The sequence below is a fragment of the Saccopteryx leptura genome, chromosome 4 (genome assembly GCF_036850995.1).
Source record: "Saccopteryx leptura isolate mSacLep1 chromosome 4, mSacLep1_pri_phased_curated, whole genome shotgun sequence".
Classification (NCBI taxonomy): domain Eukaryota; kingdom Metazoa; phylum Chordata; class Mammalia; order Chiroptera; family Emballonuridae; genus Saccopteryx; species Saccopteryx leptura.
The window spans coordinates 152485288-152557376 of NC_089506.1; the positions used below are offsets into that span (position 1 = coordinate 152485288).

General features: G+C 39.7%; 2 protein-coding genes and 1 long non-coding RNA gene across 5 annotated transcripts; 1 reads left to right on the forward strand and 2 right to left on the reverse strand.

Annotated features, from left to right (window-relative positions):
- Positions 1–12264: 12264 nt before the first annotated feature.
- On the forward strand, positions 12265–24145 carry RFESD (Rieske Fe-S domain containing). Of its 3 annotated transcripts, none has more exons than XM_066381850.1 (4): positions 12265–12378; positions 19680–19865; positions 19962–19996; positions 23475–24145. In XM_066381850.1, exons 2-4 carry the CDS (start codon positions 19691–19693, stop codon positions 23736–23738), a joined length of 474 nt encoding a protein of 157 aa, XP_066237947.1. In that variant the 5' UTR covers positions 12265–12378; positions 19680–19690; the 3' UTR covers positions 23739–24145. The 3 variants fall into 3 exon arrangements, with proteins under 3 accessions (XP_066237947.1, XP_066237946.1, XP_066237948.1); XM_066381849.1 differs by lacking the exon at positions 12265–12378 and adding an exon at positions 12463–13079; XM_066381851.1 differs by lacking the exon at positions 12265–12378 and adding an exon at positions 15249–15336.
- A 1653-nt stretch (positions 24146–25798) lies between these two features.
- On the reverse strand, positions 25799–59082 carry LOC136403254 (spermatogenesis-associated protein 9). Its single transcript, XM_066381847.1, has 5 exons — positions 59022–59082; positions 58758–58846; positions 48606–48833; positions 36389–36484; positions 25799–26259 (listed from the first exon to the last, which is right to left on the reverse strand). Exons 1-5 carry the CDS (start codon positions 59080–59082, stop codon positions 25981–25983), a joined length of 753 nt encoding a protein of 250 aa, XP_066237944.1. The 3' UTR covers positions 25799–25980.
- Positions 59083–63131: 4049 nt separating this feature from the next.
- Positions 63132–70207, reverse strand: LOC136403256 (uncharacterized). The gene is made up of 3 exons (XR_010751133.1): positions 69990–70207; positions 68679–68759; positions 63132–63610 (listed from the first exon to the last, which is right to left on the reverse strand). It is a non-coding gene; the product is annotated as an uncharacterized lncRNA (long non-coding RNA).
- Positions 70208–72089: the final 1882 nt, after the last annotated feature.

A 72089-nucleotide genomic window follows, 5' to 3' on the forward strand; every position in this document is an offset into this window, starting at 1 on the left:
GGGGAGTGAGATCAGTTGATAAGGGGAAAGAATGACTAATGGACTTTTTGCTGACAAGGAGAAAGGGCTTACAAGGACAACTGGGTCATCTAGTCACAGTTTAACTATAGTTCTCTGAAAGAATAAAGGTTATCTGAAGAACTTCCTTTCCCTTTCAATAAGAGACAATATTTACATGTCCTACACTGATTTTAAGTCTTCCTCCCCTCCTGGGGTCCTGAGAGTAACATATACCTCTACACAAAGGGATGGGGCTTGACGCTAAAAGATTTATGAATGTCTTTGATATGTAAAATGACATCACTATTGTGTTACCTTGTAAATTTTAATATGTAGGTATGTTTTTTATAAATCCTATAGACGAATGTTGTAAGCTTGTTAATAATTATTATGTCATGCTCTCCCTCCTTTTCCCCCAACCTATATGTGATCAAGTCTATATAACTAGCTTCAGGGCTATTTTGGACACACACAATTTGGGTTAGCTATACCCTGTGTAAGACATATGTAGCTGGCTTATTAATAAATCTCCTAAAACTTCTTCTGTATCCTGCCTTGGTGTCTCTACGTAACCTGCGGAATTAAGGTACGCTTCTTTATAACAATCCAAACCCCTCAGCAAGCTCACAGGGCCTGGTAAGATTAAACACATTCAAGGCCTGTGCCACCTTGACAGCTCTCTTTGCTGCTGTGTAAAAGTACCTATCATCTTCTAATGCCAACACCAGCTGCACATTAGAAGGTGATCAATGGATTGCCAGTTTCACGCGGGGTCTCAGGCCTTCCTCCTCATCCCTGTTGTCATGGCAGTTCTGAAGACAGTGCCTTAAGGAGCAGTGTGTTGTATTGGCGGCCAATTTCTCTCTCTGTTCTGAAGAGCATGAAGCCCTCCACTCCTATGTCCCACATCCACAGCAACCCTACCAGGGGCTCAGTGGGTTTCTGTCTGAATTGGGCCCCCAACTTCATCAGCTCTGCCTGGGTTTTTACCTCCCGGGTGACCACCAGCCGGGTTCTGAGTCTGTGGATAGCAGCTTCAGCCCAAGCCTCCTCATCCTCAGAAGAGGTGTTAGAAACACCTGCTCCCACCAACTCAAAGCCATTCCATCGGCACGGATGCTGCTATTCCTTCAGCGACCTTTTCAGCTCCTGCAGCTGCCAGCTCTGAGCACTGAATGTGACTGGGTTTTGGAGCCCAGACTTGAACTTATGAGCCCACAATTGTTTTTCCACCAACTGTGGGTGTCAGTGTTCCACTTCCAGGGCAAACTGGAGTTCACAAACCTGTAACTCCTTGTCCAGAGATTGCTCCAGTTCCAGGTGCCATTGGTGCTCAGCCTGCATCTCACACTGTAGCTCTCAAACTAGTTGGCCTCCTGTTGGGCAGATAAAATGTATTATGCTCACTTTGTTAAAGATAACACGAGGAGGCCATCGCCCAGGTGATATTAATGTGTGTTGGGGTGGGCTAAAGGCAGGCAGAATCCTTGTAGCCTGGGGCTTGGTTTTGGGATTAAGCCTTTCCTACCCTTTTTGATGTGGGGTGGTACGATCCAATCATGCCTCGGAGAAGTGACTTTGTATTAGAGACTTCCCTATTTTGTATATTGGATTAAGGGTTTGGATTTCTACACTATAAAATGGGGACGGAGCGGGAGTTTGCGCTCTTGGTTCCTGAGATTATCAGCAGAGGAGAGAGCAGAGAGGCGAGCAGAAAAAGGCCATGTGGAGGAGGCCAGGGAAAGCAGCCAAGATGGTGGAGTGCTGAATGAAAGGCCAGTTTGTGTAGAGTTTGTATCTGGGATAAGGAAGGAGATGGGGAACTGAGGAGAATAAGGCTGGTGAGCTAGAAACCTTTGATTCTAGGAAACTCGGATAAATCAGTGGCTTTGTGAGCACTGAATGTGACTGGGTTTTGGAGCCCAGTGTGTATTTTTAACTTGCCCGCCGGGTGCAAGCTAGAATTAAAGATGACAGCCCATCAGTTTTTGGCTCTGTTGTTTCTTTACCGACTGTCCGAATCCAATGCGAACCTGCATGGGCCGGGCGGCTGCTCTGATGCTGGCCCTGGCCGTGGCTTCTGTCTTTACACCTCCTTTTCCAGCACTTGTCCCAGTCCACACCATTGCTGGTTCTCAGCCTGCAGCCTGACTTGCAGTTCTCAGACCTGCAGCTCTTTCTCCTGTGATGTTCCAGCTTATGCTGTTGTTGCTGCTCGGTCTGCAGCTCACCCTGGAGCTTTCGACCTCAGGCAGTCTCTCACACAGAGCTCTCAGTTTCCTGTCGCAGGGCTGTAACAGCCAGCTGACAGTTCCCAAAAGGAGAGCCATGGGGAACCATACTCTGGAGAGCAACGACCACTCCTCTACCCTAGACTTCAAGGGTGGTGATGGCTTCATACCAATCCGATTTGAATCCTGTCAACTATGCCAGTTGTAAGGCGGGTGGCCATGGCCATGCAGGTTCACACTGAATTCAGGCAGATGATAAAGGAGTTGTGGAGCCAGAAAATGGTGGGCCATTCCATTTATTAGAGCAGGGGTCAGGAACCTATGGTTCATGAGCCAGATGTGGCTCTTCTGATGGCTGCATGGGGCTCACAAACAAATCTTTAATAATAATTAAAAAAAATGTTAAAAATATAAAACAGCCTGACCAGGCGGTGGCGCAGTGGATAGAACATCGGACTGGGATGTAGAGGACCCAGGTTCGAGACCCTGAGGTCGCCAGCTTGAGTGCGGGCTCATCTGGTTTGAGCAAAGCTCACCAGCTTGGACCCAAGGTTGCTGGCTTGAGCAAGGGGTTATATGAAGTCTGCTGAAGGCCCATGGTCAAGGCACATATGAGAAAGCAATCAATGAACAACTAAGGTGTCACAACGAAAAACTGATGATTGATACTTCTCATCTCTCTTCGTTCCTGTCTGTGTGACCCTATCTATCCCTCTCTCTGACTCTCTGTCTCTATAAAAAAAAATTAAAATAAAAATATAAAACATTCTCATGTATTACAATCCATTCATTTCCTACTGCTCATGTTCATGGTTGTAGTGGCTGGAGCTAATCACAGCAGTCCTCTGGGACAACACCAAATTTTTATTGGATAATATGTAACGTACACGGGTTGTATGGCTCTCATGGAATTACATTTTAAAATATGTGGCGTTCATGGCTCTCTCAGCCAAAAAGATTCCCGACCCCTGTATTAGAGTCTCACAATGGCAGATGAGCAAGCAGGCAGGGAGAGTCCCTCTCTCTCTGAATTCACCAGCAAAACAGGTTAGGAGAAAAAACCCTTCTCCAGCAAACAATATCAAACAATGACCCCTCCCAAGCAGGCAGGTGTGATAAGGTGCCAAGGAACTGTAAAACTCTTAACATTAGCATTTTAAAAGGAAGAATCAGGCTCCTACCCCCTTTCTGAGGAAGAAAAAAGCAAGAAGAGCTTGCAAGGACAACTGGGTCATCTAGTCATAGTTTAGCTAATTCCTGTAATTCTCTGAAAGGGTGCCTGGGGCCACTTGCCACACAGAGCAAAGACAGAACTTACCTGAAAACCTCTGCCTCTTCTCTTTTCTGTTATATAGCCTGACCAGGCGGTGGTGCAGTGGATAGAGCGTCGGACTGGGATGCAGAGGACCTGGGTTCAAAAATCCGAGCTTGCCAGCTTAAGTGCGGGCTCATCTGGTTTGAGGAAAAGCTCACCAGCTTGAACTCAAGGTTGCTGGCTCCAGCAAGGGGTTACTCGGTCTGCTGAAGGCCTGCGGTCAAGGCACATATGAGAAAGCAATCAATGAACAACTAAGGTGTTGCAATGCGCAATGAAAAACTAATGATTGATGCTTCTCATCTCTCTCCGTTCCTGTCTGTCTGTCCCTGTCTATCCCTCTCTTTGACTCACTATCTGTCTCTGTAAAAAAAAAAAAAAAAAAAAAGCTGTTATAAAACAATGTTTATGTACCTTAATCAAGAATTCCTATACTCAGATTCACCCTGAAGTCATGAGAGTGATGTATACCTCTAAACCAGGGGTCCCCAAACTACAGCCCACGGGCCGCATGCGGCCCACCGAGGCCATTTATTGGGCCCCCGCCACACTTCTGGAAGGGGCATCTCTTTCATTGGTGGTCAGTGAGAGGTGGTCTGCATCCTGTGCTCCTGGAGTACTGTATGTGGTGGCGCCACAAAGCGTGGCGTCGCTCACGTACAGTACTACTTCCGGTGTCACGGCTCCGGAAGCACGTCATATCACTTGTTATGGCTAGCAGTGACAAATATGGAACTGGAAATTGACCATCTCATTAGCCAAAAGCAGGTCCATAGTTCCCATTGAAATACTAGTCAGTTTGTTGATTTAAATTTACTTGTTCTTTATTTTAAATATTGTATTTGTTAGCCTGACCTGTGGTGGTGCAGTGGATAAAGCGTCGACCTGGAAATGCTGAGGTCACTGGTTCAAAACCCTGGGCTTGCCTGGTCAAGGCACATACGGGAGTTGATGCTTCCAGCTCCTCCCCACCTTCTCTCTCTCTGTCTCTCCTCTCTCTTTCTCTCTCTCTCTCTCTCCCTCTCCTCTCTAAAAAAAAATAAAATAAAAATAAAAATAAATAAAAAAATAAAATCTTAAAAAAAAATATTGTATTTGTTCCCATTTTGTTTTTTTACTTTAAAATAAGATATGTGCAGTGTGCATAGGGATTTGTTCATAGTTTTTTTAATAGTCCGGCCCTCCAACAGTCTGAGGGACAGTGAACTGGCCCCCTGTGTAAAAAGTTTGGGGACCCCTGCTCTAGACAAAGGGATCACAAGCCCCTCCTTACCCACCCAACTGGTATGTGATTTTGTCTTTAAAAGCAGGTCTCAGAACTGAATAGGGGGCTGCAAGATTTGCGTTTGTCCTAGCCCCCTGTAGTCGCTGGCCAATGAACTCCTTAAAAATTCATCTGGACTTGTGTCTTTGTGGAACTTGCTGGTCACTTTACAACCAGGCAATCCACAATTTGCAATCTGCTGCCCTGAAGGCAAGCACTGCACCCTTACAAAGACTATACACATATGGTGCTGCCCCGTGCTCATGCACCAACCAGGCAAAAGGCAAGCCAGCAAACTTAACACAGTTGTAACACACTTGTTTGCCCAATACAGGGGGAGCCTCCTTTCAAGAAATAATGTAAAATAATAAATAAAAAATTAGGTATAAAAGTAAATGTTTATTTAGAGTAGGCAAATAATGATAAAAATATAAATATTAAAAACTGACATGCCTGACCAGGCGGTGGGATGCTGAGGACCCAGGTTCGAGACCCCGAGGTCGCCAGCTTGAGTGCAGGCTCATCTGGTTTGAGCAAAAGCTCAGCAGCTTGGACCCGAGGTCACTGGCTCAAGCAAGGGGTTACTCGGTCTGAAGGCCGAGGTCAAGGCACATATGAGAGGGCAATCAATGAACAACTAAGGTGTCGCAATGTGCAACGAAAAACTAATGATTGATGCTTCTCATCTCTCCATTCCTGTCTACCTGTTCCTGTCTATCCCTCACTCTGACTCTGTAAAAAAAAATAAAATAAATAAAATAAAAAGAAAATAAACTCCCTTCTTAAAAAAAAAACAAAACTGACATAACAAATATTCATTAATTGCCAAACACACACCTATAATATTTTTTACCTACTGTTGGGCAAATAAAATGTATTATGCTCACTTTGTAAAAGATAACGTTGCCCACGTGGAGGCCGTTGCCCAGGTGATATTAATGTGTGTTGGGGGCAGGCAGGATCGTTGTAGCCTGGGGCTCGGTTTTGGGATTAAGCCTTTCCCACCCTTTTTGATGTAGGGCGGTACGATCCTATCATGCCTCAGAGAAGTGACTTTGTATTAGAGACTTCCCTATTTTGTATATTGGATTAGAGGTTGTGAAGCTACAATATAAAATGGGGGCAGAACAGAGTTTGCCCTCTTGGTTCCTGACATTAGAGGAGAGAGCAGAAGGAGGCCACGTGGAGTAGGCCAGCAGAAGCAGCCAAGATGGCGGAGTGCTGAGTGAGATGCCAGTTTATACAGAGTTTGTATCTGGGATAAGGAAGGAGATGGGGAACTGAGGAGAATAAGGCTGGTGAGCTAGAAACCTTTGATTCTAGGAAACTTGGATAAGTCAGTGGCTTTGTGAGCACCGAATGTGATTGGGTTTTGGAGCCCAGTGTATGTTTTTACTTGCCCGCCGGGTGCAAGCTAGGATTAAAGACTATGGCCCACCAGTTTTTGGCTCCATTGTTTCTTTACCGACTGTCCGAATCCAATGCGAACCTGCATGGGCCAGAAGGCTGCTGTGATAGTGGCCCTGGCTTCTGGCTTTACACCTACAGTTTTCATCTACCTGCTCTTTAGTCATCCCTTCATGTGCTAACAATTTTATAATTATATATTATTTAAAGAAAATAGAAATATAAGTCAATCTTTCTTATAGCATAATTAATCATTTTTAATTGACAAGAAGCATAAAAATAACTGTTGCCCTAGTATAGAAGATAAATTTTCTTTCATATGAGTCCTATCAAGAAAGAGTGGATTTATAGTTTACAAGCTTTAATACTGAGCATATCTCATGTGTACTAATTTCTGGCTCTATCCATTTAAATCTGGTTTCTTTTTTGCCTGACCAATGGTGATACAGTGGATAGAGCATCAGCCTGGGAAGCTGAGGTCCCAGGTTCGAAACCCCAAGATCACCAGCTTGAGTGCAGGCTTGTCAGCTGGGCGCAGGGTTGCCAGCTTGAGTGTGGGATCATCAACATGATTCCAAGGTCACTAGCTTGAGCCCAAAGGTCACTGGCTTTAAGCCTAAGGTCACTGGCTTGAGCAAAGGGTCAATGGCTCGGCTGGAGTCCATCCTCCTCCAATCGAAGCACATATGAGAAAGCAATCAATGAAGAACTAAAGTGATGCAAATATGAGTTGATGCTTCTCATCTCTCTCCCTTCCTGTCTGCTGTGTGTCTGTCTCTTTGGCTAAGAAAAAAAAAATCTTTCTCCCAGGATTTCCATACTTCCTGTGCCAGATACCACAGTACATGCTTATGCTTTTTATTTTTAAATTTTTATTTATTTATTCATTTTAGAGAGGAGAGGGAGAGAGAGAGAGAGAGAGAGAGAGAGAGAGAGAGAGAGAAGGGGGGAGGAGCTGGAAGCATCAACTCCCATATGTGCCTTGACCAGACAAGCCCAGGGTTTCGAACCGGCGACCTCAGCATTTCCAGGTTGACGTTTTATTGACTGTGCCACCACAGGTCAGGCCCATGCTTATGTTTTGATAGGACCCTGCCCTCACCTGCATGTTAGCATGGAGGAGGTCATCACAGTGGATACTGGGGGTATTCTGGGAAGCCATTTCTACACTGGGACAGCCAGGAACTACCTAACCATACATGGAATTGGCAGCAAACCATATAAATATATCCCACTAAACCTAAACTAACTGTATTTCCAACTCATTTGCCCTTAGCCAAGTCCCCACAATGCCTGTGTGATGGAAGAGACAATGGCTTTAATCCATTGAAGTTACACCATTTTACTTTTGCACATTTTACAAAAACATATGACCATCATGCCTCTCCGTCTTCTCTTTCCTTCCTAAACAATTCCATCCTAAAGCCAGTAGGTAGGACAAAGCAGGGTCTTAGATACCCATGCTGGCTGGGAGAGGGGGAGGGAAAGGGCATGCACGATGGCTAAGAGCATGGCGACAGGACCCAATCTCTGTGACTTTCCTGTGAAAGATGTATAACCTGAAAGTAATCATGAGGAAATGTCAGACAAACCCCAACAAAATACATGGTCTATAACTTTTAAAAAACATCAATGTCATGAATGTGAAGGAAAGACTAAGGAACTATCCCCGATAAGGAAACTAAAGAGACATGAAACCTAATTACAACTTGATCCTGAAGTGGATTTGAGGATTAGATGGTAGAAATGTGTCAGTGTTAACTTCCTAATTTTGGTGGTTGTATAGCGGTCATGTAGAAGAATGTACTTGTTTGCAGGAAATACAAACTAAAGTATTAAAGACTGACGGGACAACAAACTCTCAAATGATTGTTGGGAAATAGTCTCCTGTACGACTCTCCTGTAATTTTCTGTGTTTTCAAATTATATTAAGGGGATATAAAATATAACCATGTGAACCCATTACTGGGGTCCTTCAGGACCTTGGAAAGGGCCCAAGTATGTGAGAGGACATGAAACTTAAGATTATTTAACTTCACAACCTGTAGTTTCAGCAAATATTGCTCTATATAGTACTGTCTAAAAGGCCAATGTACCAAAAACCATTTTCTTCTAATTTAGTCCTTGCTTTAGATATGCCTGCTTTCCAAGTTCTTTGTGGCCTTCTTACCTCTGCCAAGACCCAATGTGGTAGAATGAATATGTTCTGAACATTGGCCAAGGGAGTCCCCTCTAGGGGGAGGGAGGTCACACAGGGTTCACGCTTCCTCCAATGGAAATTCAGAAACGTTTGCAATGTTTCCACCTAAGGAAGCCCGTTAGAGACACAGCACCCAAGATTTTTATTGAGGGCTGGTCACACAGGCACCTCCGTCCAACATGAACCAAAGTTTTCCTCTCAGAAGGAAAGCAAGATGTGGTCAGTATAAAACCATACTGTTTGTACAAACAGTTTAGTCGACCTTCTTATTTAGGGAGAGTCTTATATCGGTGTAGGGAACTGTTTACCAGCCAAGTTCCCCGATGCCAGCCAATGGTGGTCAACCTTGCAAGCAGAGCTTTGTAAGGATAACAGTCTCAGGTCAGCTATGTCAACTCTTTCCTGCACAAGAGAAATGAAAAGAAAAAATAAGATGTGAGTGTGCCATCCAGGTTTCTACCTTAAGCATGCAGATAGCCAGTGTTATCATTTCTGGGGATGGCAGGGACAAAGAAAGTATAGGTTTGTGGGAGAAAATTACTTCAAGTCCGTACACATAAAATTGGAGATAACCATGTATGAGATACGAGGGTAAATATGCTACACTGCAATCATAAACAATCTTAAAATTTCAGTGGCTTAACACGTGAAAGTTTATTTTTCACTTAACTTACATGTCTTTCATAGCTTGCTGGAAGTTGGTGAGTTGGGGCGGGGAGTGGGTGGTCTCTGTTCCACACAGTCACTCAGAGACCCAGGCTGACGGAGGCTCTACCATCTAGAATGTCAATTGTTACGACAAAAAAAAAAAAAAAAAAGAAAAAGAGATAACTGGAAAGGTCTCATATCTACTGTGCTATGCTACAGTCTAGGAGTGGCAGGTTGAGTTTTCACTCACAATCTGTTAGCCAAAACTAGTCACCAGGCCTCAACTGACTGTAAGCGGGCCTGAAAATGTGGCGTGGTAGATGGCATGCTTGCTGAGCACCACTGTTTCTGACACAATATCCAGGTGGGAATACCAGGCAGATATGACTATTGTGGAGACTTCCATTTAGGACTCATAAGCAGCCAGCTGATATTTAAAGCCACCCTCACTTTCTCATGAGCTGAATCCCAATGGCCTAATAAGGGCAATGTTATCACCCTTTTCTGGTTTGAAGGAATAGAAAATGCAAATTAGTAGATACTCTTCTAACCTCCCTGTAGTGAAACTAGCAACACTCATATGATTTCCCTAGCTCACATGACAGATTTTGGCTTAGGATTGAATGCTGTTTTTGAAACTCTCTGAGAGGAAGGACTTGGTCTTGAAATAGCCTGCCTAGAGGTAAAGAGCAGAGGAGCGGGGTTCACAAAGATGAGAAGATACATATGAAACTATAGACAAAGATATTGAGGGGCAAGGTCACAAAAGAAAAACCGGACTTTTCAGCGGAAGTAACAAAACCGACACTGAGGTCTACCACTAGGTGCCACTAGTACGAAAGGAAAAGAGGAAAGGAGGAAGACACTGCCTCCAACTTGCTGCAGGTACAATTCTGTGGGAGCTGTGCCTACACTGCCTGGAACTGTTCTATTGAAGAAAAAGGAGGGTGAGGTGGGAGAGTAAAATCACAGTAGGAAAGTAGGAATCATGAATTTTATTCTGAACTGTAATGACTTTCAAATGGACAATGGGTTCCTGCTTTTAACTCACTGTATGCCTATACTGCTGGATACGTGGGTGTATTTGTATACCTGCCTCTCAGAAGTGATGAAATGGAGATTATTCAGTCTCTCACTACAGCTTTCCAAGCATTTTATACTATTACATGACTAGCCACATTAATACTGTAGGTGGATTTAAGTAAAAAAAGTTTCCATTTCTTCTCATTCTTTGTATGTATATACCAGGGGTCACCAAACTTTTTACACAGGGGGCCAGTTCACTGTCCCTCAGATTGTTCGAGGGCCGGACTATAAAAAAAAATTATGAACAAATCCCTATGCACACTGCACATATCTTATTTTAAAGTAAAAAAACAAAACAGGAACAAATACAATATTTAAAATAAAGAATAAGTAAATTTAAATCAACAAACTGACCAGTATTTCAATGGGAACTATGGGCCTGCTTTGGCTAATGAGATGGTCAATGTGCTCCTCTCACTGACCACCAATGAAAGAGGTGCCCCTTCCGGAAGTGTGGCAGGGGCCAGTTAAATGGAATCAGGGGGCTGCATGCGGCCTGTAGTTTGGGGACCCCTGGTATATATTGTATGCATGCACATCTACTGAAGTCTTCAGTTTATTCAAAATCACATTTAAGGTCAGTGGAACTAAGATGTATCTTATTTTAATGCCCAGTTTATGCCAAAGCAAAAAAAGAACAACTTTTCATTAGAAATAGCAAACCTTATTTACTCATCCAACAACACCAACTGAGTACTGCTAACATACTTCATGTGCCAATAAAATAATTTGGGATTACTAACAGATCATGTAAACTATAATAAATCTAAATATACTTTATCACTTTGGTAAAGCAGTTCTTTAAAACTATAAGGTTAATTTGAGTTTAGATCAGTGAAATAAATGGTCAAAGGAAAATTATCCCATAAAAAATGACTATCACCCTAACCTATACTAAGCAGAACAGAAATGAGAAGAAAATGGCATTGCAGGCAAATCCATTATTCTTGGCTTCTCAATCTTTTACATGTTTTGGCTCACAGAAAAAAATATCATTTACATAAGGCATACTGGGATAAATGGACAAGGCTCCTAGGTTTCAGCAGTTCCGGGCCCGATGAGCAACTTAAGGATCTGAGATCAGTATGTCAGGATATTAAATATAGATTGTGGTTTCTGACTCCAGTGAGGTCACACTGGAATCACTTGAGAAGTTAGAAAAAATATATTTCTCATTTTCCCCTCTCGGTACTTTTACTTCACAGTTCTGGGTATCATGACTTTTTTTTTTTTTTTTTTGTAGTGTGTTTATTATTTTTTAGATTTTATTTACTTTTAGAGAGAGTGAGAAAGGGAGAGAGAAGGGGGGAGGAGCAGGTAGCATCAATTCCCATATGTGCCTTTACCAGGCAAGCCCAGGGTTTCAAACCCGCCACCCCAGAATTCCAGGTCGAGGCTTTATCCACTGCGCCCCCACAGGTCAGGCCTGGTTATCAGAACTTTTTAATAACCCCAGGTGACTCTAAGGCATAACCAGAGTGAAGAATCACTGAATTAGAAGATAGTAAAGGAAACTTTAAAAAAGTAAATCTGCCAGACTCATCTAGCTTCCAGTTTTGAACACAAATACATGGGTGCTTTTTTTTTTTCAAGAAAATTATAAAGAAAAAGTTGCAAAGTTCAAAATATAAAAGTGAAAAAAATCACTCCAAGCAACCACTAAGATTTTTAAAAGATAAAGCTTGTGTACATACCTATATATTTGTATCTTGAGAAATTTTTTTTCCCTAAAGAAGACAAAGTATTCTACGGCTACAAGTAATTCACAAGTCTACACTGTATCTCATTTAACCATTCCCCTGTTGATCACGTTAGCTATTTTCACTCTTCCTTGAAATAAAACATTTTTATACATGGATTACATGCACTGTGACTAACGTTTCCAAATGTTTTTATACGGTGAACTGCTAGAAGTGAGATCGCTGGGTGCATTTACAATTTGGATAAATGCGGTGAGATCAACAAAAATTTCAAAATAAATGGAAGCCACCTACGCCGGTCAAATGCAGGATTTAATGAAACTGCCGCTTGGGTCCTGGAAGAGCGTGCGGTCGGTCCGCGGTCGCTTTCAAGTGGGTTCCCGCAAGGGGAGCCCTGGGGTCACGTGGGCGGCTCCGCCCGCCCCGCGGAGGCTCGGCGCCGCGGCCGCAGCCCAGGCTCGCTCACGCAGTAGCATCTCGCGGGGCCGGCGGGCCGCTCTCGGCGCGGTGGAGCGACGGACTTGAAGGTAAGTTCTGTTCTTGCCGCGGGGCTGCGGTTGGGCAGCCGGGCGCGGGGCGGGGCTCGCGAGGCCGCTGCTTCCGGCTGGACGGTGAGCCCGGGCTCGGACTTCCGGCGATGGAGTCGGCAGCGTTCGTGGCCGCCTAGAGCTGGCGAGGGCCTCTGTCTTCTGGCCTCTGCGCCCGGCTTTTCCTGAGCACCGCCGCCCTCCCGGGCTCGGACTCGTGTTGGTTAACCGTTAACCCGCGGGGCGGCTCCCGCCCAGTCACAGCAAGGCCCACCGGCTTGGTTCACCGCGAACCCGCCTGTTGGGGCGGGCGGGCGGGCGTTCTGCACAAGCTTTCCCGAGCGCGTGTGCGCTCAGCAGGAGCACGGCGGCGGCGGCGTCCCGGCGGTCCTAGGCACGGTCTCTTCTGAGCGTGCGGGCGGGCAGCCCCCGTCTGGACTGCCCCGCCCCGTCCAGCAACTGCAGGCGTCTTTCCTGAAATGTCAGACAGCTCGAAGTCCCGTGCCCGCGCGCTGTCAGAGCCGGGAGGGCCTTAACGGGGGCAGCGAACGGGGCGCGCGCTTCCCACGGCCAGGCCCTGCTCAGGACGCCGGGCTGGCGCGAAGCGTCCGTTCTTCCCCGAGCCGCACGTGGCCGGCCGCGCACTGCAGCGCTGACACAGACACTTGCCAAGAACACACAGAGGCAGGATTCAAACCCAGGTGAGTTCACCTGGTGGACTCCTCTAATATTCCAGAGGACAGTAGCAGATTCCAGGCTACGTGACTGTTAAATTATTGGGGGAAATTCTACGTTTTAAACTTTTGTTGACACAAATCTATTACACATTAGCGTTCTTAAATTTAAAATAATTCAGGACCGTCATCTTTGCTGATACATATAGTGAGATACACACACCATAGAAAGAGAGATCTTAGCTAAAGGTTTAGTTCCTTTAAGATAGTTTGCTTGCAGGCCACGTGTTTTTATAAGCCCATGGATACTACTTAGATGAAATGTTAAGATTTATATTCCAGTGTTCACAAATTTAGACTCATAAAATCTGGACTTGAAGAATCTCGAGTAGTACTTTGAGTCTGGCTAAGCTTTTGATAAAAAGAGCCTTTTACTCTATTTTCCTCATATGGAAAATAGATATAATACTGTTTGGAGGGTTTGTGAGTTTTAATGAGCTCATATATGCAGAGTCCAAACATTGGCACTCACTGAAAGATAGCTAGTTTTATCTCTTGTTCTGCCATCCAAAGAGGTGGTACAAACTACTATCTAATGCATTTTTCTTCTCTGAACCTAAAAGCAAGGGTGACACCCTGGAGCTATGCATTCTGATAATAAGTAGACCAAGTCCCAGACTTAGTAAAAGCACCTTAGCCAGTGCTCAGAAGGAGTAAAAAAGTAAGTACCTTTAATTTCATGTCTCATGTCTCTAGTGTCTTACAGAAACTTACTTTTTTATTGAATTTATTGGAGTGATGCTCATTAACAAAATTATACAGGTTTCAGGTGCACAATCTTCTGTATTTTGTGTTTGTAATTTTTTTAAAATTTCATCTTATTGAATTACCTATGCTGAAAAGGTATCTAATAGAGACTGAGGATCCATTGAGCTAATTTGTAATTTTATGTGGTGTTAACACCTTTAGAAACCTAATTTTAGGCACAAGCCAATATATATATATATAGATAGATATCTCTCTCTCTCTCTCTCTCTCTATATATATATATATATATATATATATATATATTGCTTGAAGAGTGAACTGTGGAACTAAATGGCTAAATTTTTCAAAAGGAAGTTTTCTTCATCTAGCTGGCAAACTGGGAAAGCTGTTTAATTTTTCACTTTCTTTTTATTCAGTTAAGATTCTGCTATCTTAAAGTGGATTCAAAATAGAGGAAATGTGTGGGAGTATATGAATAGTGCATCAAAGTAACAGTAATTAAGGTGAACACATTGACTGTTCTCTGAATGGACCAATCAGGATACTCACAATATTTAATTACAAATAACATGGGTGTTAATTATAGTCACCAGATATACTGCTCACAAAACTTAGGGGATATTTCAAAATGAAAGTGAAGCTATAAAATATCCCCTAAGTTTTGTGAGCAGTGTAAATAGGACCATTTATGATGCATAGAGGGAAAAATTATTTGAAGGATGAGATAATACTTTCCAAAGCAAAATGAAAGACTATAATTATAGTTCTCTGAAACCTTTATCAATAGCGCCAGCTTTTTCTGCTCATTTCTTATCAGCCACTGCAAAAGTTCACTACAGTTTTTCTTGGTTGAAGGCAAAAACCTCATGGAGACTAAAACTTGAAGGAGGATTGTATTTGGTTCTTATTTACTTGGGAGTCAGAGAGAACTTATTTAACTTTAGGTGCTACTCCACATCTCATGTATTTTGTTACTTGCTTGATACTAGTATTTTCTAGTTTTTCCCCAGAGAAAGAAAAGTAGAAGAACTATTTGTTTATTTCTTCACTAATAGCAAATTTTGAAATAAGCTGTATGAAATTCTTAAATAGCCCATTCACCTGCTTTTTTTTTTTTTTATGTTATTTGCTTGGAGTATTGTTTTCCAGCCTTTCACTTTGAATTTGTTTTTATCCTTGTTACTTAGATGAGTTTCCTGTAGGCAGCATACAGTTGGATTTTCTTTTTTAATCCATTCTGCTACTCTGTGCCTTTTTATTGGTGAGTTTAATCCGTTTACATTTAGTGTAATTATTGATACTTGTGAGTTCCCTATTGCCATTTTATATCTTGCTTTCTGTTAGTTTTGTGTCTTGTTTGATCCTTTTCTTTCGTTTTTCTATCTTTTGTTTTTATTTGGTTGTATTCCATACATCTTTCCTCTGTTGCTTAAATAGCCCATTCACGATCTACGCACAGGCACATTCTCTGTTTATCCCCTTTTGGATTTTGAATCATTTGGATCACTATTGTAAGGTAGGATACAACTTAAACATGGGAAAAGAATAATTTTAAATATACTAAATGTAATGCTTTGAGATGTTTAAGAAATTTTGTTTACTATCCTCTTGCTTTTCTTTATAAATTTAATCTATATACATATATATCCATGAATAATATAGTTTGGTTTTGGCTGTTTTTGCACTTGATAAAAATGGAAGCATACTCTGAAGTCTTTAAAAAAATTTTTTCATTTAAAATAACACTTTTGAAACGAACTCAACTTGATATAGCCACACTGCTGCTATATTCCACTAAACGAATATAAAATTTTTCCATTCCACTGTTGATCTTGAATTGTTTCCTGTCTATTTTGCTATTATAACCTTTCTTGTGCATGACTCCTGGTATACCTGTAAATGTTTCTCTAGATTCTAGAGTCTAGAATATACCAAAAGTGGGATTATTGAGTCATGAATATGTTCAACTTGACTAGGTAACGCCAAACTGTGGATAGCACTAATTGATATCATCACTATCAGTTGCTCCATATCCTCACCAATACTTGGTATAATTTTTTGCCAGTCTGTTGTATAGAAAATAGTATCCCATATGTGACTTTGCTTTTCATATTATATTTTCCTACTAATGAGGTAGAACATCTTTACATGTGATTTGTGGCCATTCAGATTTCCTCATCTGTGAAATGTTTATGTCTTTTGCCAGTTTTTCTATGACAATTTGGTATTTTCTTTCTGGTTTATAGCAGTTCCGATATTCTGAATCTTAATCTTTTGTCAGTTAAAGGTGTTTCAATTTCATGTCTTTCTTTTTCTTCACCCTATTTTCCTCTCTTTAGTTCTTTCTTATCATTATCGCTCTTCTCTCTGTTCTGTCACAAAATGTGATAAAGGGCTGCATATCCAACACTGGGGAGGTGATTTTTACCACCTGAGAAATTTTTGTACTTTTTGAGTAGTTTCGAAACTGTTTAGAGATGTAGTATACAGCCTTCTGTGGCCGTGGATAATTTGAACAATCAAGGCTTTAAAAAAAAACTCATATTTTTGCTTTTATTATTGTGAAATAATTTTTCAAAAATACATGTGTTTTTTATCATCCTTTAAAAAAGTAACTAGGGGCCCTGGCTGGTTGGCTCAGCGGTAGAGCGTCGGCCTGGCGTGCAGGAGTCCTGGGTTTGATTCCCGGCCAGGGCACACAGGAGAAGTGCCCATCTGCTTCTCCACCCCTCCCCCTCTCCTTCCTCTCTGTCTCTCTCTTCCCCTCCTGCAGCCAGGGCTCAATTGGAGCAAAGTTGGCCCGGGCACTGGGGATGGCTCTATGGCCTCTGCCTCAGGTGCTAGAATGGCTCTGGTTGCAGCACAGCAACGTCCCAATGGGCAGAGCATCGCCCCCTGGTGGGCATGCCGGGTGGATCCTGGTTGGGCGCATGCGGGAATCTGTCTCTCTGCCACCCCACTTCTCACTTCAGAAAAATACAAAAAAAAAAAAAAGTAACTAGGTTAGAGAAAAGGTTAACAATGTTAACTTTGCATAATCAAATGTCAAATTAACCTAGAGATGTTTTCTCTGAACATATGTACCCTGATTTATCAATGTCACCCCATTAAAATTAATTTAAAAACAAACAAACAAACAAACAAAAAAAGTTAACTTCAGCACACATAGTTGACATTTCTGAAGTTTCCTAAACTTGACTTCTGTAATGCTTTGAATTCAAAGCTCCTACTTCTTCCCATCAAAACACACACATGGCCCTGGCCGGTTGGCTCAGTGGTAGTGTCAGCCCAGCATGTGGAAGTCCTGGGTTTGATTCCTGGCCAGAGAACACCCGGCTAGGGCACACAGGGGAAGTGCCCGTCTGCTTCTCTACCCTTCCCCCTCTCTTTTCTCTTTATTTCTCTCTTCCCCTCCTGCAGCCAAGGCTCCATTGGAGCAAAGTTGACCTGGGCACTGAGGATGGCTCCATGGCCTCCGCCTCAGGTGCTAGAATGGCTCTGGTTGCAAAGGAGCAACTCCCCAGATGGGCAGAGCTTCGCCCCCTGGTGGGCATGCCGGGTGGATCCTGGTTGGGCGCATGCAGGCATCTGTCTCTCTGCCACCCCACTTCTCACTTCAGAAAAATGCAAAAAACAAACAAAAAACCACACGCACATATACACATACACCATCCTACACTTCAGTTTTGGAGCTCAGGCTTATGTAATAGCTAATATCCATCTTCCTTATGGATCAGAACGAACCTCAAAATACTGGTTTATAAGTTCATTGTTTCTAAAGCTCATTTCTAACACATTCACATAGAGATTTTACTTCTTAATAATTTGTTTTATGAACTTATTTTTCAAATGAGCATTTGAAAGTTGCTAAGATAGTAAATCTTTTTTTATTTATTTTTTATTTTTTTACAGAGACAGAGAGGGGGTCAGAGGGATAGACAGGGACAGACAGACAGGAATGGAGACAGAAGAGAAGCATCAATGATTAGTTTTTCATTGCGCGTTGCGACTTCTTAGTTGTTCATTGATTGTTTTCTCATATGTGCCTTGACTGCGGGCCTTCAGCAGACTGAGTAACCCCTTGCTGGAGCCAGCGACCCTGGGTCCAAGCTGGTGAGCTTTTGCTCAAGCCAGATGAGCCCACGCTCAAGCTGGCGACCTCGGGGTCTCGAACCTGGGTCCTTCCACATCCCAGTCCAACGCTTTATCCACTGTGCCACCGCCTGGTCAGGCTAAGATAGTAAATCTTAAAAGATCTCATCATAAGAAAAGATTCTATAACTGTATACTGATGGATGTTAACTAGACATACTGCATGATCATTTCATAATACATACAAATATCAAATTATTATGTTATGTACCTTAAACTAATAAAATGTTATATGTTTATTATATAGGTACCTCAATTTAAAAAAAATAGCTAAATGAGCCAATGCTCTTTTCCTACTAACATTTTTAAACTTACAGGAAGCCATGCAGGGTTAAATAAATATTTAGAGAAACTACCAGAGGGCCTGTAGACTATGTTCTTAAAGTATATAGAAGGTCTCTTTGAAAGGGTTCTTTCAAAGAAGTAGGCTGAATATCTGTGCTGAGAAAAATTATATTTAGAATTCCTGCAAATCTCTACTAAATCTTTGTTTAGAAACATGAGTTTATATACTGCTATAAATTAAGTGGACACATCATCCATTTGAATGCCCAAATGAGGCAGAAGAAAGTAATGACAATTTCTGATTTAAGAAAGTGAAAGGTGTCCATTCACACCTATCCACTTCTGCTAGAATAGTAGTCTGGTTGATCTGTAAAAGCTGGCTGTCCAAGCCAGGCAGAACCAAGAGAGCGGACCCAGTGATTCCACCTCTGGGGTTCATCTAAAGAAACCCAAAACACTAACTCAAAAGAATATATGCACCCCTATGTCCATTACAGCATTATTTACAATAGCCAAGATATGGACACAACCCAGGTGCCCATCAGTAGACAAGTGCATAAAAGAGCTGTAGTTCACATATACGATGGAATGTTAGCCATAACAAAGAATGAAATCTTAACCATTTGTGACAGCGTGGATAGACCTAGAGGGTATTAAGCTCAGAGATATGTCAGTCAGAGAACACAGTATCATATGCTTTCACTCACATATGGAATCTAAAGAAATAAGAAACAAAATTGAAACAGACTCATCTATGGGAGAGAGCCGATGGTTGCCAGGGGGACGAGGGGTGGGTTCGGGCATGGGGTAAAGGAGATGAAGAGAAAAAGAAGCACACATTGGTAGTTACAAATAGTTGGGAAATAAGTAAAACATGGGGAATATGGTCAGTAATGTGAAAACTATGTATGGTGCCAGTAGGGATACTGAAAATATCAGGAGGACACTATGTAAATTATATGATTATCTAACCACTGAGCTATGCATCTGAAACCAATGCATAATAAAAGAAAAAAAAGTGAGCCACTTCAACTTACAGTCCAAGACTGTTCAGAGTGTAAGAGGAACCTACCTTCAGCAGCAGAATAATAATCAAATGTTTAGCATTGAGTTTGACCAGGAATAAAAGGATAGTGAAACTTCAGTCTCTGTGTCTTAGGAGATAGGAAATATCCACCTTACACACTGAAATGAATCTAATATAAGTCCAGCCTCAAAGTGCAGAGTCCTCCCTAATTTTGCAAGCTTTAACAATCTCTAATTTAAAATTATGACTAACTATAATCTAGTATTTAGAAATGTTTTTATTTTATATAGCTACACAAAAAATGCTTCCGTCAATCTCAGAAAAATCAGACTTCTCTTACAATATACTTATCTTTAAGTTATAGCCACTTGCAAGTTTCTTATTTATTTATTTAGGTTCAACTAGCATGGATCATAATGGCTCTGAACAAGATCATGAAATGAAGGATTATTCTTCTGTCTATGCTGGCAGAGTAGATGACATTAAAAAATCTGGAAGAATAACAGCTGTTATCGATGATAGAGAAGTGGTCATTTTCTACCACAAAGGAGAGTATCATGCTATGGATATTCGCTGTTACCGTAAGATATTTTTTCATTTGTAAATCTTGTATTTGTCTACTACCCACAAAACTAAAATTTTCAGTTTTAGTGACTAGATGTAATATTCCTTTTCAGACTCAGGAGGCCCTTTACATTTGGGAGAAATAGAGGTATGTGAAATTGAATCTATTCTGAAAAACTCAAATGTTTCCTATTTGTATTGTTATTTCATTCTGTATTCAAAAATAATTTACATTTGGGTTTGGACTGTATTTTAATGCGTCTAGTGTAATTTTTACTATTCTAAGAATTCACAGCCCTACAATGTAAAGCAGTGGTCCTCAACCTTTTTTGGGCCACGGACCAGTTTAATGTCAGAAAATATTTTCACGGACCAGCCTTTAGGGTGGGACAGATAAATGCACAAAATAAAATTATGTGACCAGCGTAAAAACTGTGGTATTTTAAAATATTATATAATTGTCGAACTTACGAGACAAGCGTCAAGAGTGAGTCTTAGACGGATGTAACACAGGGAATCTGGTCATTTTTAAAAAATAAAACATTGTTCAGACTTAAATATAAATAAAACAGAAATAATGTAAGTTATTTATTCTTTCTCTGCGGTACCGGTCTGTGGCCCGGGGGTTGGGGACCACTGATGTAAAGAAAACCATTTTACAGATAAATGTGTCTTCTGACCTGGCAGTTATAATCTGAGATATCTACTCTACAGATATATTGCACAAATGTTTAAGTACTTATATACAAAAGGGTCATTGTAGCCTTCTTTATTGTAATAAAATTTGACGGCAACCTCAATGTTTAACAATAGGAAACAGTAAATAAATTATGAATAGCCATGCTAAGGAATACTGTGCAACCATTAAATTAGTGAGGCAGATCTATATATATGCTGGTATGGGAGGGCATCAACAATTTCTTTAAAAAAAAATTTATTTTTTTTTTGTGAGAGGAGGGGAAATAGTGAGGCAGACTCCCACATTTACCCCACTGGGATCCACCCAGCAACCCCTTCTGGGGCCGATGCTTGAGTACTGAGCAATTTTTAGCACCTCAGGCTGATGCACTTGAACCAGCCAAGCTATCCTCAGTGCTTGGAGTCATGCCCGAACCCATCGAACCACTGGTTGTGGGAAGGGAAGAGGAAGAGAAGGGGGAAAGGGTAGTGGGAAAAGCAGATGTTCGCTTCTCCTGTGTGCCCTGACCTGGAAGTGAACCTGGTACATCCATATGCCAAGCTGATGCTTTATCCACTGAGCAACTGGTCAGAGCCAACAATATATTTTTGAGTGAAAAAAAAAAGTAAGTCAAAGAATAATAGCTCTAATGCAATCTCATTTTTTAAATAAAAAATAGTGGTTTCTTACTTTATAAAAATTTTTTTTAAATGTTTTTATTTTATTTATTTACAGAGACAGAGAGAGTCAGAGAGAGGGATAGACAGACAGGAACGGAGAGATGAGAAGCATCAATCATTAGTTTTTCGTTGCACATTGCAACACCTTAGTTGTTCATTGATTGCTTTCTCATATGTGCCTTGACCGTGGGTCTTCAGCAGACTGAGTAACCCCTTGCTCAAGCCAGTGAGCTTGGGTTGAAGCTGGTGAGCTTTTGCTCAAACCAGATGAGCCCATGCTCAAGCTGGCTACCTTGGGGTCTCGAACCTGGGTCCTCTGCATCCCAGTTGGACGCTCTATCCACTGCGCCACCGCCTGGTCAGGCGGTTTCTTACTTTATATACGTATGCATAGTTTGAACTTTTTCCACTGAGTATATATTACTTTTATAGTGTAATAAAAATATATTCTTTTGAGAAAGAAAACACACTTTGAAGGCTTAACTGAGAGAGGAATAGGAAAACTGTCTTACTTCCTTGCATTCCAAACTAGCTACCTTATTTCTTGCTTTTCTACTTCATTAAACTGATATTCTCTTTCTCTGGCACAAAGTTAAACCTTAAACTTATTGTTCTATTCTCTCTACACTTTATATCTACCTAGTTCCCCAACTGCCCTCATGTTAAAGGACGTGGATTTAAATTATAAATATTAATTTATGAATTGTGAAAATGTGAATGTTTGCTATAAGTTCTCTGGGGATACAGTGTCAGAATTCTAGCACTTCTGGTGTGTAAAAAAAATGTAACCACCTGATGATGATAAATATGGAAGAATTTCCTGTAGTTTCAGACCATGAGAGCTGTAAGACCTTGCTCCTGAGAGTGTGGTCCACAGACCAGAAATACTGGTGTCACCTGGGAGTCTCTTGGAAATGGAGGATCTTGCACCTAACCTAGGCCTACTGAACTTAAATAAGATCTGAATTTAAGCAAGATGTTGGTGATTCCTGTACTCTTTAAAATTTGAGAGGCACTGCTTTAATATAGTTTAAAAATTTTGAGAATTGACTACTTTGGATCATAAATCAATCATTTTTTAATTAATATATACACTCATGCCTTTAGTAACCTCTCTTGATTTATATCTGAAGTTTACCAGCAGCTAGTGAAAATTCCTTTAGAAACACCTGAAGCCATTGCCTCATTTCTGTCAAGGAAGTGACACCAACATCTAATAGATAACAGCACAGCTGCAGTAACATGGCTTGGGCTTTGCATAAGTACCGTTTATGGCAGCAGCTGCTCACCAGGTATAGGAAATACAGCATCCCTGGGGTGGGCACATCCCAGCGTCTTATATAAGGTGCTAGTCTTCTAATGACCAATCAGGTCTTAACACGTGGCCAGAATTCTAAGTGCATGGAAGAAACCAAAGCCCCCCCTGCAGGCAAAGCCCCGGATCTGTTTTACAGGGCCAGCTGCAGACACCTTTCCCTCAGGAGCCAGTGCCACCGTGAGCAACATGGACTTGACTTCTTCTGGTTTTAGATGGATTGCTCTAAATCTGGAAATAAGAAATATCATGTCCTGTCCTCATATACAGAAATCTTCTCATCAGATTTGTAAATATTCTGTTTTATAAATGTATGACATCTATTTATTGCCAAGCCTTCATACTCTACAGATGAGTTATAAAAGAAGGGATAAATAGGCAGACTCAAACTGTGCAGCATATAGGCAGAAAACAAATATCTTTTGAAAAAAATCTCTGAAAAGATTTATAGCATTCTGATAGAGAAGGTTTTTCTCCCAGAAAAATAATTAGAAAGATATTCAAAACAAGTCTTTAATAAAAAACAGAACATAAATGTATTATAAATACAGCTACATAATAAATATAGTTCACAGCATAAAGTCTACCCCACCAAAGGGTACATTTTCTTGTTCATTAAAAAATATCAGGTAGTCAGACATATATTCTACATCAAGACTCATTTTCTCTACCACTTAAATACTATACTTGAGTAATATTTTAGTCATTTTTCCTCACCCTTTTTTAAAAGCAGAGCTCCAACACACTGGGTTTTTCAGCAGCAGCAAAAGGAATTTGATGACTGCTAAGATTAGATTCTGCCTTATGCTGATTAATTTTTAAACAGGAGGAAAAAAGAAAAGCTAGCTTATTGTTTAACTTGGTTCTTCTGCAATAGATTCAGTTCTGAGCCTGAGGTATATTGTGAGCATTGGAAATGTCAGACTATTAAACCAATTATTTTCTTCCCCAGGAGTTTGATGGACAGCCGTGTATAGTTTGCCCCTGGCATAAATACAAAATTACTTTGGCAACAGGAGAAGGACTGTATCAGTCTATAAACCCTAAAGATCCATCAGCAAAACCCAAGTGGTGTTCCAAAGGAATAAAGCAAAGGATTCATACAGTGACAGTGGACAACGGGAATATTTATGTGACTCTTTCTAATGAACCTTTTAAGTGTGACTCTGATTTTTATGCCACTGGAGAATTCAAAGTAATTAAGAGTCCTTCCTGATAAAATTATATGGCAATGAAAAATGTGTATGTTTTTAAAATAATCTTGCTTCAATACTAAATGTGATTAATATTTTCAACATAGACACATTCCTTATCTTTAAAAGTAATATAAATCTGAGAGGATCAAAAGCACACATCCTGAGTATGATGTGAGGATTATCACCAAGATCTACAGACTATATTTCAGCCTCCTTTGGATTGATTGGAACCTATAGGTTATAGGTCTGGTATGTGCATTTTAAGAAGGATGGAAGTAATTTGAAGTAACTAAAATGGAAGAAAAGGTATAAAATAAGATCTATGAAAAACATTAGGGGGGAAACCCCTATTTGATGTAGCAGATTTTATCATGGAAAAGTTTAATATATACAAAGTAAATAGAATAGTATAATAAACTCCCATCAACCAACTTGACCAATTTCAGCATTCTTCCATTCTTGTTTCATTGATACCACCACACATTCCCCACCTTTATTTGATTATTACTACTTTTTTAAGGTAAAACTTATATACATTGTAATGCTTAAATCTTAACTTTAGCCTTTCCAAATATATATATAGCAGACTTTTTACACTTTAAAATTGCCTCCAGAAATGAGGTAAGTTTACATGCAGAAATTAAAAACAAGAAACTTATCAATGTCCTAGACATCAAAACCAAGTACTGGCTGTTTCTCTCTGGTCGAGACAGTCTCAAAGTAGGAAGACACACAGAGCTGCTGCCCAGCCATGGGCAATATGAAGTCTCCTATTAGTGAGCCAAAGTGCATTGAATGTCTATATGAAATTTTCACATAAAGGGTTTCATTTTCTGTTTAGAGAACTTTGTGCATGTCAGTACAACTAAAGGTTTCATGTAAATGTTACAGAGAGAAATACAGGACGTTGTGTTGTTCCTCAGAGTCCTTTCTGCTGAGTTGATAACAATGCCGTTATTTTTACTAGCGCTGTTCTGGTTGCCCTCTGCCCACACTGTAATGTAATGCTCTCAGTACTAGTCATCTGAAACTTGGCAGCACATGCAATATAAGAATAAGTGAAGCCAGAGAGACCTAGGATGAGCAGAATATGAATTCGGAGTGAGAAAAACTGGTTTTTAAGATCGGAACCTAGTCTCAAAACACAGTAATTTTTTTAGTGGCATAGGATTGATTCAAGGCTCTAAACCTAACATTCTAAGGAACCCACCTGGACTCTTTCCCTTGGTTACTGTAAAAATAATAAGTGAATAAATATCCTAAGTCTCTGCTACATATTATTTCATTTCCTATTCTGTTGGAATATGGGTAGCATGAAGTAATACACTACTTGCTACTCATTTCTCAGACTACAACTAAAGAGCCAGGCTTGGGCTTTGCATAAGTTCCGTTTATGGCAGCAGCTGCTCACCAGGTATAGGAAATACAGCATCCCTGGGGTGGGCACATCCCAGCCTCTTATATAAGGTGCTAGTCTTCTAATGACCAATCAGGTCTTAACATGTGGCCAGAATTCTAAGTGCATGGAAGAAACCAAAGCCCCCCCCTGCAGGCAAAGCCCCGGATCTGTTTTACAGGGCCAGCTGCAGACACCTTTCCCTCAGGAGCCAGTGCCACCGTGAGCAACATGGACTTGACTTCTTCTGGTTTTAGATGGATTGCTCTAAATCTGGAAATAAGAAATATCATGTCCTGTCCTCATATACAGAAATCCTCTCATCAGATTTGTAAATATTCTGTTTTATAAATGTATGACATCTATTTATTGCCAAGCCTTCATACTCTACAGATGAGTTATAAAAGAAGGGATAATAGGCAGACTCAAACTGTGCAGCATATAGACAGAAAACAAATATCTTTTGAAAAAAATCTCTGAAAAGATTTATAGCATTCTGATAGAGAAGGTTTTTCTCCCAGAAAAATAATTAGAAAGATATTCAAAACAAGTCTTTAATAAAAAACATAACAAATGTATTATAAATACAGCTACATAATAAATATAGTTCACAGCATAAAGTCTACCCCACCAAAGTGTACATTTTCTTGTTCATTAAAAAATATCAGGTAGTCAGACATATATTCTACATCATGACTCATTTTCTCTACCACTTAAATACTATACTTGAGTAATATTTTAGTCATTTTTCCTCACCCTTTTTTAACAGCAGAGCAGTCAATATATGAAAACTAGTTTCCTAGTTTTTTCAGGTGAAATGTTATTAGATAACTCATAAGTTCAGTAATAGTTATGTTCAGATTTGCTTATTCATTTATTTCAGTTGATTGGTCAAACACAGAATGTAAAACCTGGATCCTATTATTCAGCTTATTAGCAGGAACAGCTGAAATACTGTCTGGCTTCTCCGGTAACGACCTGTAAGGTTTTGCTTTGATTTCACCTTCAGGAAACATAAGCTCAGAAAGCACAGGCTCAGAAAAGGCTTTTCTAAGATTCTCGCTCTCCTCTCTGTCTTGCCTTATGGATTCCTCTTCTTGGAAAATTTCCTTTACCTTCTCCAGAACAGCATTAACGCAGACTGTCTAATAATAAAAAAAAAAGAAAAAGAAGGTAAAGTTTTCTTTTTAAGCTACTAAACTTGTAGATAGAAAGTCAATCCATTGTTTAATATAAGTCATCAATCTATGTATTCTAATAAAGAAGCACTTCATTTCAGGGGCCCCTGGCACATGATAAATATCAAAGATTGATTTTTTTAAATAAATTTTTATTTTCATGGGGTGACATCAATAATTCAGGGTACATATGTTCAAAGAAAACATCTCCAGGTTATCTTGTCATTCAATTACGTTGCATACCCATCACCCAAAGTCAGAATGTCCTCCATCACCTTCTATCTAGTTTTCTTTGTGCCCCTTTCCCTCTCCCTCCCTCTCCCCCCCCCCCCCCCAACCACCACACTCTTGTCCATGTCTCTTAGTCTCATTTTTATGTCCCACCTATGTATGGAATAATGCAGTTCTTAGTTTTTTATGATTTACTTATTTCACTCTGTATGTTATCAAGATCCAACCATTTTGTTGTAAATCGATCCGATGTCATCATTTGTTATGGGCTGAGTAGTATTCCATAGTGTATATGTGCCACATCTTCTTTATCCAGTCATCTATTGAAGGGCTTTTTGGTTGTTTCGCATGTCTTGGCCACTGTGAACAATGCTTCAATTGAACATCTGTCTTTACATATACAGTGTCTCTGACTTTTTAGGGGTATATACCCAGTAGAGGGATTGCTAGGTCATAAGGTAGTTCTTATTTTCAGTTTTTTGAGGAACCACCCTACTTTCTTCCATAATGGTTGTACTACTTTACATTCCCACCCAACAGTGAATGAGGGTTCCTTTTTCTCCACAGCCTCTCCAACATTTGCTATTACCCTGTCTCTGTTGATAATAGCTAATCTAAACAGGTGTGAAGTGGTATCTCATTTGTACTTTCGATTTGCATTTCTCTAATAACTAATGAAAATGAGCATCTTCTCATATATCTGTTGGCCATTTGTATTCTTCCTGGAGAAGTGTCTGTTCATGTCCTCTTCCCATTTTTTTTATTGGATTGTTTGTTTGTTGTTGAGTTTTATGAGTTCTTTGTATATTCTGGATATTAGGGCCCTTATCTGCAGCTGTTGGTTTGAAAATATCATTTCCCAATTTAGTTGGCTGGTCTGTTTATTTTGTTGTCAGTTTCTCTTGCTGAGCAAAAAAACTTTTTTAGTCTGATGTAGTCCCATTCATTATTTTTGCCTTCACTTCTCTGGCCTTTGGAGTCAAATTCAGTAAAATGCTCTTTAAAACAAGGTCTATGAGTTTAGTACTTATGTTTTCTTCTATGTACTTTATTGTTTCAGGTCTTATATTTAGGTCTTTGATCCCTTTTGAATTAATTTTAGTACAAGGGGACAAACTGTAGTCCAGTTTCATTCTTTTGCATGTGGCTTTCCAGTTTTCCCAGCACCATTTGTTGAAGAGGCTTTCTTTTCTCCATTGTGTGTTGTTGGCTCCTTTATCGAAAATTACTTGGCCATATATATGTGGTTTTATTTCTGGGCTTTCTATTCTGTTCCATTTGTCTGATTGTCTATTTTTTCTGCCAATACCATGCTGTTTTGATTGTCGTGGCTCTATAATATAGTTTGAAGTCAGGTATTGTAATGCCCCCAGCTTCATTCTTTTTCCTTAGGATTGCTTTGACTATTCGGGTTTTTTTATAGTTCCGTATAAACCTGATGATTTTTTGTTCCATTTCTTTAAAAAATGTCATTGGAATTTTGATGGAAATTGCATTAAATTTGTATATTGCTTTGGGTATTATGGCCATTTTGTTTATATTTATTCTTTCTATCCAAGAACAAGGAATATTTTTCCATTTCATTTTATCTTTTCGATTTCCCTTAACAATGCTTTGTAGTTTTTGTTATATAGGTCCTTTACATTCTTTGTTATGTTTATTCCTAGGTATTTTATTTTATTTTATTTTATTTTGTTTTGTATTTTTCTGAAGCTAGAAACCGGGAGAGACAGACAGACTCCCGCATGCGCCTGACCGGGTTCCACCCGGCATGCCCACCAGGGGGCGACGCTCTGCCCACCAGGGGGCGATGCTCTGCCCCTCCGGGGCGTCGCTCTGTTGGGACCAGAGCCACTCTAGCGCCTGGGGCAGAGGCCAAGGAGCCATCCCCAGCGCCCGGGCCATCCTCACTCCAATGGAGCCTCGGCTGCAGGAGGGGAAGAGAGAGACAGAGAAGAAGGAGAGGGGGAGGGGTGGAGAAGCAGATGGGCGCTTCTCCTGTGTGCCCTGGCCGGGATTCGAACCCGGGACTTCTGCACGCCAGGCCAACGCTCTACCACTGAGCCAACCGGCCAGGGCCTATTTTATTTTTATTATTGCAATCGTGAATGGGATTAGTTTTTTGAGTTCGTTTTCTAATGTTTCATTGTTGGCATATAGAAAGGCTATGGACTTTTGTATATTAATTTTGTATCCTGCAACTTTACTGTATTGGTTAATTGTTTCTAGTAATCTTTTTGTAGAGTCTGGGGTTTTTGATGTATAGGATCATATCATCTGCAAAAAGTGATACCTTTACTTCTTTTCCAATATGGATGCCTTTTATTTCTTTCTCTTGTCTTATTGCTCTGGCCAGAACTTCTAGCACCACGTTAAATAAGAGTGGAGAGAGTGGACAACCCTGTCTTTTTCCTGATTTAAAGGGGAAAGTCCTCAGTTTTCTGCCATTTAATATGTTAGCTGATGTTTTATCATATATGGCCTTTATCATGTTGAGATATTTTCCTTCTATACCCATTTTGTTGACTGTCTCAAACATAAAGCTGTGTTGTATTTTATTGAATGCCTTTTCTGCATCATATTGATAAGATCATGTAGTTTTTGTTCTGTGGTTTTGTTGATATGGTGTATTATGTTAACCACTTTGTACATATGTTGAACATCCTTGAGATTCTGGATGAATCCCACTTGATCATGATGTATTATTTTTGTATATGTTGTTGTATTCGATTTTTCAGTATTTTGTTTAGTACTTTTAGGATCTGTATTCATTAGAGATATTGGTCTGTAGTTTTCTTTTTTTGTGCCATTCCTTGCCAGGTTTTGGTATGAGGGTTATGTTGGCCTCAAAAAATGTGCTTTGGGAAGTATTGCTTCGTGCAAATTTTTTGGAACAGACTGAGTAGAATAGTGAACCAAGTCTTCTTGTGAATGTTTGATAGAATTCACTCGTATAGCCGTCTGGGCCTGGACTTTTATTTTGGGGGAGGTTTTTAATAGTTTTTTCTATTTCCTCCCTGCTAATTGATCTGTTTAGGCTTTCTGCTTCTTCATGACTCAGTCTCGGAAGGTTGTATTGTTCTAGGAATTTATCCGTTTCTTCTAGATTGTTGAATTTGGTGCCATATAGTTTTTCATAGTACTCTACAATAATTCTTTGTATATCTATGATGTCTGTGGTGATTTCTCTTTCATTTTGGATTTTGTTTATATGAGTCCTTTCTCGTTTTTCTTTGGTGAGTCTTGTCAAGGGTTTGTCAATTTTGTTGATCTTTTCAAAGAACCAGCTCCTTGTTTTATTAATTTTTTCTATAGTTTTTCTATTCTCTGTTTCATTTATTTCTGCTCTGATTTTTATTATTTTCTTTCTTTGGCTGATTTTGGGTTGTCTTTGTTCTTCTTTTTCTAGTTCCTTAAAGATTGATTTCTTGCCTGACCGGGCGGTGACTCAGTGGATAGAGCATCAGACTGGGATGTGGAAGACCCAGGTTTGAGACCCCGAGGTCGCCAGCTTGAGCGAGGGCTCATCTGGTTTGAGCAAAAAGCTCACCAGCTTGAGCCCAAGGTCGCTGGCTCGAGCAAGGGGTTACTCGGTCTGCTGAAGGCCCGTGGTCAAGGCACGTATGAGAAGGCAATCAATGAACAATTAAGGTGTTGCCATGCACAATGAAAAACTAATGATTGATGCTTCTCATCTCTCTGTTCCTGTCTGTTTGTCCCTGTCTATCCCTCTCTCTGACTTTCTCTCTGTCTCTGTAAAAAAAAAAAAAGATTGATTGCTTGTTCTAAATATATTACACCATGATTTAGAAAGAAAATTGAAACCTAATGTGACTCAATGAAAACATGCTTTACATCTTTTTTCTCAATTCATTAGATGTTTTATATTTTTTCTGATTTAATTAAATAAAATATTTCTTTTATTTTGATTTAATTAAATGAAAATTTCTGAGAGATGAAATGTGTCCCCAACATGTTAATACCTCACAGTAGGTTTTAATTTTGCTTTTTTACCCTGTGGGCTTTGCTTATATCTGTGTGTACAACTGGAAGAGCATAAACATTTTGGTAAGAATTCGGTAAGCTAGTAGATCAATGATTTCTAAACAAACATGTGATCCACTTTCCCTAAAAAAAAACAAAAAACCAAAACGCCATTTAATACTTTTAAGAAAATGTTAAAACAGAAAAAAAATATTCAAAAACTGAGACTCACTGAGAACTGTATCCATTAAACTTATTCTATAAGTTTACTAATGATGAAGATGATGCCAAGTATTTAAGGTGAGCAACAATAATAAAATCCATGAAATATGAGAAGACCTAGACTAGTTTATTTTACCAGTGATGCCTACAAGTGATATACAGTGGTACCTTGAGACACGAGTTTAATTCGTTTCATGGCTGAGCTTGTGACTCAATTTGCTTGTGTGTCAAATCAAATTTCCCCATTTAAACTAGTGGGAATGCAGGTAATCCATTCTGGCCCCCAAAAAACCACACGAATATTTTGTTTTATATACTTTTAAATAAAATGTACTTTACAAATAAATATATATATGTATATACATACAATGAATAAGAGAATGTAAAGAAATAAACTGGTTTATGAAGTGTATTTACCTTCAAGGTCAGGTGAAGATGCTGGTGGAGGGGGAGGAGACTGGTGGAGGAGGTCTTCATTTTGTGTGCTATCACTTATCATAACTTACTCTCTGTGCACTTAACACTACATCTGATTGCAAAATTTAACTTACATACTATGTATGATATGTAAATATATTGCTAAACTTAATTGCTGTTTTTTTACTTTGCTTAATCATCATTTTTTTCACTGACTTTTGGCTTTTTCACCACCCTTTCCTTGCTTTCATTTAGAAGCCATTTCCACAAAAACCTTTTCATGAAGTTTGTTTCTGCCTCCCTTTCAGAACATTCAGCAGGCCATCTAGTGGAGGGTGGCGGAAGCTCGTGATTCATGTATCTGTTTGTGACTTAAAGCAAAAAACTCTCAAATTGCTCATGATTTAAAGTGCTCGTGTGTCAAGGTACCACTATAATTGGTTATAAACACTTGGAAGATTTTCAGAGAGTAACAAAGGACTGAGGGCCTCAGTTTGAAAAGCCTTGATTTCCTCCTGACCTGCTGCCTCCTTTCTTGCCTGCCTCCCACTATAGAATGGGTAAACATTAGATGCTTTCCTTAACCTCCCTGAAGTCAGTATGTGGCCATGTGACCCTGTTCTGGCCAAAGAAACAAAATATGTCTGCTGGCATGAGGTCAGGAAGGATATTTGGAAGTTTTTCCTCCTATATAAAAAGGATTAGCCTTACCAGGAGGTGGCGCAGTGGATAGAGTGTTAGACTGGAACTTGGAGGACCCAGGATTGAAACCCTGAGGTTACTGGCTTGAGGGCGGGCTCACCAGCTTGAGTGTTAGGTCGCTGGCTTGGGCGTGGGATCATAGACAAGACCCTATGGTCGCTGGCTTCAGCCCAAAGGTTGCTGGCTTGAAGCCCAAAGTCAATGGCTTGAGCAAGGGGTCACTCACTCTGCTATAGCCCCCCCTTTTGTCAAGGCACATATAAGAAAGCAATCAATGAACAACTAAGGTGCCGCAACAAAGAATTAATGCTTCTCATCTCTCTCCCTTTCTGTCTATCCCTATCTGTCTCTCTCTCTCTTTGTCACAAATAAAATAAAAAGAAGGATTTTCTTGTCTTCGCTTATACCTATCTGCTCCTTCCTCCTTTGGACCCTAATATGGATGGAATACCTGAACAAATTTAAGTACTAAAAAGAACAAACAGGAGAACAGAAGAGAGATAGAAAAGGTTCATAACAACATTGTAGATCTACTTATACAAACCTAAGAACTGCAGCCTAACTCCAGACATCTAATTAAGAGGGATATCTAGGTGTCTGTATTGATAAAGGCACTGTTGGGTATTTTTTGTTCCTTGCACCTCAGTATACCCAAACCTAGAACAATAAAACCTGAGATGTAGCACTTCCAGCTGCACACAGCTTCATGCATTTATCCCAAATCAGATCATTTTCTATGAATGCCATGCTGTGAAAAATGGATGGGAAACTCTCCTATTTGATACATTTCTTCTTCCCTCACCTACAAAATTTTATCTGTGCCCATTCTAACCACTTCTGTCCCAGTTTTAGAAAATGAAGGGTCTTGGTCAAGGTCATTATCTGTGCTTTCCACCGATACTCCGTCATCTTCCCTATCAGTTATTGCCTGCCTCTTCAGCCGCTCATTCTTGACTTGCTCTTCCCCTACTACCTATGACAAGTGCAAGTATCTTCCATCCAACAATTTAGAAATTAAAAATCCCTGGGATCCTGTTTCCCTCTTGACTGCTACACACTGTTTTATGATCAACCAAGAATCTACATTCATGTTTTCTATTTATCATCTTGTGACTCCAAAGCCTGCTTATTTCTGTCGTATCCCATCACACCACTGAAGTAGTTCTCAAGATCATCAACTCCAACATCATTACTACTAGGTCTAATAGAAACTTAAAATTTTCACTTTACTTGACTTTTTATGCTTGTTTTTACACCACCCTCAACTTCCTGAGTATCTATTTCCTTGACACCATTTCTTCCTGATTCTCTTCCTAATTTGCTGATTACTGCTTCTTTTTTTTTGTATTTTTCCGAAGCTGGAAACGGGGAGAGACAGTCAGACAGACTCCCGCATGTGCCCGACCGGGATCCACCTGGCACACCCACCAGGGGGACGCTCTGCCCACCAGGGGGCGATGCTCTGCCCCTCTGGGGCATCGCTCTGTTGCGACCAGAGCCACTCTAGCACCTGGGGCAGAGGCCAAAGAGCCATCCCCAGCGCCCGGGCCATCTTTGCTCCAATGGAGCCTCTGCTGCGGGAGGGGAAGAGAGAGACAGAGAGGAAGGAGAGGGGAGGGGTGGAGAAGCAGATGGGCGCTTCTCCTGTGTACCCTGGCCGGGAATCGAACCCGGGACTTCTGCACGCCAGGCCGATGCTCTACCACTGAGCCAACCGGCCAGGGCTGATTACTGCTTCTTTATCTTCATGAATTTCTTCTTAGCTCGTCTTAAATGTTGCTGTTCTTCACAATTCTGTCAACTTTCCACTCTTTCCACCTGGCATGGTTCCACTCAAGTATTAACTTCCACTTACATGCTATTTGCTTTCAGAATCATAATTCCAGACCTGACACTCCTAGGCCTGGCTTGGATGCATATATGGCCAATTATCAGATAGCCAAAAATTGCTTCTATTAACTACTTAGAAAGTTGATAGCATGATAAATCATGTGAGATGATTTCAAAAGCCTTTGAGAAATTAGAGTTTAATTTTGGTTTTAGGCTAGGGTTTTTTATTTTGTTTTGTTTGTTTCACCCTGCTTATTTTTTGCAGTATATTTGCATTCTAGCTCAGTTGAATGTCAGTTTTGTATAAAGTTCACATTTAAGATATTTAGCACATCTCAAAAATTTAAAACACTTTCAAAATATTTATATGATAAACTCAGTTTTTTTAAAAAAAATTGTATATGTGTTTAAAAGTAAGGTCTTTTACTGTTTTCAGGATGTCTTGGATATTCTTGACCCCCTGCATTTCCCTATGAATTTTAGAATAAACTAGTCAACTTACACCGCTCAGATTTGAATTGAGACTGCATTTAATCTATAGATTATAGGAAAATTTAGTCTTTATTATTGTATGTTTCGATATGATCAAAAAATACAAAAAATGTGCAAGACATCTAAGGAAAAAAACAGATAAAAATGAAGAGATATTAAGAGCTAAATAAATAGAAGAATATACTATGGTAACAGATTAGGAGGATTTATTCTACCACTTATTGAGACTCACTAAGTTTCTCTAAATAACAGTGTTGAATTGGTATAAGAATAGACAAATAGATCAACTGTAGAGAACAGAGAGTCTATGGACAGACCTACATATATAAGGACACTTGATTTATGACAAAAGAAGTGTTCTTGGGAAATAGGAAAAGGATGTGATTTTCATTAATAAATTGAGTTGCTTCAATTGGATACCCATGTAGGAAAAATTAAGATTTCCCTCACACCAATTCCAAGTGGATTATAAACATAAAAGTGAAAGGTAAAATAATAAAGCTCCTAGAGTACATCAGAAGAGTTTCATAACCTTGAATGTTGGTCAAAATTCCCTAATTAAGATATATAAAGCTCTTAACATAAAGGAAAAAACTTATGAACTGGACTACATTAAAATTAAGAACTTCTGTGTGAAAAGACCTGATAATAGAGAAAAAGACAACTCATAGAATAAAATGAATTTATTCATATGTAACCAAAAGAGGGCATGTTCCTAGAATACAGGGTTGGGCAAAAGTAGGTTCACACTTGTTCGTATGGAAAATAATACAGAAATAATAATATGAGAATAGGGGAGTAATGGGGGACACGGGGCGGGGGTGAGGGAGTTATATTGAGTGGGACACTTGAATCCATGTTAACATAATAAATTTAAAAATTTAATAAAAAAATAAACTTTGTGTTTCACATACAACTGTAAGCCTACTTTTGCCTCCCTCATATATTTTAAAAGCACAAATCAATAATAAAAGGATGGACAACTCCCAATATAAAAATAAGAAGATATACAAAAAAGGATATCCAAATGTCCAATGAATGTATAAAAAAGTACTCAATCTCATTAATAACCAAGGAACTATAAATTAAAACAGCAATGTGATAATACTACATATCCATAAGAATGGCAAAAATGGAAAAGATTGAAAATACCAAGTGTTAGTGATGATGTCAAGCAACTGGGATTCGTATAATCTCCTGAGATGAAATGTAAAAATCATTTTGGTAAAACATCTGGCAACATCTACTCGGGATGAACATGCACACAATCTGTGGTCCAGCAATTTCACCAAAACATAGGTACAAGAATATTCATTGTACTTTATTCACAATAGCCAAAACTGTAAATAACCCAAATGTTTAACAGTAGAATGGATAGTGACAGAGTCAATTAATGGGATACTACACAGCAATGAAAACCAAATTACTATTAGCATCAAATGAATCTTACAATGATAGTGTTGAGTGAAAAAAAAGGCAAATACAAAAGAATATATATGTATTATCTCATTTATATATAATTCAAACAAAAATATCTATGGTATTAGAAGTCTAAATAGTAGTTGCCTTTATATAAGAGGTTAGTAATTATGAGGAGGACAAGAAAGACTCTTCTAGAATGATAGTAATATTTTGTTTCTTGTCTATGTGGTACATAGGTTGATAGATTTTGTGATAATTCATCAAGCTGTGTAGTTTCCTCTTTGTGTATTATATATATATATCATTAAATTTAAAGGTAAGTATAAATGGCAATATATTCAAAGAAATAATCCCTTATAATTTATAAAATCTTTTACATTTTGTCATGTTTTTCGAGGGACACTTGAATTATAGCTCTTGTAATTCAAAATATACTTTTAATTTACAGCACCAATAATTCAAAATACACAAATGTTTGTTTTCTCCCAAATCACAGACTTAAATGATGAAATACCGAATTTTAGCCAAGCATGCCACAATGCCTGACACAAAACAACTGTAGCTAAATGATAGCTAAACCACAGTAGTTTCTCCAAGTGGGAATAAACTCTCTAAAAATAAAATAAATTTAGTTATTTAAGCAAATTAGTTTTTGGTGGATTGAAATACTAAATTTTTAATGTAAAATTATTTTATGTAACAAGGGAATAGTATTTTGGTTTAAGACTAGAATGTACAGTATACCTTTATCATTACATGAAATAAGTATATTTCTAGATTCTAATAATTTTCTTACCAAATAAATTAGTGCTGCATATGAAGCATATATTATGCTAGTTAAAGCAGTCTTTGCTGGAAAGGAAATGATATCAAACAAAGAACTCTTTTTGACCTGCAAAAACAGAAGATAATTTTCTTATTAAAACAAATTTTCAATGTTACAATGTTAAGTTTTACAATGTTATTGAAAATTTAGAACTTAAATATTTTTTTCCAAAGAAAGTCATCTACTTTAGATCTATCTGGATTTTTTCACATTCTAAAATATATTAGTTTATTTTTCTCCTTTTATAAGAAAATAGTCTCTTTTGCTCACCAAAACCTTGACATCTATAATAAAATAAAATTTAAAATCTTGCATTTCCAATATATAAATTTAGCTGTTTTACATTCACCAAGTGCTCGCTAGGAGGTGCTGCTGTGCATGTTAGGAAACCAGTCTTTGTTCAAATTCATGTAATCATCCTTTACAAAATTATTCATTTTTTCAATTAGGCAAACAGCAATCAAAATACTGAGCTTTTTTTTTTTTTTTTTTTTTTTTTTTTTTTACAGAGACAGAGAGAGAGGGATAGATAGAGACAGACAGGAACAGAGAGAGAGGAGAAGCATCAATCATCAGTTTTTCGTTGTGACACCTTAGGTGTTCATTGATTGCTTTCTCATATGTGCCTTGACCATGGGACTTCAATAGACTGAGTAACCCCTTGCTCCAGCCAGCGACCTTGGGTCCAAGCTAGTGAGCTTTTTTTTTTTTTTTTTTAATTTTTAAAAATATTTATTTATTTATTTTATTCATTTTAGAGAGAAGAGAGGGAGGGAGGGAGAGAGAGAGAGAGAGGGGAGAGAGAGACAGGGGGGAGGAGCAGAAAGCATCAACTCCCATATGTGCCTTGACCAGGCAAGCCCAGGGTTTTGAACCGGTGACCCCAGCATTTCCAGGTCGACGCTTTATCCACTGCGCCACCACAGGTCAGGCGCTAGTGAGCTTTTTGCTCAAGCCAGATGAGCCTGTGCTCAAGCAGGCGACCTCGGGGTCTCGAACCTGGGCCCTTCCGCATCCCAGTCCGATGCTCTATCCACTGCGCCACCGCCTGGTCAGGCTGAGCATTTCTTGGAGAGTAATGACCTGCTTGGAAATGTTAATCATGAGACTACCGAAGGCCAGCTTTAACCTTAAATCAGGGGTCGGGAACCTTTTTGGCTGAGAGAGCTATAAACGCCACATATTTTAAAATCTAATTCCGACCTGACCAGGTGGTGGCACAGTGGCTAGAGCATCAGACTGGGATGCGGAGGACCCAGGTTCAAGATTCTGAGGTCACCAGCTTGAGTGCGGGCTCATCTGGTTTGAGCAAAAAGCTCACCAGCTTGGACTCAAGGTCGCTGGCTTGAGCAAGGGGTTACTCAGTCTGCTGCAGCCCCATGGTCAAGGCACATATGAGAAAGCAATCAATGAACAACTAAAGTGCCACAATGAAAAACTGATGATTGATGCTTCTCATCTCTCTCCATTCCTGTCTGTCTGTCCCTATCTATCCCTCTCTCTCTGTCTCTGTAAAAAAGATAAATAAATAAAAATAAATAAATAAAATAAAATGTAATTCCATGAGAGCCATACAAACGACCCGTGTACGTTATGCATTATCCAATAAAATTTGGTGTTGTCCCGGAGGACAGCTGTCATTGGCTCCAGCCACCCGCAACCATGAACATGAGCGGTAGGAAATGAATGGATTGTAATACATGAGAATGTTTTATATTTTTAACGTTATTAAATTTTTTTATTAAAGATTTGTCTGCGAGCCAGATGCAGCCATCAGAAGAGCCACATCTGGCTCACAAGCCATAGGTTCCTGACCTCTGCCTTAAATGATTGTGAAGCTTCAGAAACTGCTCTGTGCTCTTATCCAATATGCTTTTTTTTTGAAATTTAGAGAAGGTTTACACCAATAATGAATTTGTCTCTCAGTTGTTTTTCAAGCTTCTGGTATTAGAAGGTATCCCTGCTTAACATATAATAGTATAATATACCCAGTTTAAAGGGACTGTACTCTCAGAGGCCACCTTTGTTGTCTTGGGCAGGATATGAAATGAGGGCATTAAGAAAACCTTCCCCTTCCCAACCAGCAGTGCCATGGCACGTGGAGTTAGCCATGCTCCTCTAAAGTAAGAACCAAGCCACGTGATGGCTTCAGTAACTCCCAAAAGCAAATCAAATCATGTAATTGCACAGCAAAAATGCACACAAACTGGAAAGAACAGTATGTATGTGTTCATTAAAAAGTAATTTATAACATTGAAAAACTGAAACAATGATAGAATGATATCTGCTCATGGTATAGTGCAGTCTTTTAAAATGTGCTTCCAAAGAACATGTGATAGCATTTCAGTGAGCAAACATTTTTATGGTACTGTGTCCCAGGTCCTGTTCTAAGTATTTGTTATTGTAGTAAATCCTGTTTTTGCTTACTGCTGCCACTACTGAGTTACAAACAAAACTGCCCATCACAATTTCCCTTCCCCTCTCTTAAGAGATTTATGGAATGCTAAAGCCAAGGATACTACCCGGGCTGGGAACTAAGAGATGGGTAGGAGTATGGGGAAGGCTTCTTATTTCCTACCTTTTAGGTCACATCAATTCCTAGATACAGGGCTAGGGAGGGCCAGTTTTAGCCTCCTCTACCCACAAGTCAGTGTGGAAAATATCCCAGCATTCCTGGCTTCTGGAAGGAGTTCCCAGGAAATAAAGCAGCTGTTGCTGTTTCCCTCTTGTTAGAAGAACCAAAATGATAGCACACCTACGAGTGCCACTATGAGGCTACAAGGAGACGCAATGCTAGTGGAGAGCAGATGCCGGCATTAGGAAGGGAAGCGGATATAATCCCGCAAAGTGCTTTCCCGCAGAGTGAAAGGTTATGTTTGTGAACATATAAGTGAAAGTGGAAGGTAGTACATATGCAATAATCAGTAGTCCATACATATACAATAAAATAAAATAAAATAAAATAAGGGGAGTCTGCATGCCTAAGAAGTTACTGTTTCTCTTTCACTGCATCTTTCTTTTTCAGATTTTGTCCTTCACCTAAAAGTAATTAAAACTGATTAGTTTCAAAATAAATTATGTATTTGATAGATGTAGGCTTCTGAATGATGAATCTGTATATTGCCTAACGGCACTTTTTCACCATTTTAATGCTTTTAATAAATACTTGCTATGCCTGTGACAAATCATCCCAGTAGAAAATCAATTTCCTCTAAAATTCATGTGGCTACTGGCAAGTAGTCATTTTTCAATTTTATGACTCACTTGCAACACATGTTTTTCATATTATAAGCTGCCCTGTGTCATCTTTGGCTTGCTGTGAGCAGGAACAGTGTGTGGTAAAAACAGATAAATACCCAGGAGAAATTTGATAAATGGGAGGCTTTATTTAGATTGTCCTGGTCTATTTCAAAAGTTTTATCTTAACCTTGTTATATTAATTTTATGTTTTCTTATATTTAAATTAAAGTAGCTCATTAAAACCATTTCGATCTTTAACTAAATCTCACCTCATTTCATAAAGAATGGTGTTCATCTTATTTTCACTTATAATGAGATAAATCACAAATAAGCAAATTATAAGCAGTTTAGAAAATAAAGATCTACTTACAGATGACCTGCAGGTTAGAGAATTACCAAGCCCAACTTAGTTTATGTTCAAAACCACCTTGGTGAGGGATTTCAGGGGAGTAAAGGGGAAACTAGCTCAGTGATTCACGATTTAGTACTGCAGGAAGTACTGATTACTGTTAATAGATAGGCCCAGAAAAAAGCACTTCCTGTAAGATTGGGAAAGCACACGACCATGTCTTTGCATAGCTACCCACAGTACCCATGAACAGAGGGAAGACTAGCAGCCCACACACAGTCAAGAAAGTTCTTCGACTTTGTTTATCCCCGTATTAATGTCCTATGGGGTACTGATCTTGAATAAGCTCTTAATCAGGTGGTCCGATAAAAGCTCAAACGTCCCAACCTCTTGGCCAGACTGGAGAATTATGTCTTCAAGATTCCAGTAGTTCTCTTTCTAGGAATCATCCTTTTGTCCTAGGTCTTGAATCACACCACCCCAGATAGCCTCATGGCAAGCTCATCCAAGGACCTACGGAAGTTCCTGATATAGGTGAGGTTTACAGTTTAAACCCAAACTGGAGTCTGTCCTGGAGGATTAAGGGTAAGTAGTAAACTTGACTTAGAAAAGCCTCTGACCATCCTGCAAAAGGGACCACGAGTCACTGGGATCCACCTATGGCTCAGGCATTGTAGAAGCTGTTTTCTTCACTTTGCCGGCACAAAGTAAATACAGTTATCTCTAATGCCACTATATGGAAGATTCTCTCACAGGAAGTGCTCTCAGTCCTGTGGCCCTGCATGGCCTGCCAAAGTCAACAACTATGTCTGGGAGCTGACGTGTCTTGGCTGAAGTCAGTATTCAAGCTGATTATCTAGGTCACTGCTGCAGCTTAGAGCAGCTGCAGGCTTCACTCAGCCAGGCAGCTTATGAGGCTAAGCAGATGCACCAACCATTCTGTAAGTACTGGTACTGAGGATGTTGAAAACCATTAGGATATTCTCCACTCAGTTTTCCATTCCTGAGGCCATTTCTAGAACCAGCAGATAGAGTCCTACAATCTCAGCCCTGCAGAACCTGGGAGCGTTTGGGTAGAAACCTGACTCAGCACCAGTGTCAGGTGCAAAGGAAGTCTCTTTTGACAAAATATCCAGCTGGCCCCTCCTGGCCCCACCCTCTGTGCTTGTGTTACACAAGCCAACAGAAGCTCTTCAGGTCACCTGTATCAGTTGGGTCTTTGGGTGATTCATATTTAGCACAAAATCTTTGAATATAACTTTGAAGATATCTAGGACATTCTCTAGAGCTAATATGCAATATAATTAACCGAAAAGGCCTGGGTAGATTGTTAAGGGAGGTCCTGTGATAATGTCCATTCTCTAATTATCTCAAGGAGATCTTTCCTACAATATATACTTCATCTCAGACCACATCAAAGAGCTGAAACACTCTCCTAGTTATAGTCAGTGTCCTAATGAAAATATTTCTTTATTCCATGTGCTTGAGGGAGGTAATCTGCCTCACTGGTGGGCTCAGCTACATAATATCCAGCAGAGTTTGGGTAGAGCCACTGGAGGTGCTCCAGGTTCCTCATGCTCTTGCCAGTGATGAGACAGCACATGAAGAGGACCTGTGAACAGACCTACAGACTGGTCAGCAGGCCTCTTACTTTCCTATGGAAAGTAGTGTCCGCCATGCATCCACCACAAGCCACATCTCCTTGCAAAGTACCTCATTGCACTCCTTTTACTTCTGCACACCACAAAGCTCCACTTCAACACAGGTAGCCTGACGATGCTTGAGGGAATTTGTGTTGGAGTTCACAGTGGGAGGCTGAACTCTGTCACTTTGGGAAGTCAGCCAGGCAGCGTCCCAGGGCTGCCACATCTCCGTGCCCCGCCTCTTTCTTCCTAGCACACTCTGGTACCATGACACACTCCGTGCACAGACCAGGCCATTGACCTCCGCCACACCTCATATATTACTCTGTTGTTCCTTTGACTTTCCAGGCCATTGTCTTCACTATTCATACTTCTATTTTAGTCACCGCTGAGACTTTCAGGTTTGAGATATGTTGTTTTTCTCCCTTGCTACAACTTAGTTCCCGCTCAGTGGCAATTCTGATTCTCCACCTGAGCTAATGCACCTTACGGAAGTAAGGCTTCTGCCTCATGGCTACTTTCAAGGACCCTGGAACCTCTGCCCTAGGACTGTTTCCCCCCGTCTCACTCCAGCTACGTACATTTCCTGAGCAAGTCATGCTCTCTCTTGCTTCAGCATCTTAATATACACTGTTCTCCGGGAATGATTATTCTTCTTTACAAGGCTAATTTCTCCTACTTCAACTTTCAGGGCAGTATCACCTTCTGGAAAGCCTACAATGACTACTCTTTGGAATGAGATGCCCCTGTTGATGCTTACACAGTGCACTTTGCTCATTTGGATGATGTACTTGCTACACTCTATTAGCACTACTTGCCTGCCTATCATCCCCACAGCTCTTAGGCCAAGGACAGGACATCTACGAATTCCTAGTACCTAAACTAGTGATTTTACATGTCAGGTTCTCAATAAATATTTGTTGAATGAATGAAAAAGTAGAATTATACTTTACTTACTTCCAGAAACAAATTCAACCGTCTTACATTAAAATTTGTAAAAGATACTAAAAAGTAAAGCTAAAGGACATCTGGTTCCAGCAACATGGCAGAGGTAATGGGGAACCCCACACACAGAAAAACCTATAAATTCCACATAAAGTCATACACCAAAAATTTAATATAAAAGTGAGTTGGAAGGAAGGAAGGGACATCCTTGTGCCAGAAACAAAAAGAGCTAAAAGCTGGAGCAGTAAGTGTCTATGTCTCAGAAACTGAAGATACTATTGGGCCCTGAAATGATGACCGAGGGCTTGAGCTTAGAGACTGGGAATGAGATAAATGCACATGAGATGAGGACAGGCCTCTGGGTGGTCTCAGTGCAAGTAGGGCAGCTGCAGCCAGCAGTCCAGGAAGAAGGTGGGGAAGCGGGTCTCCACAGAGGCTGACGTCCCCAGAGCACTAGCAGAACCCTCCAGAGGGATAGTTCCCAGCAAAAAAAAGAATTTCTATTTTTAAAAACACCCCGTTGAAGAAAAACTTCCAGTTAAATAAAACTAAAAACACCAAAATAAATAATCTATGAGTGAGACACAGTATAGATTGCAATAGTCAGGAAGATTAGCATCTCCCAAATATCTCAAGGAAAAATCTTAAAAAAAAAAAAAAGATAATAAATATGTTTAAAATAGAGATTTTTAAAAAGAAATAAACTCATAAAATACTTTGAGAAAAGAATTAGAAATGGGGGTGGGGTAGGGAGAATACCAAACAGAAGGTCTAGAAGTGATAAATATAATGTTTGAAATTTAAAGCACATTGAATAAGTAAAAGAACTGGTAAACTGGAAAATAGCTCAGAGGAAATTATTCAAGATACAGCAAAAAGAGATAAAGAAAAGGAAAAATATGAGGAAGATAAATAGACAAAGAATAAAATGAGAGGGTCTTAAGTATATCTTTAATAGGCATTCTAGAAGAAGAGATATGAGAAAATGAGAAAGCAGTAATATTTGAAGAAATAATGGCTAAGAATTTGCCAGAATTGAATTATTCTCATATTCAAGAACCACAATGATCCAACCTGACCTGTGGCGGTGCAGTGGATAAAGTGTCAACCTGGAACACTGAAGTCACTGGTTTGAAATGCTGGTCTTGCCTGGTCAAGGCAAATATGGGAGTTGATGCTTCCTGCTTCTCCCTCCCCTCTCCTCTCTAAAATGAATGAATAAAAATCTTAAAAAAAAAAAACAACCCACAATGATCCCAAGTGACCCAGTCTTAAAAGCATTTTGACAATAGATAATAAAATTGAAGATGTGTATCCTTCATGACCCAACAAATCCCTCTTCTAGATATATACCTGGATAATGTCTCACACATATAAATAAGGAGTCTTTTACAAGACTGTTGTGTCCACTGAGGCACTGTTTGAAATACAAAAAATTTGGAAACTCACCTGACCTATGGTGGCACAATGGATCGAGCATTGACCTGGAATGCTGAGGTTACTCATTCAAAATGCTAGGCTTGCCTGGTCAAGGCACATATGAGACACAGCTACTATGAGTTGATGCTTCCCACTCCTCCCTTCCCACTCTTTTTCTCTCAAATCAATAAATAAAATCTTTTCAAAACAATTTTTTTAAATCTAAATTGTGCATCTGTTCAGGAATAAATAGTAGATTTTTTTCTTATAATGGAATATAACATAAGTTAAAATAATCATAGCTACATAAATAAAAATGTCAAGTAAAGAAAAGGAAGTTTCAGAAAGATCAGTACAGTTTACCTTTTATATAAAATTTAAATATACATAGAAAATAGGTGCATATGTAGTGAAAATACTAACATATGCATGGAAATGCTCACATCAACATCAGACAATGATTAACTTTGATGAAAAAAAGGGGGGACAGTATTGGGTAATGGTTAATTATATTTCTTTTCATAAAGGAGATACCTGAAGGCAATGTGGCAAAATATATTACCACCGGATAAATTTTGGTGGAACTTCTGATAAACTACCTTTTACATATTTTGAAATATATATATATATATTTTTTTAGAGAGGAGAGGGAGAGACAGAGAGAGAGAGGAGAGGCAGAGAGAGAGAAGGGGGGAGGAACTGGAAGCATCAACTCCCATATGTGCCTTGACCAGGCAAGCCCAGGGTTTTGAACCGGCGACCTCAGCATTTCCAGGTCGACGCTTTATCCACTGCGCCACCACAGGTCTGAAATATTTTATTGATAAGGATTTAAAAAATTAAACCTATGTCCTAAGACAATTAGAAAAAGAGCAAAGGAGAAGAAATTTCATGTATTCAATTAATCTTGAATACATGTCAAAAGAGAGAGTCACAGTCAGCATATGGGCCTTAGACAAGTCATTTAATCCTTCTACCTGTTTCTCACATCTCAGGCTCCTGGAATAAGTTATCACAACTAAGCTCTAAATTTACCTGTGAAACTCACTGTCAGTCAAGGCAACAAGGTAAACACATTCTTTTTCCCCCTCATTATTGGATAAAGGGAAACACAAATTCAACTGAAAATAGAGATTATTCTTCTGCCACTGAATTTTCATGAGTATTGGAAGTCAGTTCATGGATCCACCTCATTTCTGTACAGATTGGGTTTTCTGAGCAAAGGATATGGTTGAATGGCAAACAGCTTGGGAATAAAGTATATTCTTCCAAAAAATATCTGGAGAGCTCTAGTGATGTTCCTCCCAGACATGTTGTTACTGGAGACAACCAGGAAGCACAGGGGAGTGTCCCCCATTGACCAAGAGCCTGCAGGGGGAGGTCCTTAAGGGCCAAACGCTAGAAAGATGAGTGGACTGGCCCAGAGAGCCAAAAGCTTCCGAGATGAATGGACAGGGTCAGAGCACTCCAAACGCTAGCAAAATAATGGGGTAGAGAAAAAAACCCTCCCCTCCGTATCCCTACTGAACCACAGCCTTGAGCGGGAAGGAGAGACGGCCTTTGGGACAGGAGTCTCCCGTTCTCCCAGGTCACAGCACCTGAATAAACTGCCTTCCTTCTGCACCAGCACTTGCCCCAGGGGCTTGGCTTTGGTTGTGGCAGGCAGCTGAACTGGTTTTCAGTTACAGTGTCACAGGGCACTAAAAATAAAGCCAGACTCTCTTCCTACCCCACTAAAGAGATCTGCTTCTCTCTCTCTCTCACTCTCTCTCTTCCTCTCTTTTTCTCTGCTCCCCCTCCTTCAACCAAAACCAGGCAGGCACACTAGCAACCGTATAAAAAAGCTGAATCTAATAATTTCAGGGCTCCTCTCCTGTGATGCATTACCACGTACAGGCACAAGTGACACTTGGCTCTCACACACTGCCCTGTGGGAACTGAGGTGTAGAAAACTGACCCAAGGTGCCACTCTGGTTGCTGCTTTGCGGTGAACGAATAAAAAATCTGTGTCTCTGCAACAGGGTCTTGTGTCTCCTGTCAGAGTTGTGTGTGTGTACGTGTGTGTGTCTCTGTGTATTTGTATAACTTGTTACCTTGTAAATAACATAAAAATATCACATCCTTCACAGTTCTGACTTAGCAAAAAGGAGCAAAAAGAGCCCTGGCCGGTTGGCTCAGCGGTAGAGCGTCAGCCTGGCGTGCGGGGGACCCAGGTTCGATTCCCGGCCAGGGCACATAGGAGAAGCGCCCATTTGCTTCTCCACCGCCCCCCCTTCCTCTCTGTCTCTCTCTTCCCCTCCCACAGCCAAGGCTCCATTGGAGCAAAGATGGCCCGGGCGCTGGGGATGGCTCCTTGTCCTCTGCCCCAGGCGCTAGAGTGGCTCTGGTCTTGGCAGAGCAACGCCCCGAGAGGCAGAGAATCGCCCCCTGGTGGGCAGAGCGTCGCCCCCTGGTGGGCGTGCCGGGTGGATCCCGGTGGGGCGCATAAGGGAGCCTGTCTGTCTCTCCCCGTTTCCAGCTTCAGGAAAAAAAAAAAAGGAGCAAAAAGAAAGACTCAATAATATAATGAACTGTGTCTTTAAACACATCATAATAAATACAGAAATAGTCTTCAAAGGACACTTCTTATATCAATCCTCTGTAAAAACTATGGGTCTAACAAAGCAAGGAAAGAAATGTCAAGGAAAAACATCAGAATTTTAAAGAGAATTAAAAATCATACGGTTTAGCTGTTTCTTTTTGATCTAAAGATACAGGAATAAGGTTTATTAGTGCTTAGACGGAATCCAGTGATTAACACACACAAATCTTTTTTTTTTTTTACTGTCTCAAATATCAGATATTTTAAGAGAGCCTTTTATAAATGCTGTCTCTGGCACTTATAATTGAAATATCTGATGATTTCTGGAAGTGTCAAAGTCTTGATTACCGGTTGGCTCAGCGGTAGAGCGTCGGCCTGGCGTGCGGGGGACCTGGGTTCGATTCCCGGCCAGGGCACATAGGAGAAGCACCCATTTGCTTCTCCACCCCCCCCCCTTCCTCTCTGTCTCTCTCTTCCCCTCCCGCAGCCAAGGCTCCATTGGAGCAGAGATGGCCCGGGCGCTGGGGATGGCTCCTTGGCCTCTGCCCCAGGCGCTGGAGTGGCTCTGGTTGCGGCAGAGCGACGCCCCCTGGTGGGCAGAGCATCGCCCCCTGGTGGGCGTGCTGGGTGGATCCCGGTCGGGCGCATGCCGGAATCTGTCTGACTGTCTCTCCCCGTTTCCAGCTTCAGAAAAAAAAAAAAAAAAAAAGTCTTGATTAGAGAGATTCCTGTGTAATGAATATTTTGTTGATTTTAGCCATCCCATCCATTTTGTCATCTTGAAACAACCCAGATCCCTGTTTGAGGACCTATCCTTGCCCCATTCGCAGGTCACGTACTCTGGATGGAGTTCCCATCACCGCTCTAGGAATGCAGCAGATAACTGAGGCCTGGGCCAATGAGTGATTCCCATTTCCCTGCTTTAGAGGTAAGCCATTCTTTATGAGCTCAGGGCTTGGCCAGGAATGCTGGGTCAAGGACTCCAATTCTTTTCTGCTGTAATTCAACCTAGAAGGATGAAGCCCTAGAACAGCTGCAAATCATCTTGTGACTATGAGAGAAATGTCAGTCTAAGAATGGAATCAACACAGAGAAAGCAGAGCCAGGCGACAAAGAGAAAGAGAGAAACAGGATCCAGAATACATAATTTGAGTACCTGTATTCAGCTATGCCTGAAACCTTATTAACTCTGTATTGTTCAGCTACATGAACTAATACATCTCCTTCTTGGCTTAATGAAGCTTGAGCCAGGTTTTCTCTCCATTCAACAAAAGAGTTAAAATTGATGCATCTGGGGATTACATGCCAGACTTGCAAGACTCCAGATCTTTTGTAACAAACATTTAGAATGCTTTGAAAATGTCCAGATTGAAAAACCCAGAGTTCTGTGACATAAAGTTTAGGGGGGAAGATTGGTCCTGAGAATGTTTTAAGAACTGTTATCCTTTAACAGATTCTAAATGAAACAATGTAGAACGTATAATTTGAAATATACCTGGGCATTGATAGGTTTATCAAAATGAGTTTTTAGTTAAATATACTCAATATGTTATGTCAATCAAAGATCATCTAGAAACATAGGTTATGGGGAAAATGGAAGAACATAATCATTTTTAAGGTTTGTCGTGGCATTTTAGGTTTGACATAAGCAGTAATATGTATGCTTATATTTAGAATGAACCATTTGAAATGGACAGGTTTATACAGTTCAATAACAAGAAAAAAAGTCCACATTCCTTCCTTTTCCAGATTTATTTAAACTAGAGAATATACTGTTTTATAAAACAGCCCAACCATTCATTTCTCTTATCCAACTATCTTGTTTTACATATAGGACATCCAAGTGCCTTTTCTGGCTGGCTCAGTGGTAGAGTGTTGGCCTGGCATGTGGAAGTCCTGGGTACATATAGGACATCCAAATGTATTACATTTTTCATTTTTCAAATCTTGCCATTTCAAAACATTTCTATAAAAAGCGTTCATATCTTATGCAAATGCAACATTACTTACCTGCATGTTATATAGAGGCTGCTTTGGTGCATTAACTTCCCTCAGCAGACGATGAGATATGTTCCTTAACTCTAAAAGTCTACAAACCACCTGAGGCTGCAGAAGTTTGGCCACTGATTTGGAGGATCTGGATATGCTGTTTAATCCATGAATTAATGTTCCTCGGTTGATCTTGGCTAAAGCGACAGCCATCCTGATTTTAGATGTTTTAGGCATGGGTTCTCTTTTCTGGAAAAGAAGGCTTTGAACAGTGACTCGTGTGATTCTCCAGTGAATTAAAATCTACTTTAGCAGAGACCAACTACCCCATAACTGCACACTGTGCATATACTCAGTGTTAATATCCCACCCTCCATACAACTTATTGCCCTCATCATGTAGTTAAATCTTTCTATGAATATATGAATTTTTCCTTAGGATAACTATCCAGAGTTTAAGTTACTAGTGTAAAGATATAAATTTTTCATTTTTCTAGGTTTATTTTTTGCATTGATTTTTAAGAGCTTTCAAAATAAATATTATTTAATGTTTGAGTTATTCAACTAATCTTATTAAAAAGTTATTAATATTTTTCCAGTTTACTTTAAAATTTTTAAATGGTAGAATATAGCATACATATATAATGCATAAAACAAATATCTTATAGACTAATCAACAAGCTTAGGAAAATTTTATTTCTAAAAACTTCGAAACTTCTAAGAGCATTCTGATAGAAAAAAATTATGGCATTACCAAAACACATAAAATGTAGTTCTTTCTCTGCTCTACCAGAAAAGGAATCACAGGGAAATTACTTACAATGTGGCCAGACTGCATTCCAGGAAATGGACAAGTACAGTTTTCATTATTCATTTAAATAAAGTTATGGGCTTTTCTGGCTTTTTAGTATAGCAACTTTGAACCATTACTTATTGAGTCTAAACATATAAGTACAAAACATCTTTTAAATGGACTTTTGGCTACAACATTATATATTTGTCTAAGAGCTAACATGCTGTGTATTTAAAATGCCTCAACTTTTAAACTGAAGTAAAAATTTTATTGTTGCTTCTGTTCTCAAAGTTCAGACTTCTCTTACTGGTCATCATTTGCCAACGGAGATAAACAAAAGCTGTTCTAGTCAGTCAATGAGGATGTACATCTACAGTATCTGGTGTCCTATTATGTGCTTTAATCTGTTAACTTTACTGAAAAAATCCTATTAGCTCACCTTGGTCTAATATTGACTTCTACTAGTCAATACTAATAGCTGAGAATGCAATCTACATTGTGGGTTGCTACATTTGCTACAATTCCAAACCATTTTAGAACATAGCAATCCTTACAAGCAGTTACGCAGTAGCTAGAGCAAGCAAAATACCATAAGGTGCAATCACTTGAGTATAATCTACTCCATTTGTGAACACACCCATACTGGGGAGAGAAATCTCATTGTCTGCAGTATCCAAAACTCCTGAACAAACAGGTTTGATTCCTCTTGTGACCTTATGCTTTGCTGCTGTCAGGGCCCAGGGCAGGCCACCCCAAAATATCCCACCATGGCATATTGATTATTGTGAATTAAAGTTACTTAAGAAATTGCTAGTGTAGCCAGACTGGGCGGTGGCACAGTGGTTAGAGCATCGGACTGGGATGCAGAGGACCGAGGTTCGAGACCCCGAGGTCGCCAGCTTGAGCGCGGGCTCATCTGGCTTGAGCAAAGCTCACCAGCTTGGACCCAAGGTTGCTGGCTTGAGCAAGGGGTTACTCAGTCTGCCGTAGCCCCACGATCAAGGCACATATGAGAAAGTAATCAATGAACAACTAAGGTGTCGCAACGAAAAACTAATGATTGATGCTTCTCATCTTTCTCTGTTCCTGTCTGTCTGTCCCCATCTGTCCCTCTCTCTGACTCTCTCTCACTGTAAAAAAAAAAAAAAAGAAAGAAAGAAATAGCTAGTGTAAAAAGAATTCTAACCTGTCTCTTTCTCTGTTCCCCCAAAAGCAGGAGATAAATCTCCTTCCTAAGTGAAAGGTTCTATCCCTGCACCTAGGGCAGGGGTCCCCAAACTACGGCCCGCGGGCCGCATGCGGCCCCCTGAGGCCATTTATCCGGCCCCCGCCACACTTCCAGAAGGGGCACCTCTTTCATTGGTGGTCAGTGAGAGGAGCATAGTTCCCATTGAAATACTGGTCAGTTTGTTGATTTAAATTTACTTGTTCTTTATTTTAAATATTGTATTTGTTCCTGTTTTGTTTTGTTTTTACTTTAAAATAAGATATGTGCAGTGTGCATAGGGATTTGTTCATAGTTTTTTTTTATATTACGGCCCTCCAATGGTCTGAGGGACAGTGAACTGGCCCCCTGTGTAAAAAGTTTGGGGACCCCTGACCTAGAGTCTAATGGGAGAGACACCCTTATCACCATTGTTAGGGAATTCAGGGCTGAGAAATGTGTAAAAACAGAGTCATCTTTTTACTAATTTACTACCCAAGCCTAGATTTTGCTTAGATTCCTCAGTAATGAGCACCCAAATCTAAGTTCCTTTATCTTGTTAATTCTTGAAAAATTTCTTTGTCTAATCAATGAACAACTAAGATGCCGCAATGAAGAACTGATGCTTCTCATCTCTCTCCCTTCCTGTCTGTCCCTATCTGTCCCTCTCTCTGTCTCTGTCACAAAAAAAATTTTTTTTTGTCTAAAAGGTATAAAAAGCTGCCTGCATTGATCATTTCTCTGAGTATCATTTATGATCTGTATGCATACATTAGATTTGTTTTTTCTCCTGTTAATTTGTTAATTTTAGTATTAGTCCAGCCATGGGAACTCAAGAAAGATAGAGGAAGGAATTTTCCCTCCCCCACACCGGCCTGATTCTTCCTCCCAACTCCCCCTCAAGGTGGAGCAGCTAGAATAAGTTTGGTGTTGCTTCTGATTGCAACGTACTGTGCTTTCTCTCGTTACCATTTATAATCGTTAAGGAAAGAGCCACAGTGCCAGGGCAAACACGGATGGGACTTGTGCAGTCCACCTTTACCGAAACCTCCTCTAGGTGGCCTCTCAGCGCTTTGCGAACACTTCCTTTCTGCCGTTGCAAGCTATTGATTTCCTACAGTTTCCTCTCCTTATTTGCTAAGTTTCTTTACAGAATCTTGGTGATTGATCCATGTTGGCCTGGATCACTGACTTTATACATGCATTTCTGTTAACCAATCCTCCCCCCCCTCCCGGAAGTTAGAAGCAGGGAGGCAGTCAGACACACTTCTGTATGCTCCCGACCAGAATCCACCCAGCATGCCCACCAGGGGCGATGCTCTCCCCATCTGGGGTGTTGCTCCATTGCAGCCAGGGCCATTCTAGCTCCTGAGGCAGAGGCCATGGAGTCATCCTCTGCGCCTGGGCTAACTTTGTTTCAATGGAGCCTTGGCTGCTGGAGGGGAAGAGAGAGCTAGAGAGGAAGGAGAGGGGGAGGGGTGGAGAAGCAGATGGGTGCTTCTCCTGTGTGCCCTGGCCGGGAATCGAACCCGGGACTTCCACACGCCCGGTCAATGCTCTACCACTGAACCAACAGGCCAGGGCCTCTGTTAACCAATCTTAATTTCCCCAAACAGTATATTAGACTGATTCATTCAACTTTGCCCTGTTTTACAAAATCATCTTCCTAAATTATAATCTCTTTAGAAAAACAAGATTATTTGTAATTGATAATCAATTTATCAAAACTCTCCTGTAGGGTTCATATAATTTGTGTTGAGCAAAACACAGCATTTATTATACACAGTATTTTTTTTAATTCAAAGTGTATTACAATACTCCTTTAGTGCACTTTTTATTATCATTCTGATTTTAGTCTCATCAAGAATTTGTGACTTTTTCCAACAAACTTAACCTATTCCTAGTAAATGTAATCTGTTTCTTTTAATGCTCAGATGGTTACAATTTGATGACTGTGCTTCCTTTCCACATTTTAATTTATTTTGATACCTGTTTAGATACCTCTAAAAGGATTACTTCTGACAACAGAATGTTTCTGACCGCCTTCACTTCCCCTGCCTCAAAACTTGGAATCAATTTGTTCCACAGAAGACTGTTACTGCTTTTAAGAATAGTATTAGGAACCAAATCCAGGCACCGGGGTGTATATTCACTGGTTCTTCATGTTTTTGGGAAGATGTGACAGCAGAGGATAGGCTACTTACATTCTTTTAGATGCAGAATGAGACATTCTTCTTTAAAAAAAGAAAAGTCACCAGTTTATGAGTTCAATTAGTTATTTTTATATTAGCTCAATAGAAAAATTTAAATAAAACATTGTTTCCTCTTTTTGAGCTACCAGCCTTTTATTTTTGTCTATTATCTATGCTATATATTTTCTTACTGAACCATGTGTATAAATTTAATGTTAACCACGAATTAAGAAGATCTCATTTCTTTTCCCTCTTTTTTTTTTTTAAGCTCTGGGCCTAACTAAGCATCCTTAAATTGGTTGCAAAATACACAATTTTAGATTATTCTTTTTCTAATTCATCATTATCATCATGTGAACATATCACCAAATGTCAGAAAAGAATTTTCTACCACCAACACCTCAGAGACATGAAAAGGTAGTTAAAGACCATTTACCAAAAGAAACACAGCATCCATTAATCAGATTGGTTCAATAATCCTGCTATAGATTTCTCTATTAGAGCTCCATTTTTTCAATATACAGGTATATTCTGTTTCCTTTCTATTTTCTTTTTTCCTAGAGCCACGCTCATTTCTCTATCATCAGCAGTTTTAATGCTGAACTCTGATTTCTATTATATCAGCTTACTATCCTATATATATAAAGCCAGCCTGTCAGCAAATCTTACTCAATTCTTTCTCTAAATTGCCCAGAACGGGACCACTCTCACTGTCCCACCAATACCCAGCACATCACATCTACATACTAGCATCTCTTCTCCAGACTAGTAAATTAGCCTCCTTAGTGGCCTCCCTGCTTCTGCCCTGGATTATCTTCATTCTTTTCCTCAACACATCAGCCAGAGAGCTACAACTCAAACTTATATATCAACTCACATCTTGCTTTTCTGCTCAACTGCTTCAGTGTCTTTCTGGTGCACTTGGAATAAAAGGCAAAGTACATACAATGATCTATGAGGCCCTACAAAGGTGGTCTCTCCTTTACTGCTCTGTCTTCCTCGTCCTTTTCTCTCCCTTCCCTCTTCATTATTTGTTGAACTTGTTAGGTATATTCCCACCTCAGGGACTTTGCATTAGCTGTGCCATTTGATCCCTCAAGATACTAAGGTTCTCTTCCTCACCTACTTCAAGTCTTAATTCAAGAATCACTTTCTCACTAAGAGAACCCCTCTAGGGTTTTAACCATCAGTTGTTCTTACCCCTACCTTACCCCTACTTCATATCCTCTCTCTGCTATATTTTCTCTTCTCCTTAAATCCTACCATTAAGGTAATATGATTTTCCCTTGTTTACTGTGTTTCCGACTGACTAGGATTTAAGTTCTATGACAAAGTTCTATATCCATTTGGCTCACGTATCTTTCCCCAGTGCCTAGGATAGTGTCTGCACACAGTAGGTGCTCTAGAAGTGCAAGTTAAAATGAATGAATAAAGAGTATCAGAAAAAGATAACAAATTAATAATGTTGATAAGTAGCAAAGAAACATGCCACATGTTAAATTAGAAACCACCAGAAAGTTTATAGTGCACAGTGCACTTTATAACTTTCACAGTAACCACAAGAACCAACTCACCAAAGATGAAAATATAATTGAATTATAGAACATTCTAGCTACAATCCACCTCTCATTATATTTAGAAACCTTAATGGAAATATAAGTAATTTCCCGGCATTACTGGTGCACTGACAACAGTTTTTGTCCCACTTTTTTTTAAGCACAAAGAATTCAGAAAAGTACACTGACATGTAAAATTCCAAAATTTTATATGGACTCTAGTATATTCTGTCTATAATTTTCAATTTTCAATTACAGAATAGAACATATAATCATCTTTCTTAATTACAATCCACAAAAACTGACCCTATTTACCACAAAAATTTCCCTCATTTAAGTAAAAATCATCTGAATTAAAAACCTTTAATTCTCCAATTATAGTATGCATTTTTCATGAATTCAATTTTAAAGGCGTACTATTTTAAGTACTTATATCATCTGCAATTTGCAAGTACAAATTTTTTTTTTTTTTTTTTGGCAGAAACAGAGAGAGTCAGAGAGAGGGACAGATAGGGACAGACAGACAGGAAGCATCAATTATCAATTACCAGTTTTTTGTTGCCGACACCTTAGTTGTTCATTGATTGCTTTCTCATATGTGCCTTGACCAGGGGCTACAGCAGACCAAGTGACCCCTTGCTCGAGCCAGTGACCTTGGGCTCAAGCTGGTGAGCCTTGTTCAAATCAGATGAACCTGCGCTCAAGCTGGCGACCTTGGGGTCTCAAACCTGGGTCCTCCTCCATATCCCAGTCTGCCGCTCTATCCACTGTGCCACCGCCTGGTCAGGCACAAGTACAAATCTCAAAAACTTACTTTTTACTAAAGGAAGTGCATGCTGAGGGTATTGGGGTCTGGGCTGGCTGTGAGGTGGGGAGTAGAGAGTGCAGGACTTCAGAACCCACAGCCTCAATCAAGATGCTACAAATGAACTTTCCCCAGCCCCAGAAAAAAAGTTTTCTTTCAAAATCTTCATCTCTGAATAACTGTGTAGTAACCATTAATCGGGTGGATTCCTCTATAAAACTCCACCATCATTCCCGTCACATATTTGTATTCTTGCTCCAGGCCAGCCAGATGGCCTTCTCCTAGATAAATAAATGCCTAAAATAATAATGTTTAAAAATATTTAAATACTAATAAAATTTAGAAATTTAAAATACAATCCAATTAGTAAAGTCTTCTAAGTATTCCAAATAAGAAAGTCCTATAACCGTTTCTTTCAGTATGTTTGGGGACTATGGAGTATTGTGGAAAAAATAAAATTGCAGCATTTACAATCTGACTTTTAAAATTAATCTAGATGACAATGGAGTATTAGCATTGTTCTCTGGAGAATTTATTCCTGAAGAGCAGCTAACTTCAGTGTGTTACTATATCCCCTAACTACTTAGATTCCCTGCCAATTTCAGCAACACATTCTTCACAGTAAATGGTGGGAAAAGAACAATGTTAAATGTTTTTAAAATGAGAAACGAAGAACCTTTAACTATGTTTATATTCTTCTGTGAGTGGGATAAATGTCTTATAAGTAAATTATTTCAATGAGTTGGAAATAGGAACTTAGAGTTCTTTCTTTTAGGACGAGAATGTCAATCTCTTTCATCAGAAAGCATGCTGTGGCGCTAGTGGCAATGAAGCTTTGCAGAGGGCAGGAAGCGATGAAGAGAGTTATAAGAGACCTGCAAGTTCTTTGATTAAATAAAGTCCCTGTTTCCTTAATATTGGCAATGGTGAGAGAATTACACCTGGAACGGGCAACGGGGCTTCCAGGTCTGTCTCTGGCTTCCTAGCCCCAACCAAGCATGAACACCTGCCAATGTTTTACCTTAATACTCCGGAGCATAGTGAGCAAAACTCTCCAATGTTTCAAAAGACTTTTTTTTTTTTTTTTTTTACAGAGACAGAGAGAGAGAGTCGGAGAGAGGGATAGACAGACAGGAACGGAGAGATGAGAAACATCAATCATTAGGGGTTTTTTTTCGTATTTTTCCGAAGCTGGAAATGGGAGAGACAGTCAGACAGACTCCCGCATGGGATCCACCCGGCAGGCCCACCAGGGGCGACGCTCTGCCCCTCTGGGGCATCGCTCTGCTGCGACCAGAGCCACTCCAGCACCTGGGGCAGAGGCCAAGGAGCCATCCCCAGCGCCCTGGCCATCTTCACTCCAATGGAGCCCCGGCTGCGGGAGGGGAAGAGAGAGACAGAGAGGAAGGAGGGGGAGAGGGTGGAGAAGCAAATGGGTGCTTCTCCTATGTGCCCTGGCCGGGAATCGAACCCGGGTCCCCCGCACGCCAGGCCGACGCTCTACCACTGAGCCAACCGGCCAGGGCCCAATCATTAGTTTTTTGTTGCACATTGCAACACCTTAATTGTTCATTGATTGCCTTCTCATACGTGCCTTGACCGCAGGCCTTCAGCAGACAGAGTAACCCCTTGCTCGAGCCAGTGACCTTGGGCTCAAGCTGGTGAGCTTTTGCTCAAACCAGATGAGCCCTCGCTCAAGCTGGCGACCTCGGAGTCTCGAACCTGGGTCTTCCGCATCCCAGTCTGACGCTCTATCCACTGCGCCACCGCCCGGTCAGGCTCAAAAGACTTTATATCAAGATTAGGGGAATGCAAAGACGGGCAGCAAGGAGACACTAAGTCTAAGTTGTGGTATTACAACACCAGCTTGCACTCTGGAGCTCTTAAGCCTTATCCTACCCTACTTAGAACCACCATCTGGATGCCATCTTACCACTGTGCATGCAGATAACTATACTTTGGTATCACCCCTTCCCAAAGTCTAGACCCAGGACTCATACATACCATTTATTCAGATTTCCTTGACGTTCTGGGAACATACTGTTTCATACTTTTTGGCCTAACTGACTTTGCTTCTTTTAGAATATTCTTATCTACTCCTATGCAATTATACTTTATCCTCCCCTGTCCTCATTTTATTTTACCTTGACAACTCCTATTCATCTTTTGAAACTCAGTTTAAGCATCCTTTTTCCATGAAGCCCTCTCTGACCATTCTAGGTAGAGCCATTCGTTCCTCTAAATCGGATATACCTCCTACCATATTCTAGTGCAATTACTTCTTTACAACTTGGTCTACATTAGATCAAGCTCAATGAAAGAATCCTATCATATTTACCTCTGTATTCCCTCTTCCCAGTCTCATGTAATAGTAAAGTATTTAGTAAACGTCTGATGCCTGGGAGTCTGCATAAATGGTTAAAGGCAGCACTAATACCTCTCTTCCTTAGGAATGAAATATATAGACTTTCTAGTACTATGTTACTCAGAGTGCTTTTTTGTTTACTTCCAGGTATTGGCCATGTTCCTCATGTTTGACATTGCCAAAGTCTGATATCTGGATAAGCAGATTGTTACTGTGCCATATTCCATTCCAACTGTGGTTAAAATGACTGAAACAACACTTTTCCATTAAGAGCTGTGTACTTTTGAGTCAAGCAGGTTATATGTGTCCCCTAAACATGATGTTACTATTTCCTGACCATATCTATCTTCAAAATACTCTCCTTAAGCCCTCTTCCAATCCCAATATTTTATGTCTCAAATCCTTTCTGGAATAGATGTTTAAAACATATACATACATTCTTTGTTAAGTTCATATCACTATTTTCTTTCCACGTAAAGCACACACTAAAACCATACTTATCTTTCCATTGTTAGAATTTATGTCAATTATGTTTTTTCACTGATTTAATTGCCAGAAAAATTTTTTAAATATTTTATTTATTGATTTTTAGAGAGATGGGGGAGAGAGAGAAGGGGGAGGAGCAGGAAGCATCAACTCCCATATGTGCCTTGACCAGGCAAGCCCAAGTTTTCGAACCGGCAACCTCAGTGTTCCAGGTCGACGGCTTTATCCCATTGTGCCACCACAGGTCAGGCACGGAAATTTTAATTAAAGTATATCTAGGTTGCCTGACCTGTGGTGGCGCAGTGGATAAAGCGTCGACCTGGAATGCTGAGGTCGCTGGTTCAAAACCCTGGGCTTGCCTGGTCAAGACACATATGGGAGTTGATGCTTCCTGCTCCTCCCCCCTTCTCTCTCTCTCTCTCCTCTAAATTGAATAAAAAAAAAAAAAAATTTAAAGTATATCTAGGCATTTTTCTGATTTTACATTAAGCAAATCTCAAGTAAACTACTGTACATTGCAATTGTGACTATGAGAGAGTTCTAGATTTCCAATCTAACAACCTGGTGAGTGTCTTAAAACTTAATTTATCTGCCTCACTTTTCTGTCTCTAATGTCTCCCAATAGTAAGAGGTGAACTTTGTTTTATTGAAGTGAAATTAATGTTTTCCTAATCTTCAAACACTGATCTCAAAATCAAGCATTAAATAATTGGTATGATACTAAAAACACAATATACTTTTTGTAATTCTTTTCAGTTATGAAATCACATTACCTGATTAGACTGTGATAATCTTAGGATGGTAGTGAAATCATCTTTAAACTCATCTATAAAGTCCATGATAGTTTTCTCGATCCCCTCAACTGAGACAAAAAGAAGAGAAAAAAAAGCGTTGAAAACGTCCCCTTACCATAATTCAGTAGAACATGGAACACTAGGTCCACCGCCTAGGTGACTGGAGAAAAGCAAGCAGACCCCATGGGATTTTATCCCCAGGTTCTCACACCCACATCCCCTTTACAACAAGATTGTATATACTTCTTCCAGAAAAGTTCTTCAACACCTGCCCACATATCCACCCGATAGGTTTGATTGGCATGGCGAATTCCGGCTTGGGTTGCTGGTGCTTAGCCAGCTGGCAGGCCTGAGCAGTGCTGTCCTTCTCCACCAATGTGAGGGATGTGGGCCGCCTTCCGCTCGGAAAGCAGGGAACGACAGAACCTAGAGCTTCCTGCCGGAATTCTTTGTTACTGCACAATGGGCTTCTGAGAACGTGTTCCAGAATCTTCTGAAATTACTCTGGCAGTGAGAAAAGGCTGTGCTAGGAGGCACAGGGGAGGAGAAGGGATTGGAAAATGAACCACACTAAGTTCTGCAATATAAATTGAATTTTGTTCCAGTTTTTGCAGTGATACCTCAACTAATGGATCATCGGAGAACAAAGTTCCCTTTGAAAAGAGTTGGCATATACTTGAAAAGAAATACTTCACATACGATGCCAAGTGGAAAAGAAACACCAGCAGTTATTTCAGAAAGACTTCTGAACAGAATGTTTTCCCTTACCAAATGGGGATCACTAGGTCCAACTCAGGCAAAACTGGGAAGTCTTCGGTCTGCCATCTTTCAAATCTCTTCATACTCTCCCTCCTAGAACCCTCCCACTTCAGATGCCTTCATTCTCCCCTTGTCAGATCTCAGAAGAACCGCATATTACGAAGACTTGATTCACCACCTACTTATAATTTAGTGTGGATGAGTTGAGTTGTTTAACTCAACTCCCACTATAACGTGACACCTTTATAATGTATTTAATTGTAGCTAGAGGGTTTTCTTCAGTAAGCATCAGGTGGCTGCTGGAGGTCCTCAACCACATGGAGCCTGATAGATTCCGCTTTCACATTGTAGTCCTAAGAATACTCACCACAGCACAAACACCGTCCCTAACCTTAACCTGCCTTCCTCCATCATGAGCCCAATGCTCAAAGATAATCACACCCTTTACATTGGTTAACATCAGAAAGCGCACTCGTTGCCAGAAAGAAAGTCTAATCAAATAACGGTGAACACACAAACTGGGAGTCTAAGAAAACAAAACCTGCATGTGTCGTATGGAAGTACTTGCCTGTCAGGCCGGCCCAGAGGAGCAGCACCTCGTACACCTTCCCTCTCTTGTCGTATTCCCTGTTCTCCACTCATCTATCCCTAATTCTTCTTATGCATGTGTTCATCCTGCTAATGTCCTAGCTCTTATTGGTTTCACCCAGTTTTCTTTCCTTTTCATCAGTTCTCATCTTCCTGTAAAATTAACAAATCTATAAGAAAAACATTTCTCATCTTAGTATTTCCCATGCTTTAAGCGTAACCTGACTCTGTGTGTTATGCTAACAAAGTTTTCTTTTTGTCTTTTCTTTCTTAATGATCCTGATGAAAAAAAAATGGGTGGTATTTATAAAGTTAAAAAAAAAGTCCCAGCCCTGGCCGGTTGGCTCAGTGGTAGAGCGTCGGCCGGGCGTGCAGGAGTCGGGCGCATGCGGGAGTCTGTCTGACTGCCTCCCCGTTTCCAACTTCAGAAAAATACAAAAAAAAAAAAAAAGTCCCAGCCTGCACCAGCCACACTTATATTTGTGACAATATACAATAATATTTTGCTTTTTATTTAATTATATTTTTATATTTACATCCTGATGCAGCTTAAGTTATTTCAGATAAAGCAAGAAGAAATTTCAATGATTATCTTTAATTATTTGTGCTATTCTTTACATAATAGAGTGCTTCATACTTAGAAAATAAATTCTAATAAGAATTTGAGGCAACTTATACATAAGTAGGATGTTTGTCAACGGAATCATTATAAATGTACTAGGTAAATTTATTCTTTTAAAGTAACCCTACATAAAATTCTCCTGTAAGGTAAATAATCATCTTTTTAAACCAAAAACAAAAACCTGCTACATATCTTGTAAATATAGATTTTTTCAAAGATGTTTCAAAACAGGTATAACATTTTGTTTCTTTTTCTTTTCTTTCTTTTTTTATTCAGTGAGAGGAGGGGAGGCAGAGACAGACTCCAGAGCAGACTCCCGCATGCGCCCCGACTAGGATCCACCTAGAAAGCCCACGAGGGGGCAATGCTCTGCTCATCTAGGGCATTGCTTCATTGCTCAGCAACCAAGTTCTTCTTAGGGCCTGAGGTGGAGGCCATAGAGCCATCCTCAGCACCTGGGGCCAACTCGCTCCAGTTGAGCTATGGCTACAGGAAGGGAAGAGAGAGAGAGAGAGCGAGAGAGAGAAGTGAGAAGGGGAGGGGTGGAGAAGCAGATGGGCACTTCTCCTTTGTGCCCTGACCAGGAATTGAACCTGGAACATCCACAGGCTAGGCCAATGCTCTACCACTGAGCCAACCATCCAGGCCCTTGTTTCTTCTTAAAAATTCTTTAATAACTCACCCTGGCTGGATAGCTCAGTTGATTAGTGTTGCCCTGAAGCACAGAGGTTGCTGGTTCAATCCCCAATCAGGGCACATACAGAAACAAATCAATGTTCCTATCTCTCTCTCTAAAATAAATAAAATTTTAAAATATTAAAAAAAAATTCTTTAATAACTATATTCTACAATTTCAGTTGGGTACCATTAATATATAGTAGACCTGGAAAGCCCAATAGAAAATTTCAAATAGATATAGTAAAGTGACAGGCTACACAGGCGACAGAATTAGCAACATCAGAATTGCTACTGAACTCTGGGAATAGCTGATGTTTAGTTAGATGGCAGGAAGTTGAGAAGCTGTTTGCTGACTAGTATCCCCATCACAATATAAACTCCATGAGTTCAGGGACTCTGGTTGGTTCAAAGCTATATTCCCAATACTTAGCTAGTGCTTTTACATGCTTTATAATGTCACAATATTACAATAAATATTTCCTGAATAAGTGTCATCAAATTTGTTATTTAAGTCTCAGGCAGGATGAAATACTTAATCATTAAAAAATTCTTCATAGAATCAGTCAACTGATCTATAACACAGAACACATAAGATACATTATATACATACATATACACGTTTTTATACATTATATACATACATATGCACACATTTTTCAAACATTAGGGGAAGAAAACTTGCTCCTCACATATAAAGCACTACATTTTAATCTGTTTTAGTCATCATAGTGAATGCTGGCTCATGTGATATGTCCTAAGTAATGGAATTAATTAAATCAGGATGAGCTCAATAAAACCTAGAAAATAGACAAAATGAGGACTTTTGTCTTTGATTTCTCTTTCTGCATTTTTTGGTAAATAATACTGAGTATAATAATTGCAGACAATCTATTATTCTATATATCTGAGAATAGAAAATAAAAGTGTGACCAGTTAATGGGTTTAGTATGGATAAATACATGAGTAAAGTAAATGAAAATATGTAATACCATAGAAACCAAAAGAATGTACATGTAAAAGTTTTATTTTTAAATCATGACCCCTAAAACTGAAACAAATTTTTAAAAATTAGCTGTATATCAAATTGATTGCAACACTTAAAAATTACTTTCAAATGGCTTTAGAATACAGTTCAGAAGACTCGAAAAACAAAAAAGAACTAAAAGGATATTGTAAACTTTATTCAGCCACTTTCTTGAAATGAAAAAAGCCCTAACTAGAAAATGAAAGACCATAGTAGTAAAATGCAGTACTGTTAAACAGAATTAAAAATATCATCATGGCCTGATCAGGCAGTGGTGCAGTGGATAGAGTGTGGAACACAGAGGACCCAGGTTCAAGACCCCAAGGTCACCAGCTTGAGCACAGGGTTGCTGGCTTGAGCGTGGGATCAGAGACATGACCCCATGGTCGCTGGCTTGAGCCCAAAGGTCATTGGCTTGAAGCCTAAGGTCACTGGCTTGAGCAAGGGGTCACTTGCTCTGCTGTAGTCCCCTGGTCAAGGCATATATGAAAAAGCAATCAATGAAGAACTAAGGTGCCTCAACGAAGAATTGATGCTTCTCATCTCTCTCCCTTCCTATCTGTCCCTATCTATCGTTCTCTCTGACTCTCTGTCTCTGTCAGAAAAAAGAAAAAATATATGTCATCAAATTATATATATATTTTTCAGAAAAAAATATATATCATCATGAACAAATGATTTATTAAAAATACATTGTTTTTCTAGCTGTTGAGACTAACTAGCTAGAAACACTGTTAACCCAGTAGAAAAGACCACACCTAGTACCTAGATTCTGGACTTTAATATCATTCCCTACTACAATCAACTAGAACTCCTTAAAGATATAGCTTCTACCAGTCAGGCGGAATTACATGGTGAACTGGGGATATCTCAGGCCAGAAAGGAAGAAAGTTTTTTGAAGCTTAATGGAGTCCTTAAAAGTACACAGCAGCTAACTTGAAGGGGCTTCTACTGGCCTCCATTGTGATAATTTGGGCTTTACAATAGAAGGATCAGGCCATCATCATACTAATCCAGTGGTCAATACAGCACCATTAATTATGGAATAAACAAATACCATGTGTCTCCTAATATAATGCAATATGAAATACATACCATCTATGACATATCCTAGCCAAAAATGTTCCAACTTGATCTAATTGTAGATCTAGCTTCTAGTTCCTAGAAATACAAGAGATAGACAACCTGTTTCATTGCTTCTCAAGCTGTAGTGAAGAACCAATACTTTTGTAAATTAAAAGTGAATTATCTAAAAAAGAGTGTATATAAAAAACATAAAGGCTATTTTTTGTTTTTTAAAATATTTATAGAGTCAAAATAAACTATCTTTTCTTTTTAAAGCTTCTGGTTTTCCTGTTAATGAACTTTTTCTAGGCCCTAAGTCTATATATAATGGTTTTCTTTCTTTAAAAATTAATTTATTATTTAAAAAATTTTCAATCTAGCTATTTATTTTATTTTATGTATTATTTTATTTTTTAAAATTTTATATTTTATTTTTTATTTCTTTTTTTCATTTTATATATTTTTTATTTCATTTCATTTCTTTCATTTCATTTCTTTTTATTTCATTTCTTTTATTTCATTTCATCTCATTTTAGAGAGAGGCAGGGCGAAAGAGACAGAGGAACAGGAACGTTGAGCTGCTCCTGAACATGTCCTGACTAGGGACTGAAGCGGCCAGCTCTGCGTTTGGAACGATGCTCCAACCAACTGAGCTATCCAGCCTGGCCTTAATTTTTTCTTTACTAATTGATTTTTTAGAGAGACAGAGAGAAGAAGGGAGAGAGAGGGGAGAGGGAAGGGAAGTGATTTAGTTTTGTTCCACTAAGTCTTGCATTCATTGGTTGCTTCCTGTGTGTGCCCTGATCAGGGATTGAACCCACAACCTTGTCATTTTGGGACAACACTCTCTCTAACTGACTGAGCTAACTGGCCTGGGCCAATAATTCATTTTAATAGGGGGTTATTTTCTTCTATCTGGATACCCAATTGTTTTAGTACCACTGATTAAACTAGTGTTTTCACTTGTATTATATATACACACAGATATATATACTGTGAATTATTTCCGAATTTTCTATTCTAGTCCACTGATCTATTTGTCTATTTCTATGTCATTACAATACTGCTTTGACTAGATTGCTTTATAGTATGCTTTATTTTCTGTTAGGGAAAGACTCTTCCACTCTTCTTTTTCTTTATATTATTTCTAGTAGTGTGCCTCCCCCAAAACCCACCCTAGACTAATCTTGTTTTTTCTACTAATCTCTTGGATTTCAGTATCATCAGGGAAAAAAAATGATCATTTTATAGCTTCTTTTTCCACATCCATACCAATTGTTTTATTACCGTATTTAACTGCATTCACTAGGACTTCCAAATCAAAGCTGAGTAATACTGATTATAGCAGGAAACCTTATCTTGTTCCTGTTTTCAATTAAAATGGCTTAGATATTTTACTACTTACCAAAAACAGCAAATGTTATTGTAAACAACTCCTAACATATTTAGTTTCCTTCTATTATCATTCTCGTTTTGTTTTTATTGGAAGTTATTGTTTAACTTTATCAACTTCCATTTCATGATCTATGGATATGCTCACCTTTTCCCCTTAATTTGTTGATATAATAAATTATGCATTAACTTTCCTGATATTGGGACTATCATAGCATTCCTGAAAAAAGAATTTGTATTTGATTATAGTATATTATTCCTTTGATATTTTGCTAGACTTTATTTGCTAAAATTTCATTTATATTCTTTTCAACTATATTAATAAATGAGATTCGTTCATGGCTTTCTTTTTTGTACTTAACAGGTTAGTGTTACCTTTGTGTGCATATGAATTGAGAAGGCTTCCACCTTTCAGCACTATCTGAAACATTATCAGAATTATTTGGAATTTCTTTTTCTTCCTTTTCTCTTCCTTTTTCATAATATAAATAAAATTTACATACAGTAAAATTCCTTATTTTATGATTTTTAATGCTCGCAGAAATTCAGTTGTGGAATTTTTTGATCTTTATATATTTTTTCTTTTTTTTTTTGTATTTTTCTGAAGTTGGAAACGGGGAGGCAGTCAGACAGACTCCCACATGCGCCCGACCGGGATCCACCCAGCATGCCCACCAGGGGGCGATGTTCTGCCCATCTGGGACGTTGCTCTATTGCAACCAGGGCCATTCCAGCGCCTGAGGCAGAGGCCATGGAGCCATCCTCAGCGCCCGGGCCAACTTTGCTCTAATGGAGCCTTGGCTGCGGGAGGGGAAGAGAGAGACAGAGAGGAAGGAGAGGGGGAGGGGTAGAGAAGCAGATGGGTGCTTCTCCTGTGTGCCCTGGCCGGGAATCAAACCCGGGACTCTTGCACACCAGGCTGACGCTCTACCACTGAGCCAACTGGCCAGGGCCTTCTTTTCTTTTTTAAGTGAGAGAAGGAGAGATAGAGAGACAGACTTCTGCCTGCACCCTGACCAGGATCTACCTGGCAACCCCTGTCTGGGGTCGATGCTTGAATCAACTGAGCTATCCTGAGTGTTTGAGGCTGATACTCAGACCAACTGAACTATCCTCAACACCTAGGGCTGACACTTGAACCCTCGGCTGACACTAGAACTAATCGAGCCACTAGCTGCAGGAGAGGAAGAGAGAAATAAGGGGGAGAGGGAGAGGAAGAGAAGCAGATGGTCACTTCTCATGTGTGCCCTGACCAGGGATTGAACCTGAAACATCTGCACACCAGGCCAATGCTCTGTCCACTGAGCCACCTGGCCAGGGCCTGATCTTTAAAATTTTTAAAAGCTATATTTACCAACTTTTAAATTTCATATATGTCCATTTGTATATTAAACTTTTCTTCTTGTGCAATTTAGATAATTTATATTTTATTAGGAAAACCTCTTATATAAGAGTTTCAATTATTTTGTCACAGAGTTGCATATAATTATTTTAATCTTTTGGATGTATATTATTTCTAATCTTATACATTTTTTTCTCTCTTTTTTCTTTAATACATGCTCAGGGTGAGTTTAAGATAACAGCAAAATTTCCCTATGTTTAGTCTTTCTTCTTTAATAATGAATGGATTCTAAATATATCTTTCACTTTACCCCACAGATTTTTGTAAAAAAAAAAAGGAGTTCTTTTCAATGCTTCCTTTGATTTTCTTTGCTCTAGGACCTATCTTAATTATGTTTTATAATTTCCACATAATTAGATTTGATACTCTTATTTCTACTTGATTGACTTTTAAATAAAAGAATATGGCCTATAAAATCATGACTTTCCTGATATTAAGGTTTTCTTTGTGTCTAAAGACATGACAAAGTCTTTATAAATGTTGTAGTCATACAAAGGAAGCATTTCATCAAAAAATATAAAAACACAATAAACTGGCTTTATAGCTCACTAATATTTGCCTATTAGCTCTATTACTGAAAAAGAAATATTAAAATATTTCACAAATTGTATTTTCATTAAGTTTTTCTTGCATATCTTATTGTTTTCATATTGTATCAAATGCTACCAAGAAGGTGGAGCTCAGACATTCTCATGCACTGGTAGTAAGAATGAAAGTTGGCATACCTACTTTAAGAAATAATTAGTGTTATTAAGTATAATTAAATATATGCATAGCTATGACCACCAATTTCAATCTTACAAATATCCCCACTCAAAGCAGGAGACATGTACTAGAATGTTCCCTGCTCCACTCATTGTAATATCAAAAAATTGTAAGCAACCCAAACATTCATCAACCATAGACACTTATTAAATAAATAACCCATAAAAAATCCATAATGGTTACTATACAGCAGTAAAAATGAGTTATTGCTACATGCAACAGTATGAATAAATCTCATGAATGTAATAATTTTGAATTGGGAAAAGCAAGACACACAGAAAAATAGAACAGCAAGATTCCACTTATATAAAGTTCAAAACTTTCAAAATTAAGCAATTGTTAGGAGTACACATATGTATGGTAAAACTATAGATAAAAAAGTAGGACAATGATAATATAAGATTCAGAATAGTGGTTGCTCTCTCTGATGGAGGAATGATGAGATGGGATTGGACAGGGGCACATGAGGATTTTGAAGGTGTCAATTGACTATAATTCTTTATGCATTACAACGATTTATAAATATATGTTATCTTCTCAATGTTAATAAACAATTAAATGAAATAACCTGATGAACAAATTGCTGTTAACTTCAGTGAAAAAATATTATTAAAGGCTATTTGATAAAGGGACTTTTTTCATTCATTCAGTATTTATTGAGCACCTACTATGTGTCATCACTGTTCAGCACTGGGGATTAAGTAACGAAGAAAACACAAAATCTCTTGCTCTACTGGAGCATCCATCCAGTGGAACAGACTCAAACAACTTATTTGGTATTTTCTATGAACCTACCCAAGCCATTTCTTTCATTACTAACCTGCTCAGATTTTGAGGTGTATTTGTCACAACTGCAATCTATATAACACTTGAAAAAATTAACTATAGATGATACAAAATATTCTTCTGAACGAAAAGTAGATCTTTTTTTTTTTTTTTTTGTATTTTTCTGAAGTTGGAAACAGGGAGGCAGTCAGACAGACTCCCTCATGCACCCGACCGGGATCCACCCAGCATGCCCACCAGGGGGCGATGCTCTGACCATCTGGGGCATCGCTCCATTGCAACCAGAGCCATTCCAGCGCATGAGGCAGAGGCCTTGGAGCCATCCTCAGCGCCCGAGCCAACTTTGCTCCATGAGCCTTGGCTGCAGGAGGGGAAGAGAGAGAGAGGAAGGAGAGGGGGAGGGGTGGAGAAGCAGATGGGCGCTTCTCCTGTGTGCCCTGGCTGGGAATTGAACCCAGGACTCCTGCATGCCAGGCCAAAGCTGTACCACTGAGCCAACCAGCCAGGGCTTAGATCTTCTTCTTTTTTTTTTTTTTTTTTAAATTCTGTCATTCTATTTTTTTTTTAATTTTATTTATTCATTTTAGAGAGGAGAGAGAGAGAGGAGAGAGAGACAGAGAGAGAGAAGGGGGGAGGAGCTGGAAGCATCAACTCCCATATGTGCCTTGACCAAGCAAGCCCAGGGTTTCGAACCGGCGACCTCAGCATTTCCAGGTCGACGCTTTATCCACTGCGCCACCACAGGTCAGGCTAGATCTTCTTTTATCCTTAGAAAATTTTGTTATAAATTGTTTTAAATTAAAATCTTTCTTTTCTTACCTCTCGCTCATCAAATCTGTAGTCATCAATGTTCAAAAAGGTTTTTTGAACAAATACATATCTTCTGACAGACTCCTCCACCTTGGAAACAGGCAATGTACAATTGAAGCATTTCAAGAAAAGCAATATTAAATACATTTAAATACATATTAAATATACTTAAGCATCCATAATCCATATATTGTTATGACATTTGGCTAGAAGTCTTAGATGTACCCAGTTATACTATAACCTCCGCAGAGCATGACTAAAATGTAGGTTAGTTACCTACAGTGTTTTGGTCCCTTCACTTATGGTCATAGAATGTATAATTTAATTGCCTAGGTACATAAGCATGTCCCCCTGGTCAAACCAATGATGTTCAAACATAATAAAAAAGAAAACTGGTTATTTCATGTATTTCTACATAATTAAAAAAATTTTATGTTCACTCAACAGTGCTAAAAATGAAAACACTAAAGAATGCATTCCACTCTTTCTTTTGATCCAACACTTTGACAGCAAGATGACGACACCTCTTTATTTATTTATTTTTAATTTTCTTTTTATTTAGACAATTAATTTTAACGGGGTGACATTGATCAATAAGAGTACATAGATTCAGAGAAAACATCTCCAGATCATTTTGACATTTGATTATGTTGTATACCCATCACCCAAAGTCAAATTGTTTTCCGTCACCTTTTATTTGGTTTTCTTTATGCCCCTCCCATCCCCCACCCCGTCCCTCTCCTCCCTTCCTCTCCCCCTGGTAACCACCACACTCTTGTCTGTGTCCATGAGTCTCAATTTGAAGTTGATGACACCTCTTTAAAGCTGAGCCCAGACAAGACATAATTCACCATGTGTGAATTTATCTAAATTCTCCATGAGACTACATTTATTTTCCACCAGTACCAAACAATCCTCTTGGGTACTTCTAAGTTTATTTGTACAACAGTAATTCTTACATCTTAAAAATGTAATATATTGTTCAAAGTCCTAAATACAAATAACATTTATATTCATAACAATGCCCTTTATTTTAAAATTAATTCTTCATGGCCAATGATTTACAATGTATCTACCTGATTTGTGGGGGTTACTTTTACATGAAAAAGATCAGTAAAACTCAGAACTAATTATGTCTAATATGTGTTCTATTGGCAGTTAGAGCAGTGATTTTCAACCTTTTTTGAGCCGCGGCACATTTTTTACATTTACAAAATCCTGGGGCACACCACCTACCAAAATGACACAAAGTGATACTCTAACACAGTACATATTATACATATAGTTAATAATATAGTTTCTAAATGTATTTATACTCACTTAGTGTGAACCTGGGCCTGTTTCAATGAACACAAAAGGGATATCCTGGCAGGAATGGTGGAAAGACACACACGAAGCTCTTCCTCAACAGTTCTCAGTCTCTCTCTGTTTTTAGTTTATCGCAGTCAAGCTTGAGAAGCTCAGTTCACATAGATATGTGGTTGAAAACGGGAGCAATGTCAAAATAGCTTTGTTGGCCAGAATGGGGAACTCCTTGGCAACAGATAACCAAAAACTGTCCAAAAGGAAGATCAGCAAACTTTAGCTTTAAAGTTAGGTAACATTGTGATGCATTGTATATCACCCTCTGCGGGGGGCCTCTTTTAAAAAGAAAAAGGTCAAATATCTATATACACCATTGGACAGACATAACCAGCTGAGGCTGAGGCTTCATCTAGTGGTGGCAACATTTACCTCCAGTCCTGACCAGGATTAGAAATCGGGACCATGTGGAGGAGTAGCAGCTTCAACTACTCGCTGCCGTGGCCGCACAATGACAAGTGCCCGGCAGCCCAAGCGGGGACCTTCCTGGGTGTGGATGAGAGGTGGCCTACTATTGGTTCATCGCTAGTGGTTGGGATGAATCCTAGAAGGTGATTGGTCAGTGAGTGTTCCCTGTGCCTCCACTCTTCCTGTCGCTGATAGCTGGAGGGATTGTGAGGGGAATGTTTATGTTCGGATGGAGGCGGCTGGCGGCGGCCAGATAAATAGCCTCCGTGGGCCGTATCTGGCACGCAGACCGTAGTTTGGGGACCCATGTTCAATTTCCCCACAGCACACCTGACCATGTCTCATGGCAGGAAAGGAGCAGGAAGCATTAACTCATAGCAGTTGCTTCCTGTAATGTGCCTTGACTGGACAAGCCTGGGGTTTTGAACCAGCGAACTCAGCATTCTAGGTCTCTGCTTTATCCACTGAGCCACCACAGGTCTGCCTATTTGTTTTTTCTTTTTAAGGGATGTAGTGAAAATAGATTTTTGTTTTCCAGATTCAATTAAAGATAAGAAACAGAATGGTTATATGGACCATTCTTAAGGACTACAATCTCTATATACAAATGACAAACCAGGCTCTGAGGAATTTAGAAAGCATCCCCAAACCAACAAGTGGCAGAGCAAGAACTGTCATCTAGATTGAGTTTGAGCGAGAGGCTTTTAGGATCAGTGAGAAATGTGAGAGAATAACAGGAGGAGAAATGTATTTAAGATGGTCTATGAAGTTTAGGAAAAGATACAGATTCACAGAAATTTTATTATAGATGGTTTTCACCTTTTCCATAAAAATCTGAGTGTATACTGTATGCCAGGCACTTGGGACACAAAAATGAATGAAAAATTCCTTGATCTAAGTAAAGGAGCACACAATATAAAACAGACACATTCAAAGAAAATTACAATAAAATATAAAGGCAAAAGCGCCCTGGCCGGTTGGCTCAGCGGTAGAGCGTTGGCCTGGCGTGCGGGGGACCCGGGTTCAATTCCCAGCCAGGGCACATAGGAGAAGCGCCCATTTGCTTCTCCACCCCCCCCTTCCTCTCTGTCTCTCTCTTCCCTTCCCGCAGCCAAGGCTCCATTGGAGCAAAGATGGCCCGGGCGCTGGGGATGGCTCCTTGGCCTCTGCCCCAGGCGCTAGAGTGGCTCTGGTCGCGGCAGAGCGACGCCCCGGAGGGGCAGAGCATCGCCCCCTGGTGGGCAGAGCATCGCCCCTGGTGGGCATGCCGGGTGGATCCCGGTCGGGCGCATGCGGGAGTCTGTCTGACTGTCTCTCCCCGTTTCCTGCTTCAGAAAAATACAAAATAAATAAATAAAAAATAAATAAAGGCAAAAGCACAGACATGCAGAGGATGTTATCTATGCAAGCAAGAGAGGGTGCCAACTTTGAGCGGCCAATGTCAGAAAAGATTTTATTTTATACACAGGCATGCCAGTCACAGTAAGAGAAACTGGGGACAATGGCAGAAAAAACAGATGGGATCATGGCCACTCTCACGAAGCTTGCATTATAGTGGAAGAAGAAACAGAAAATAAACAAAGTTGTCCCTTGTAGTAATAAATACTATGATGAAAATGAAGTAGAGCGATGTATAGATGAGACTGGGCC

What these genes read in the sequence shown, in the direction of transcription:
- RFESD (XM_066381850.1), top strand. Translation starts at nt 19,691, where the DNA reads ATGGATCATAATGGCTCTGAACAAGATCATGAAATGAAGGATTATTCT. An exon ending in TATGGATATTCGCTGTTACC is followed by an intron (nt 19,866 to 19,961) that starts GTAAGATATTTT and finishes ATTCCTTTTCAG; the next exon opens with ACTCAGGAGGCCCTTTACAT. An exon ending in TACATTTGGGAGAAATAGAG is followed by an intron (nt 19,997 to 23,474) that starts GTATGTGAAATT and finishes TTTCTTCCCCAG; the next exon opens with GAGTTTGATGGACAGCCGTG.
- LOC136403254 (XM_066381847.1), bottom strand. Translation starts at nt 59,082, where the DNA reads ATGCCAATCAAACCTATCGGGTGGATATGTGGGCAGGTGTTGAAGAAC. An exon ending in GAAGAACTTTTCTGGAAGAA is followed by an intron (nt 58,847 to 59,021) that starts GTATATACAATC and finishes TTTTTGTCTCAG; the next exon opens with TTGAGGGGATCGAGAAAACT. An exon ending in ATGCAGCACTAATTTATTTG is followed by an intron (nt 26,260 to 36,388) that starts GTAAGAAAATTA and finishes TTTTATTATTAG; the next exon opens with ACAGTCTGCGTTAATGCTGT.